The sequence below is a fragment of the Daucus carota genome, chromosome 1, assembly GCF_001625215.2.
Source record: "Daucus carota subsp. sativus chromosome 1, DH1 v3.0, whole genome shotgun sequence".
Lineage (NCBI taxonomy): Eukaryota > Viridiplantae > Streptophyta > Magnoliopsida > Apiales > Apiaceae > Daucus > Daucus carota.
The window spans coordinates 16,394,125-16,466,213 of record NC_030381.2 but is presented as its reverse complement, the minus strand read 5'-3'; the positions used below and the strand labels follow the sequence as shown (position 1 = coordinate 16,466,213).

General features: G+C 35.2%; 6 protein-coding genes across 6 annotated transcripts; 2 read left to right on the top strand and 4 right to left on the bottom strand.

Moving 5' to 3' along the window:
• Positions 1 to 23,802: 23,802 nt before the first annotated feature.
• Positions 23,803 to 29,906, bottom strand: LOC108199573 (SKP1-like protein 21). The gene is made up of 9 exons (XM_017367459.2): positions 29,811 to 29,906; positions 29,487 to 29,582; positions 28,791 to 29,000; positions 28,460 to 28,651; positions 28,257 to 28,367; positions 28,035 to 28,122; positions 27,173 to 27,353; positions 24,385 to 24,460; positions 23,803 to 24,048 (listed from the first exon to the last, which is right to left on the bottom strand). The coding sequence occupies exons 1-8, from the start codon at positions 29,814 to 29,816 to the stop codon at positions 24,412 to 24,414; spliced, it is 933 nt and encodes a 310-aa protein (XP_017222948.1). The 5' UTR covers positions 29,817 to 29,906; the 3' UTR covers positions 23,803 to 24,048; positions 24,385 to 24,411.
• Positions 29,907 to 31,827: 1,921 nt separating this feature from the next.
• LOC108218162 (protein FAR1-RELATED SEQUENCE 6-like) lies at positions 31,828 to 35,346 on the top strand. The gene is made up of 5 exons (XM_017391083.1): positions 31,828 to 31,852; positions 32,059 to 32,983; positions 33,212 to 33,470; positions 33,570 to 34,127; positions 34,753 to 35,346. Exons 1-5 carry the CDS (start codon positions 31,828 to 31,830, stop codon positions 35,344 to 35,346), a joined length of 2,361 nt encoding a protein of 786 aa, XP_017246572.1.
• Positions 35,347 to 43,470: 8,124 nt separating this feature from the next.
• On the top strand, positions 43,471 to 48,243 carry LOC108218151 (uncharacterized). The gene is made up of 9 exons (XM_064094065.1): positions 43,471 to 44,551; positions 44,638 to 44,838; positions 45,015 to 45,155; positions 45,716 to 46,320; positions 46,403 to 46,580; positions 46,677 to 46,790; positions 46,904 to 47,041; positions 47,722 to 47,805; positions 48,013 to 48,243. Exons 4-9 carry the CDS (start codon positions 45,755 to 45,757, stop codon positions 48,241 to 48,243), a joined length of 1,311 nt encoding a protein of 436 aa, XP_063950135.1. The 5' UTR covers positions 43,471 to 44,551; positions 44,638 to 44,838; positions 45,015 to 45,155; positions 45,716 to 45,754.
• A 1,485-nt stretch (positions 48,244 to 49,728) lies between these two features.
• On the bottom strand, positions 49,729 to 50,470 carry LOC108218139 (uncharacterized). Its single transcript, XM_017391063.2, has 2 exons — positions 50,435 to 50,470; positions 49,729 to 50,310 (listed from the first exon to the last, which is right to left on the bottom strand). Exons 1-2 carry the CDS (start codon positions 50,468 to 50,470, stop codon positions 49,729 to 49,731), a joined length of 618 nt encoding a protein of 205 aa, XP_017246552.2.
• A 39-nt stretch (positions 50,471 to 50,509) lies between these two features.
• LOC108218118 (protein FAR1-RELATED SEQUENCE 5-like) lies at positions 50,510 to 53,207 on the bottom strand. Its single transcript, XM_064094003.1, has 4 exons — positions 53,168 to 53,207; positions 51,684 to 52,548; positions 51,078 to 51,354; positions 50,510 to 50,998 (listed from the first exon to the last, which is right to left on the bottom strand). Exons 1-4 carry the CDS (start codon positions 53,205 to 53,207, stop codon positions 50,510 to 50,512), a joined length of 1,671 nt encoding a protein of 556 aa, XP_063950073.1.
• A 6,554-nt stretch (positions 53,208 to 59,761) lies between these two features.
• On the bottom strand, positions 59,762 to 63,116 carry LOC135152836 (uncharacterized). The gene is made up of 2 exons (XM_064093968.1): positions 60,616 to 63,116; positions 59,762 to 60,314 (listed from the first exon to the last, which is right to left on the bottom strand). Exons 1-2 carry the CDS (start codon positions 63,114 to 63,116, stop codon positions 59,762 to 59,764), a joined length of 3,054 nt encoding a protein of 1,017 aa, XP_063950038.1.
• Positions 63,117 to 72,089: the final 8,973 nt, after the last annotated feature.

Sequence of the window (72,089 nt, the reverse complement as noted above, 5' to 3'; positions counted from 1 at the left end):
CAAAGACGGTACAATGTTTAACTTCAGTGTTAGTCGCTTGTGAACCAGACCAGTGCACTAAGCGTCAGCACGTACGGAGCTTTGCAAAGTATTTATCGATCGAAGAATTGATCCAGTCATATCAAGTCATTTGTTCCAAAGCCAAGTCAAGCCAAATGCCAGCTATGCCAAAGCTTACTGCTCAAATGCCATATGTCAAAGCTTCCACAGAAAGCCATATCAGGAAGTGACATTTTATATATGTGTGCACTTATATATTTGTATATGTACAAATATAATTATATATGTATATATGTATATTTAATTAAATATAATATATATAATATATATGTATATATGTTTTGAAACATATGTATATGTATATTTATATGTATATATATTTAAATAAATATATATGTATATAGTATATGTATTTATATTTTACATAAACATTTATATATTTAAGTGTATATATATATATTATATTATGTGCATAAATATGTGTATATTTATATCTATAGATAATTATATATATATCCCTATATATATTTATATTTATATTTACATATAATTTTATGTATATTATATATATTTAAATATATGAGAATATATTTAAATATATGTATATATATATTACTATATGTTTATATAAATATTATTTATATACATTTATATATATATCTTTATTTATACATATATTTATATAATATTACGAATATAATATAAATATATGGATGGAGCAAACTCAAGTCAACTCTCAGTCTTATGAGAGATAACAGTGGAATTCATGGAAGGAGGCGCAAGTTTAACACTTAGAGAGATTTATAAGTTCATCACAGTGGAGCATTATGGAAGCGCAACATTTGACTGCCACTAGCGCGAAGTTTGACTTCTACTTGGCCAGAAAATCTTCTAAGTAAACATACTGTGTCCATGACACAGTCATGTGCAACTCTACTTGGAGCGCAACATTTGACCAAGTCAAATGTTGCGACTCCAGGTCATCCTCCCTGTGGCGCAAGTTTGTGTGTTCTGAAATTTTCTAAGTACACCACAGTACATTGTGTGCCACTGCTTGGGGCGCAAACTTTGACTAAGTCAAAGTTTGCGATTCCAAGTTCTAGCAACACTTATCTCACATTCTAAGTACAGGTACTTCACTGTGATACTCCTGTTGGAGCGCAAACTTTGACCAAGTCAAAGTTTGCGCCTCCAACAGAGTGTTCTCTACTTAGAATTATTCTATGTGTATTTTCATTGATACACTGGTGGCGCATCTTCAAGTCAAGCGCAAGGTTTGACCGAACTAATACACTCAGAAATATGTCTAAGGCATCACACAGTGGAGAGTGTGTCTCCTGTATGGCGCCATGTTTGACCAAAGGAGGCGCAACCTTTGACCTCCTCACTTCACAGGCGCAACTTTGATTTCTGGGAGTTAGATTTATTTTCATAAATCGAATCCGTCCAGGACGAACTCAAGTCGTCCAGGACGAACTCGTTAACCATGGTTAGTTTATGAAAGCCTATAAATATGTGATTGTGGTTCTCACAATTTACAAATCATCCTTCGGGATGAAATGGCCAAGTGCTCTGCACGGCTACTCTCACTATACACACACCCTAGCCTAGCTTTGTAATAGAAATATCAGTAGTGGTTAGAGTTTGTAATATTGAGAGTAGTGGCCATTGTAGCCGAACCTTCAGGTTTGGATTTATAGCACCTTCGAGGTATTTATCAATATACAGATATACCTTGGAAAATATTGTGTGTTGGTTTAATATTTTCATATCCTCAGAAACCGACCCTATAAATATCCGGAACACGAAACCCATTACAGGACTGCAATTTATTTATCCGCAAGATTCGAAAGAATTTTAAATTGTAGTGAGTATCGTATTCAACCCCCCCTTCTACGATACTTTGGACCTAACAATTGGTATCAGAGCAGGCTGATTGATATACAAATCAGGATCCTAATCGTACGGAAAATCAAGAACCTAGCTTTTGATATTTGATTAGGGGAAATGTTCTTCCGGTTTGTGTTGCTGAATTTGTCCGTAGGCCTAAGCAAGGATTATCTGTTGGATACTGAACTTTGGACCGGGACTTATAAATTTATACTTTAAATTTTAATAAGTTTATTTTATAAATTTAACTTAATTTATTTTAAACTTATTAATTGAGTTTATTATGAATTAATTAAATTTATCTTATAAACTTAATTAAATTTACTTTATAAACTTTGCTAAATTCATTTAATAAATTTGCTTAAATTTATTTTAGACTTGTAAAGTTTACTCTTAGACTTTATCAAGTTTATCATAAATTTTTATAAATTTATTATTTAAATTTGTATAGTTTATGATTTAAATTTAAGTTAAAATATAAAATATAAATTTAAGAGGATTTAACTGATTATGGATATAAGTTCAAGTTCAAGGGTTCAATTTCATTTGTTCTGGAAGCTATGATTTAATTGGAGACGAGACACTTGAATATTTTCAAAAATTAAATTTATCTAATAAATTTTAATATATTTACTAAATGAATTTGAAATAAATTTATTCTAAACTTATTCAGTTTATTATGAATTTATTTGGATTTATTTTTTAAATATAATTAAATTTACTTTATAGATTTAACTAAGTTTATTTTATACTTTATTTTCTTTCGTCTTTTAAAACTTAATTTTAAAATTTATTTTCTTTATAATTTAAACTTAGTTTAAATAATCAAGTGTCCCGTAACCTTTTTAATTATTCTACTCCAAGACAAATCAGATTGACATTTAGTTGAGACAGATCAGGCTGACAGATTACAAGACAAACACCGGGCTTTCAAATACCAGATTCTCAGAACCGGTAATGGAATTACATTGATGACCCAATCCAATTGATTACTCAAAGGATTATTAGAAGCAGTTTTCCATGTTCGACAAAGATGATTGTGATTCGAAGAAGATTCCATTGAAGACTAATTTGGTACTACTAACAGTGGATTTTGAAGAAGGTACTTCAGGCCTTGATCTGAGTAATTACTCCTACTTGATTATCAGATCACCAGATCAGGATGGGAACTTGCTTTATGTGTTGAGTGCATCTTCCCAGGGCTCGGAATGTCAACTTTGAATGGCACCACTGGTAGTAGGAAAAGAGAAGTTTTTACGGACGAATCTTCAAGGGATTTCAATCTAACTCAGTGATTCAGGGATATACAATTACATAGTGAATTGTATCAATACTAAATCCATCCAGAATCAACTGAACCAAAGACAGAGAATTGTGGAGGTTTAAGGATATAATTATCAAGTTACTACCGCACCAAATCAGTTTCGTGCATTAATGTCAGAACCTTAGGATTGAACAGAAGAGTTTGTAACTGCTGAATTTGAGGAAGCTCAAGTCGACGAAAGTTAACACTTTTGAAGAATGTGAGGACAGAACTTCAAGGATTAGCATAACACTGAGAGGTTTAGTCATGTCAGATTCAGATGGAATCCATTGGTTTCAAGTGGAGACTCTTTGGGGTTCAGTTCGACAGGTTGTTTGAAAACTGAGTTGGTCAGTACACACAATATTGATTGGTATCTTTAGCAAAGAAAGGTTGCTATATATATTGAAGCCTCGACAAACAAGGATGATAGGGCTTGTCTGAAATTCAAGTGGATGTTTTGAAAGAAACATCACAACAAGTTCTTATGCTATTTTAGGAAAGGTGTGAGCTGGATCAGTTGCTGATGAGAAGGATGATTATGGTTATCTGGCTATCCTAGCATTCTCTGAAGATGACTCAACTCGCACATCTCAGGTACGAATTCTTTCTAACTATGCAATACATATTTCTTTGTATTCAAAGCATGTTATAAATCTCTGAGTAGAATTGTTTAACACACAAGCACAAGCATGATAGCATCACAATAGATAATGTTGAACTAGTATGCTAGATCACTGTTCTGGTAACTAGGATTGATGATAATCTTGTGCATGTGTCTTGAGCAGATTCTTAACATGTGTATGAATATTTAGGATTTGATTATTTGCAATAGTGAGATTAGAAGCTTTCCTTTGGAACACGACTCTTAGGTTTAGGGGTTATGATCCTAGCATATATAACTTTGTTGAAACACCTACTTTCAGATTCCCTAGTACAATTAGATTTGCTTATTTATCTGAATTGTTTGTTAAGGATTTTATTTTGTTCTATGATGGAATGTCTACCTTGTGTCAGTAGAACTTTTAGAACTTCATGTTAGATCTAAAACTGACTTAGGTAATAGAGATAGTATAATGCCATATAACAACAGATTGGGATTAGTATGAATTGATAATGTGATTATTAATTTCTTGTGTCTAATCCATATGCTTTTCGAAGATTATTGAATATATGTAATTCTACTTGCTACCTGTTGCATTTGTGTTAATTGGTTTAAGTAGAGAGTACTGAATCTTCTGAATTGCATAACTGCCTGTCTTGCTCTTGTCTTATCTTTGATTGTTTGTCATGTGTATTCAACATCATGTCTGCTTATTTTCATGTCATGAATGCATGTCTTTGTACTTGCATTGATTTTAGAAAAGCATGTTTGAGAATCATATTAGGGCAATGTCTAGATAAGAATTAGCATGTTAAGGTTGCTTCTGTTGTTACTATTGTTAAAGAATAATCTCTAAATCCATCCGGACCCAGTTATGATTGGGGACCATAGAACTCTTTCCATTTGTGATTGCAGGTTACATATGTTCCATATGATTTTTGGTGCACTCTGTTTGCTGAGTAGCTGAAATCATATATTCACCAAAAGTACCCTGTTAGCAAATGTGATCGTGTGAGCAGTTCCGTCAATAATCTTTGAAAGATGACAACAAAGATTCTCTTGCGGGACATGCCTGCTTTCCTGGAATGTCATCATGGAAGCATATCTTTCTTGCAAGGAGTCAAAGCACACAAATTCTTAGTATCAGACTGTTCTCTGACAAAGGACATTATGTCAGTTCATGGAATAGTGTTTTATCTTAAATCAAGAAGGATGTGAATTTTTCTCGTAGCTAATATGGAACTTCAATTGAAGATGGAGTGAGCTGTTTTGATAGTGAAGCTTCATCGGATGAGTATTAGCTATGGCACTTGAAGCTCTCAAACTTGTATGTCAAAACAAGGAGCTCTTTTTATTGGTAAGAAGAGAATTGATGAGAGGACTACCTCATCTGGAATTCATTATGGATGAAGATTATGAGGTATGTCAATAGGGAAGTCGAAGGAGCATCGCACAAAAGTGAAGACATGATCAACATTACTGAGCCGCTTCAGATGATACGTATGGAATTCTACGGATCAGCTAATGTCATGTCTGCAAACAAAGCCAGATATCTTTTTGCGATGATCATTGACTACTCTAGATTCTTTCGTGTTGTTCGTATGTGTTCGAAGGACAAGAGACGTCACAAATGAAGGTTGATCAAGATGAACCCTGATCATTGAATAATCCAGAAAGACATCATTCTTGCCGGTGGCCAATCAGAAGCAAACACTAACTCTTGGTATGTGTTTGGAGGAAAATGCCTCTCTGAAAGTCTTGCATTTGAAGATCAAAGAATACTTTCCTCGGCTACTCTATGGAGTCTACAGGGTAATTGTGATTAATCAACAGAAGGTGATTGTAAGTCTGGACAGGACATTGAACGACACTTTGCTCCAAGCTGTTAAAGGTGATATTATTGGTATAATAATGATTCAGATCCAAGCTCTTTGCAAGGATAAGGATTATTAAGGAGATCCCAGCAACAGCTTAGGGGGAGCATTTGGTGGATCCACTAGTCAAACTCAATACCACATTGAAGATGAACAGGACAATTTAAGAACGTATCTGCTTAGACAAAGGGTTTGGAGTCAATATCATTCCCGGGTTCTAGTTCTTAAATGTTTCTAATGGTGAAGAGACGACTGGGAGAGCTACTGTGAAAGGATGTTATTTCTTTGGGTTTCAATCTGAAGTGAAACTTGAGGAAGATTCAGAAGCTCTTAAATGGATCCAGATTGAGTGATTGCACAGCAAGATGATCTCAATCAGTTTGAAAGCAGATTGTGCGGATTCTAATACCTGACCTAATGACAATTCAGTACTTAGTACTTGTCGGGTATTTAGATTCCAACTGGATGTTTTTGGCTCTGTTACGAGGGACAAGCCAATTTGGTTGCTTAGAGTTATTACAAAGGAGAAGGTTATGAAGATGATGGAAACAGAATCTTTAAGTTCAGGACTCTACATCTTAGGGGACTCAACGACCTTCATGATTGAACTAAAGCACCATTGACGAGACTCGGGTTCAGGATATTACCGTGAGCTAAAAGATGAAGCTTCATGCAACATTTCAAGGGCTTTGCAGTTGCAGATCCAACAGAATTTGTATGCTCTTTCTTCACCAGCTCTCTATCAGTTGTTATCCAAGACTTGATGATAGTCACAGACATGGTATGACTTCTGACTAGCATATTATTTTAATATCTATTTGCTAGAGTCATATTTGGTATCCAAATTAATACCTCTCATGATACAAGGCACACACAATACAACTATCTGTGTTGTGATACCATGATTATATTATATGTGGACTAACGTCACTTTTGCAAGATAATTGCTAAGTGAATGCAGATTAGTGATATGATGCGTTTGTTGGAAAGTTGCAATTCTTTATGGTCTACTAGTTAGCCTAAAGAATGATGGCAATAAAAGGAAGTCAAGGATCTTTTAAATATGCGCATTTTGAAAGATTGTAGACCTGCCAAGACTGATGCCAACAACCACTGGACTTAATGAGTACAAGAAAGGTACATCAACTGAAATGTCAAGTCTCAGAGGTATTCAACTCATCACTTTACTCAACTGCAAGTGGATCACATACTATATTTTCTATAAGGTACTACTTCTTTCATGAGCATGTCTATCATATTTCTTGAATGAATTGATGAGTATTAAATTGCCTATACATAGGACTTGTGAATTTATTTAAAATCTAGTACCTCGTGCTTTTTGCTATTCTATGTGATTGCCATGTTTATTGCTTTGCATGCTTAGATGGTGATTATATGTTTTAGCATGAGTGTTTGTTATTTCAATTATTTAAATTGTGTTGCATGACAATTAAGTGACTTATTTGTTCATGATTTAAATGATTAGAGATGACATGAAGCATGACTTAATTATGTTATTTTTCTTGATCTATACCTCTTTAACAATTGGTATCTAGTAGAGAACTTTGTCATAATCTGGTCATGATATATCTGTATTTGTGAATATACTTAGGATTATTTTCTAGGTTGAATTCATTTTTATAGGTATAAAATCTGAAGCATGACTTATTTGTTTCTAGACTTGTGACTTGTATCAGTAATTGGTATGTGGTTAGAATCTAGTTAGAATTTAGTCATGATATACTAGTATTTGTGGAGTTACTTAGATTCTCTCTAGGCTGAATCCATTTATATTAGTGTATATACTTGAAGCATAACTATTTGTGTTGGATATTTGATGATTTATTATTTGGTATTTTATTTCATGTCTAACTGCATATAGTTGTGATACTTTTAGTGTTAGAGATTTTTTGCATGCTTATATGTAGATCACTAATATTAATTGTTAATATTTTTCTGCGAGGAGTTGTGTGAATTCACTTGTGTTTAATGATTACATGTATATGACTTGTGAACTTTTCTTCAACTTTCCCTCGGGCTTGCGAATATCTTTGTATGATTGTCATGATTTTAGTTGTTATATGCTGATGTGATGATTATATGATATTGCGTAGGTAATTATTATTTTATCTTAGTTAGATTGTGATCCATGACAATTATATGCTTATTTGTTTCATGATTGACTTTGATAGAATAATAGAAGCATGATTAATTCATTTTTGAAATATTTAATTGGTATCTCATTTTGATGCTTTATTGATATTTTATTTGTGAATTGACTGTGATGTATTGGCACTGGTGAAATATTGTTGCATATTTCTTAAAACCACTAGTGCTAATATATTTTAGGTGTTTAATATTCTGAGTACAAGGGAGACAACCAAAATCTTTATTCCGTCTCATATTTATGTTCTAGAGTGGTGAGTTTCTTTAAAGAAATTTTCTTATCATTTGATTTCAACAATTGGTATCCACTACTCTATTTCATAAATATTTCTTAGAATATTTTGCATCTATACATGTAGCGTCATAGGACGAGACATTGATTATCTTGTATTTGTGTACTTGGTGATCTTTGTCACTTGCAACGTCTGTTTTGACGATGTGCTAGTATGAGGCCTTTTCACTAATTATTTTGGTGAGTGCTTTATACACTGTAGCGCATAAATTTTCTTTTTCCCTTTTTAAAAATTGTAGTGAGAAACAGGAGTCTGTGTCTTTTTCAAAGACAAGTTCATTTAAAACTTTTATGCATAGATTCAGACTCTCGTACTCAAACAAGTTTTTAATGGAAAACTTTGATTCTTTCATCGGTTGTGATTGTCATTCTTTATGAAAATCATTTTACAGTCACAACTGATTCATTTTTCTTCAAAAGATTAAATGCAATTGCTTTCATTCAAAATCATAGATTTTCTAAAGTGCATTTATATCTCTTTCTGTTCTTTGGAACTTAATCAGCCTCTTGGCTTTCCTAGATAGTCATAAGGTTGAAAACCAACAATCTTTATCCCAGACTATAAAAAAACCAAATTCAGAACACATCCCAACTTTCCCCCTGGAGTAATAAGGAACTTATTAGACTAGAGGTCAATGAGGGAGAAACTGTACTCGTTGCAGCAAATAAGGATGTGAGGGATAGTGTACCCACAGCTCTACCTCTCAAGGAGAAAAGGTGTTTTTGAAATTGAGGTAACTGTTGCTCATCTGTATTCTCCCAAAAGAATATAGAGCTGAAAAGGCAATAAAACAGTCTCTGGAATCATTCTCTCAACAGGATGAGTCCATTGAAATTCGCTCGTCAGCCAGAGCATCTTGTATTGAGTCAAGCACATCATCAGTAATCACTCTGATGAAGAGCCTAAACAAAAATCTTATGGACACAATACAAGAGAGTGCACAGTGAGGTTAAAGGTTTTGTTCTAGAAGCAACTTCTTCATTTACCATTTTACGGTAGATAAGATGGTTGATGCCTTTACAGGTGTAAGGAGGAAACGAGGATCTCAATTGCCAAATCTTCAGGATTCTCGTCTCCCTCCCCAGATAAGAACAGATCTGGATCCAATCGGAATGGATTTCCTATCTATAGGAGATCGGCAACTCTCTGACTATGAGTCAATTTATTGATAAGTCGGTTGAGGATCGGGGATTTACGAAACCCCATTGCACCACCAGTGACCTCTCTTGAAGGGGCTATAGTGATTTTCTCATGCAGGTACAGAAGACCATACTTTGAGTGCTGAGAGAAACACTGTGAGCCAAACACTAAGAGTTAAACACTTGGTGAGATTCTGAGAAGAACCAGTTAGATATCTGAATGAGAAATATGTGAGCATGAGTGAGTGCAAACACATAGGAAATTGAGAAAAGTGAAACACTTGTGAGGTACATATAATAATAATTGGTATTGAAAGCTCACAAGTTGTCGAAAGAATTGATGGAAGCAACTACGGTACATTCCATTTCACGTTGTGAACTTATGGTTGATGATTCTCTTGAATCAAGTGTCTTCACAGACATTGAGGAGGACTTAGGCCTTTGCCATAATTAAGCCTTTGTCTAACCTCCCAGAGCAAACATTTCTGGATCCTTAATTGGATAAGCCACTTAGTGGTTGGCAACTTGTGGACTATGATTTGGATTTATCTGATGAGTCTACAGGGACTGGGAATTACGAACTCCCATTGCACCACCGGTGACCCCCTTTAAGGGTGGCTAAGGTGATTTTCTTGCAGGTACTCAGCATTTTGGAAGCTCAGTATTTGTGTGGAGGGATACACTTACAGAACTCGTGAGTGACACCCTTACCCAAAAACCGAGAGAAAATTGAGTGTTGAGTGATACACCTGCAGAACATTTTAGTGAGACACCCACTAATTACCAAATTTATACCTAAAGACAAAGTGGATGTTGTTACTGGAATGTCAGTTTTTATTCCTTACTTTTCCGTTTGGAACCTATTCTTTCAGCATAGGGACCAACCCAATCAAAGTAAACCCTTCTTCTGAACTCTTTCTTCGACCCCAGCTTTAGCATTGTTTAGTTCTCTATGGGGAGATTATCTTTTGGTACAGGAAGTATTGTACACATTCCTTGACCTATTTGATACCACATATCCTTGGAGGATTCCACAACTAAGGGGAAGAATATATTTAGGGGGAGAATTTATGAAAGGGGGAAGAAAAAGTAAGTTAGCTTTCTTCTGTTGTCTACAACTAAGGGGGATTAAACTACTCTTTAGCTGTGTACTACTGAGGGGGAGATTTTTCTTTCATCTAAGGAGGAGGATGATCTTTCATCTAATGAAGATAGCTACTTATCACTAAGGGGAACCTGATCAAGGTAACGGGAGGAGAAGTATAAGGTGATACAATTATTCTTCAGTAAGTGGTAGAAAGGAACTTATTCATTACCACTGAAGAATACAATGAAGCTGCTGATTGTTCTTTGCATAATGGAATGTTTTGAATTCTCTTCAAGACAGACTATGAGGATTATCTGGCAGGTAAGCAAGAACCAAGGAAATACAGGTGATATGCACATTTGTTATTTCTATTCATGAAATCTGGAAATGTATTATATGATCCAGAAACTTTGTAGCATTATTTACTAGTCCAGGACTTTACTTTTTCTAGTGTTAGTTGAGTTATCCTCCAGAGGATTTGCTTGTTGTGGTTAACAAACAAATAGGGGGAGATTGTAAGTCTAAATGTAAAGACAACCCTATCTGTTACATAGGGATGATAACTCAACAATAGAACAGGACAAGTAAATAACACTACGCCTACACCGGAATCGGAAGATACGAAGACAAAGGTTGAAGAAGCCATCTACAGTCTTGAAGGAATAAGTTCACTGGAAGAAGTTCATTAATATGTTCATGCCTCAGTGAAGAATAAGGATTGAAGTATTCAAGATTGTGGAAGCAATGAAGATGTTGTCCAAGTACTCGAAAGATTTCAGTGCAACCCCTGAAGCAAGATATTTCTATATATCTTGGTTGGTTATTTATAATCAACAAACTGAAGCATAAACTAACCCGGAACCGACTGATCAATGTTTGCTGACAAAGACGGTACAATGTTTAACTTCAGTGTTAGTCGCTTGTGAACCAGACCAGTGCACTAAGCGTCAGCACGTACGGAGCTTTGCAAAGTATTTATCGATCGAAGAATTGATCCAGTCATATCAAGTCATTTGTTCCAAAGCCAAGTCAAGCCAAATGCCAGCTATGCCAAAGCTTACTGCTCAAATGCCATATGTCAAAGCTTCCACAGAAAGCCATATCAGGAAGTGACATTTTATATATGTGTGCACTTATATATTTGTATATGTACAAATATAATTATATATGTATATATGTATATTTAATTAAATATAATATATATAATATATATGTATATATGTTTTGAAACATATGTATATGTATATTTATATGTATATATATTTAAATAAATATATATGTATATAGTATATGTATTTATATTTTACATAAACATTTATATATTTAAGTGTATATATATATATTATATTATGTGCATAAATATGTGTATATTTATATCTATAGATAATTATATATATATCCCTATATATATTTATATTTATATTTACATATAATTTTATGTATATTATATATATTTAAATATATGAGAATATATTTAAATATATGTATATATATATTACTATATGTTTATATAAATATTATTTATATACATTTATATATATATATCTTTATTTATACATATATTTATATAATATTACGAATATAATATAAATATATGGATGGAGCAAACTCAAGTCAACTCTCAGTCTTATGAGAGATAACAGTGGAATTCATGGAAGGAGGCGCAAGTTTAACACTTAGAGAGATTTATAAGTTCATCACAGTGGAGCATTATGGAAGCGCAACATTTGACTGCCACTAGCGCGAAGTTTGACTTCTACTTGGCCAGAAAATCTTCTAAGTAAACATACTGTGTCCATGACACAGTCATGTGCAACTCTACTTGGAGCGCAACATTTGACCAAGTCAAATGTTGCGACTCCAGGTCATCCTCCCTGTGGCGCAAGTTTGTGTGTTCTGAAATTTTCTAAGTACACCACAGTACATTGTGTGCCACTGCTTGGGGCGCAAACTTTGACTAAGTCAAAGTTTGCGATTCCAAGTTCTAGCAACACTTATCTCACATTCTAAGTACAGGTACTTCACTGTGATACTCCTGTTGGAGCGCAAACTTTGACCAAGTCAAAGTTTGCGCCTCCAACAGAGTGTTCTCTACTTAGAATTATTCTATGTGTATTTTCATTGATACACTGGTGGCGCATCTTCAAGTCAAGCGCAAGGTTTGACCGAACTAATACACTCAGAAATATGTCTAAGGCATCACACAGTGGAGAGTGTGTCTCCTGTATGGCGCCATGTTTGACCAAAGGAGGCGCAACCTTTGACCTCCTCACTTCACAGGCGCAACTTTGATTTCTGGGAGTTAGATTTATTTTCATAAATCGAATCCGTCCAGGACGAACTCAAGTCGTCCAGGACGAACTCGTTAACCATGGTTAGTTTATGAAAGCCTATAAATATGTGATTGTGGTTCTCACAATTTACAAATCATCCTTCGGGATGAAATGGCCAAGTGCTCTGCACGGCTACTCTCACTATACACACACCCTAGCCTAGCTTTGTAATAGAAATATCAGTAGTGGTTAGAGTTTGTAATATTGAGAGTAGTGGCCATTGTAGCCGAACCTTCAGGTTTGGATTTATAGCACCTTCGAGGTATTTATCAATATACAGATATACCTTGGAAAATATTGTGTGTTGGTTTAATATTTTCATATCCTCAGAAACCGACCCTATAAATATCCGGAACACGAAACCCATTACAGGACTGCAATTTATTTATCCGCAAGATTCGAAAGAATTTTAAATTGTAGTGAGTATCGTATTCAACCCCCCCTTCTACGATACTTTGGACCTAACAATGCTCCTACAATCCACTGTGAGATTGTCGAGCAAATGTGGACATCTGCCAGGTACAACCCTGAGTCCAAAACTCTTACTTTTTCTATTAATGGTAATGAGTATGCAATAACTGGTGAGGTAGTTTGAAAAGCTCTTAATCCTCCTGCTAATTCACCTGATCGATTGCCTAATGATAATGAAATTCTTAGAGTGCTAAGCGATATGCATTACAATGGTGATTTGTCTAATCTAGGTCAGATTCTTAGGCGCCATATGCGCAAAGAATGGAGCTTTTTATGTGATTCTATCATTAAAGTGTTTTCTGGCAAAGTGTCTAACTATGATGCTTTTACTATGTCTATGCACACTATTTCCCATATGTTGTTAACTGATGACTACTTTAATATTGCTGAATTAGTCTTGTTTGAAATTATTGCTAAGCTTGGTCATCCTGAGGCAAGGGCCAAGAAAATTTATTGTGCTAGGTTTTTTATGATAATAGCTAACTATTTAGGCAAGAATCTGGTCATCTCTCAACCAGACAACAAGCTGGACTGCTAGGTCCAGAGTAAAAGGGTGTGTGGTGACTTGTTAAAGATACTTGCAAATGATGAAGTACCCTTAACATTACGAGCACTCATGCAGGTACAAACTTCTAATCCATCAAACTCTTCCAACCCCCAAATTTCTTCTGTTGTCAGTGCAGCTATGGAAGTTGAACACCCCCAACTTCCTACCCAAGTTGCCAAACCTAAGAAAATTTGTAAACCAAAATCTAAGAAGCCCAACTCTGGTGTCTCCCAAAAGGAACCAGTTGTAACATCTACTACTTCACACCCTGAGCGGAGTGTGAAGGAGGTGGGTGGTGAGGGGAGGGGTAAACATCAAAGAAGCCCCCAGAAAAAGGAGGGAGAGGTGAGTGAAAACCAGTCAAGCCATCCCACATCTTCCCAAAAATATGTGGTGATTAATATGGAAATAAACACTTCTCTGGTGGCATCTTCTCAAAAAGACGTCACTATTGAAAACAGTTCTCCACCAAGAGCACAGAACAAGAGGGCAAGGGACACTAGCCAAACACCTCCCAAAACCTTTTCAAGGAGAACAAAAAAAAGGGCACTTGAAGCACACACTACTGTACAGTCCAAAATCACAGATTTTGTGACAATACAAAATATCATTTCTCAAAGTTAGTTTGATGTGCCTCCAGTAAATGTGGAGTCACAGCCCCTTCAAATTGATACATATTCTCAAACCTCAGATTTCCAAATGGAGGAAGTTTATTTACTATACAACTTCCCGCATCCAAATTCTCCAACTCTGAACTTGGAGAAGCCAACTTCTAAAACTGATGATCATCTTTCTCAAGATTTGTTGGGTCATCGGTCTTTTCTTCAAAAAACAACTAGTGAATTTGTGGAACTTCCAATGCCTTCACTCTTCACAGATTCATTAGTTGTATCTACACATACATCGATTGCTACTCTTTCTACATCATCGATCGATATTCCTCATCGATCGATAAGTGCAGTTCCATCAACGGATGAGCTTAACAGCAGTCAGCCGTTGATAAGTGACAATGTGCCATCATCAATTGCTAACTCTCAACCATTGATTGAAGAGAACTCACTAGTAGTTGATACTCAACTTGATCACCTTGCTGTAACAAGGACTGCTAGTGAGGAACTAGTCATTGTTACTGCACTTCTAGGATTGAGTGCTGGTGATTTAGAGGAGAGGCTGCCTTCAGAGCGGGCAAAAGGAGAGGCTATGAGTGAGGGGCTGGAAATTTCTTCCTCCCATGCAAAAGGAGAGATTGTGGGTACCACCTTAGATGGTGCAGGTGAGTGTGAGGTGAGCCAGGGTGAGACCCTGATGCAAGAAAATAGAGATCAAGAGAGAAATGCAGGTACAGAAGATACAAGGATGGAGCCTGCTGTGGACACATTGGATGCTTCTTAATTCTCACATCCAATTCCAGCCTATTAAGTCATGGATGGTCAATCTAATGTTCAGGCAGAGGAGACTTTAGGACTTCTTCACACATCTGAGGCATTAGAGAGAGCTCAACTTGCTCTTGCTGCAGTTCCTAAAGGCATGCTCTCTACTCAAGGTGATTCTCATTATGATTATTCCCTTGCTGATGAAGATGGTGATGAAGAAGGTGATGTAGCTGGATCCTCAGAAGTTCCAGATTGTGTTTTCAGCCAAGACTACTACTCAACTCGTGATACAAACATAGAGATCCTCAGGCAGTATAAAAGGGCCATGGAATGGGAAGCAGATGAAGATCCACTCAAGAGGACACTCTCTATGTTTGTTAAAGAAAATTTGAGACTTCACAAATCTCATTTTGATCAGGTTAGACAAGAGATTCATGATCTCCAGCATTTTGTCACTTCTATCAAGGAAGATAATCAGCAAAATCTGGAAGCAAGGATCCCTTATGCCACAATGGCCAATATCAGGTCCAAGCTTCATCAAGAATCTTCCCTTGATGCTTCCATTACTGCTCTAGACAAGAGAGTTTCTGATGTTGAGGGCCAATTGAATCAAATCCTTATTAATCAGTGCAATCAACAGAAGCTACTTCTCACTCTCCTCCAAGCACAGAATATTCCAATTCCAAGCTTGCTTGATGATCACAAAAAGGGGGAGAAGTCTACATCTGCTCTTGCTACTACAACTACCACCTCAACTACAACAGTCACTCCAACTCTTCCTACAACCACATCCACTCTTGCCACCACCACTACAATCACAACCACATCAAATACCACAACTCTTGCTGTCACTACAACTACAGTTCCTTCATCTACAACCCCTCCCGCAAATCCTACAATTCTACCACCTAACTCTACAGAGATAGTGCCTACATCTAAGGGGGAGCCACCAACTAAGGGGGAGCAACTTGCTCTAGTCCCAGTATCTAAAATCTCTATAGTTGAGAAGAAGAAGTTGACCTCTGTAGTTGTGAAGAAGAAGATGCCACCAAAGAAAAAGGCAAAAATTGTCAAAGTTAGAAGTATTAGATGCCAAGGTGAGCCATCTTCAGTAAATGAGTATAAACCCTATCTTATTGAACCTCCATCTCCATTGAAGCTTCATGGAAAGAACAAGTTTGCTGAAGACTTTCCAAATCCTGATAAGTACAAGCTGCTTGGACTTGCCATCCATATGGGAAAATTTGGCAAGAAATGGGATGAGAGTGAAGAGGACAAGAAGGAAAGGGAGAAGGCAGAGAAAGAAAAGGCTGAGCAAGAAAAGAAAGATCTTACAGAAGGAAATCCTGTTAAGCCAAAGCTGGTTGTTGGCAAATTAGATCAAGACTCATTATGGAGGTCTAAATTTGCTTACAGTACAAGGAATAATGAGACAATCTGTGTTCCACCTGGACACCCCTTGTACTCCAAAGCAAAAGAAGAAGAAGAAAGGTTTAAGCAACCCTCCATAACTGATGATGCTGAACTTGAAAGATTTGCAACACAGTTTCAAGATGAGCTTGATGAAGAAATTTTTGGCTCCATTGATGATGAATCCAACATTTCTATTCAGCAACAAATCCTAGATGAAGCCAACAAGAATCTTGAAAAGACGAAGAAGAAGAAGGTCACAAAGAAGACAAGAGCCAATGTGAGGCATGTGAAGTCAAACTTGACTGTTGAAGATCAAGATTCTGAGATAAAGAAAACTCCAATTCTCAACTCTCCTCCACCTTCAATTCCTAAGCAAGATGAAAATCTTTTCAATCCTGAAGAGCTGAAGGCAGAGCCAATAGAACTTGATCTGTCAAACATGTTCTTCCCGAAAATATATGTGACCAAGGAAGATGAACTGACAGACTCTTTAAGGCCAAAGAGAAGCAAATAAGGAAAGAAAACAAAGCACATGCCTGAAAATATCAAGAAAAAGAGTGGAAATCCTAAGAGATATGATCCAGTTGGACCAGTTCAAGTCAGATCTCCAACAAGAGAAGTGGTGATTCCTCCTGTGCCAGAAATTGTCAACATCCCCAAATCTTCATTTGCATATGCATTTCATATTAGTGAACAACCACCAATTGAGCTATTCCTAGATGAATTGCTATATGCATGTAAAGGCCTTAACAAGGACCAAAAGAATTCCAGAAAGGTTGGAATTCCATTACTCTTCTGGATCAAGGATTCCATGGCCACATCAAAGGATTTTAGATCAAGACTATCACATTCTCAGATCTGTGTATGTGGAGCTAGACACCAAGACCTCATTCTCTCAAGGGATCAGAAGTGAAATTCTCAAGAAAATTGAAGATATAAGAAGAAAATGAAATGAATTTTCTGATCTACCTGTAAGGTTGTCTCTTCCTAACACAGGCAGTTGCATCTTCAACCATCCTTCAAGATTGATGACTTTTAGAGATGATCAAGGCATTAAGAGATTTTTCAGATTGAGAGATCATGCTAAAAATGCATATATTGACATCTTGAGGGCAACGCAGAAGAAACTTGAAAGCAAGATCACAGAAGAAGCTAAATTCATTGAAGACTTGCAAAGAGAGATCAACAAGAAACTTGCCAGGCAAAGAAAAAACCAGTCATGAAATCTGATCAGTCTAGAGGAGCAAATCTAATCATTTTAAAAAAATTTATCTTCATGTATTTTAATTCTTTCTCAATTCAAAATCATTTACTTCATATTTTTAGTGTTTTGTAATCATCAAGCACCTCAAATTTAGATCTGAAATTCTTACAGATATAAATAGGGGGAGATTGTTAGGAATATGTGATTCTTGATGATACAAAGTTATTTTATTCTTACTTGGAATAAAATTAAATGTAGTTGATCAATGGATAGCATGCTAAGGCAGTAGCAATTGATCAGATTAACCCATCAACGGATGATGTGGTACTGTAACAAAGCTGGAGCATCTTAGCAGTTGATATGTTAATAATGCATACTTTTAGATTAGGAGTTGATCTATCAATAGATGAGTAGATAGGGTGACATAATTGTAAATATCTGAAGTCATATAATCTATCCAAATGAAGTGAAGATCGATCGCTAGTCATGAAGTATCAATGTCAAAATAGAAAGTCTATCAATCGCCACATCAACTCATCAATGGCTAATCAAGGAAGGCTATCAATCGCTAGTTCAAGAATGTTATCAATCGTTAAACTTATCAATTGATAGTTAGCAGTTGAAAGCTACAAGTCAAGTAAAGGACAAGAAGCACGTGAGTTGATGTGACAGATGCTGCTCTAGTTTTGGAAGCTAAACCAAAAGTAGTTTAGTCAAATATTGAGAACCTCGAAGCCTACCATTTCTGGCAAAGCAACAAGAATTTCAAGCTGCCAAATGTTCTATCAAGTCCAAAAAATTCTACATTTGTAATAGGTAGAAACTGAGTAGGAAAATACTTTTGCGGGCTAGTTTTGTTTGTAGTAGTATATATATATTCACTTTGTAATTTTCATTTCAAAGTATCAAAACACTGAGAACTGAAGAGCAAAGCAGTAGAGATAGCAAGCAAGAAATTGTAAGCTTCTGCTCTTCATTCTTTTGTAAGCAGCCAAGTAATTTTTACTTAAGAGGTTCTTAATATAAAAATCTCTCAGGTGGATCAAACAATCCACCTGAAATTTTTAAGATCCTTGTTTTTTAAAATTTCTGTTTTAGTTATAATATTCTCTTGTAATTTTGAATATAATCTGTTTAGCAAAAATTGGCTGAAATTTTTGTAGATTGTATTCAACCCCCCTTCTACAATCTAACTTATTGTTTGAATTGTCTGAATAACATTATTGTTTTATTCATAACGGATTATTTTAGAGAAGCACTAGGTATAGGTGATGAATCAGGGGTGGTTATTTCTCCCTCTTTATTGGAGGATTTATGAAAACTATAATCTCGACTTAAATCAGGGTATAAAGGAATATATATTGATTCTCTTTTTAAGCATGAATTTTCAATAGACAGGATATATTAACATATTAATAGAATTGAGTAACTATTTGAAAATATTATGGTATTATCAAATAGAAATTTCTAATAATACCTAATTAAAAGGTTTAATTGATCCCTTAAATCATGCAGTGAATAATGCCTAGCAATTAGGAACATGATTGGTCAAATATAAATTAATTCTCATTTAAAGTCCGGAGGATTCTCCAATTTTCCAAGATTGGTCAAATTCTAAATTATAGCAAGAAAGTTGAATAGACATTATATACATATTTAACATATTAATTTATTTATCTTTGTCAGGCATATTTAACATATTAATAGTATCGAGTAACTATATGGTTATATAATAGAAGACATATTGAATTTGATTAAGTTTGAATAACAGATTGACAACTTACTGGGACATATTTGTTAAACTTTAATTTTATGAATTAAAATTAAATTTGAATGAATTTTGACAAGTGAAAAATATATTATAATTGTTAAATATAGGAAAATAAATTTAAGTATTTTAAGTATCTAACTAAAGGTTTTCCCTTTGGTTAGATATTTTTCTTTCTATATTCTTCTTATGTTATTTATTATTTCATCTTTTTATATTTTGTAAAATTATATTGATGTTGAGTTTTTAATAATTATTAGTGATTTTCAATAATTAATAGATCGTTCTTGTTTCTATGTTTCAGGGGTGAGGTGGAAGTAGCGTGGATTTAGAACTTGGAACGTTTTATTCCTATATTAAGTTTTATTGTCTAAACTTCCGGAGACATTTTCATGTCTTTCGGTTAGATAATAAGTTTTTTGAATGAAAAAACTCCTTGGAGTATTGGTGGATCTCAATACGAGAAAGTGCATTTCTTGTCAAAAAAAAAAACTAGATACTATCTGATCTCCGAACATCTTCTTTTCCTTTCCTTTTCGTTGCTTGGTAAAACGATTTATCTTCTTTGATTTTCACTGTTTAATAATATCAGAGTAGCAATATTGAGTAATAGTATACTCAACAAGTATAATTTCGAGATTAAAACATAGATGATTCTGAGAGCAATGAAACAGTTTGAACAATCATTAAGCAAGATTTAATTCAGAACACGTTAGAATCAAGAACTCTAATCTGACACTTTACCAATTGATCATAAGATCAAACTGGTCGTATCCCACCCGATACATTAGTGATGCGATCAACTATCACTGTTCATCGTTCTCCTGCGCGACTTACACTCACCCAATCACGACTCGTCGTAAGTACGCACACACACCACTAGCAACAATTATGGATTAAAGTATTTTTATATCAAAAACTCTTTTATATCTTTACTTTTTGCTCAAATAAAATATGTTTACTAAAATTTCTTTTTAAATTTCAAAACTATATTTTATAAAACTTTCATTTCAAAATCTTTTGATTAAAGGATATTTTAAAATATTTTACAAATATGAATTCTATTCTGAATTACTAAATTGCATAACTCTTCCTAAGATTCAAAATTTGTTTTATTATCAACAGGGGCAGTTTGGACTTTTTGTAATTAAAATAGGAGAAAACAGGGAACCCGGTTCTCTCCCTCGGTCTCTACTCCAGATGAGGAAGTTACACACAGTTAGAGCATCTTCAACAGTGTAGGCTATAATCGTTGGCTAATTTGGACGTGTAAGACATTATGTACCTGTAAGACATTTTGCTTCGATGGTATTGGCTATATTGGTTAACTATAATTCAAAAATAGTATGTTATTAATATTTTGGATTGTTATAAATAGAATATATCACTTTAATATGGTAATAAGTGATGTGTAATCTTCCTACAGATTTCTTACAGACCTGTAGCGGATTGACAAATATAGTCATCCATAGGAGGTTGCAGGTGGGGATGGTTGGAGCGTGAATTTTTGAAACCATTAGCAATAATTTTTATTTTTGGTATGATAACTATGATTTTAGCTAAGGGGTATTCGTGATTGGAGATGCTCTTACAAGTGCCATTGTATCTAATTAGCAGTTACTACATGTGTTGTATATAAACTTCGTTTATCAGTTTAATAATATCAAGTCTTTTCCTCATAAAATTATTCTGTTCACTTCGGTATTTTTATTGTTAGTTTCTTAATATCTAATCAAAACTTCGACAGATATCTTCAACAGGACAAGGAGTAATTCGGAGTGGCGGGGGGCTGGCGGCGGGGTTGGGGGCGGGGTTGGGGGCGGGGTTGGGGATCTTCAACAGAGGCGGAGCCACAACAAAGACTGTGCTGGGCTCCAAGCCAGCACAAAAAAGTACTTTGCTTATCCCTTTTACTTTTTGTACGTAATTTAAATTGATTAAAAAACATACTTCCACTTATTATTATTAAAATTTTCTTTTTTTGAATTAGAGCTAATAATTTATATTTTTATTCATAAAAAGAAAATTTTAAAAATAATGAGCGGAAGTATGTTTTTTAATCATTTTAAATTATGTCGAAAATGTGTGATAACTAAAAAGGGGATACAGTAATATTTTAAAATTTTCTATTATGCGCCCCAGATTTTTTGAATTTAGCCCAAGATAAATTAGTCCCACCCCATTTTTTTATGTAAAACATTCAGAGTTAGAGAAGAAAATATATAAAGAAACGTGAAAACAAAACTCCAGCGGTTTTCCCGTAAGGGAGGAGATTAGATATTTAAAGATAATGTTTTTTTGTTATAAGACTTTCACGTCAGTGCATTGTACCGAAATACGATACCGAAAAGATCGGAGAGTTTTTTTCAATACATAAAAAACTTTCATCTAACCAAAGGATATGTCGAAAAGCCCCACAAAAATTTGATAAAAATTTTGATGTCTGAAAAAAAACACTCGAAAGAGAAGCAAAATCCACGGAACTGCGAAGAAAGAAAAACATTCATTCAAAAAAGTCTACCGACTAACCAAAGGTCATGCAGAGATGGTCCCGGAAATTTAGCCAATAAAACTTTAATGACTGAAAAGAAAACTCAGATGAAAGACAAAAATCCATATGGAAAGGAAGAAAAAACGAGGGAGAGAAAAAAAAGAAAGAATCAAGCACGAAAGATTATGTCAGGCATCAAAACAAAGTCGTCTAAAGTGACACAATCGTTAATACAACGACAAACATAATCGCAATATAAGATTAAAAAGCCATCAACTATGACACTTTCTTGAAAGGGGCACAATAATTAAAACTAAAGATACAACAAGTCTTATAAATCAAGTTATAATCGAATCATAATATTCAATAACTAAATATATAACCAATTACAAAGGACATATAAGACAAATACATTTATAAGCACTAAAATAAAAAGGTTTCAACTAAGAAGCTATTGAGGTGGTGAAAAGCTGGAGAACTACAAAGTGCATCTTTGAATCAGATGCCAAACTACTGGTTGACGCATTTCAAGTGGATAGAGGTCGATCAAATTTTGATACTATTGTGGAAGCTTGTAGTGATAATCTTAACCACTTTGAGGAAGTGTTAATAGTGTTTGCTTGTCGATCTGCGAATAGCATAGCTCATGAGTTAGCTCGGGCTGCACATTCTATGTCAGGTCCCATGGAGTGGTTTAATACTGCTCCGGATTTTATCTCATGTAATATTGATTTAGAGGCTCTTTAATATAAGCAAGTACATTTCACTCCAAAAAAAAAAAGGTTTCAACTCATACTAGTATCGTGAGGTCAATTCACACAATCCTTACCTTATCACATATAAATATATGTAATCACCGGCTATGGCTAAAATTGAATGCAGTCGCTTAACTTATCATTGACTCATCTCAATTGATTTATTACCAAATCAAAATCTTGAAAAGCGAGTAGATCTAAAATCTTGGTACAGATCCGCTGGGGAGTATTATTGAGAAAACGAGAACAAATCAAGAGAAATAAACTGATTCGGAGCTTTTCATCGGTAAAAATCGATGAAATCTCCGGCGGCGGCGGAAGAAAGAAGAAAGAGAGAGGAGATTTAAAGATAATTAACAACAAGATTAAGTAAGTTTTGTCCTTTGACAATGAAATTTTTCCCGGTGAAACCTTTTTCCTGGCTCCGCCCTATCTTCGAGTGGCTGGTTGACGACGTCATTTGAAGATTTTCTGCAGCAGAGAAGCGGTTTTTATCTTCTTTAATGGATGCAAATGCTAATGCAGATGGAAGCTTGAATCTGATATATTTTGGTGCTTAAAAATATGTAGTACTGTATAATCAGTTACTAATTTTTAAGTGCAGGTGCTCTCCAAGTTTAGGTAAGAAGTCGATGTGGTGTTGCAGGTCCAGTTGGCATGAATGTTGAAGGTCTCCAGATATTATTGGGGATTGAATCCTGGTATATGTAAGTGGAAACAAAAACAACTACTCCCTCGGGGCAGGTTCTTTACGTTATTTTTTGGCACGCATTTGAGGCTTCTATAAAGTATAGTTCAATAATATTTAAAAGGAAATTTTCCTTAATAAAAGTTTGACGTTTAAACTTTTATTCAAAAAAAATTATTATAAAAACATTATAGAACTATAAAGTTACAGGAGTCTCAAAATACGTGCAAATAGTGAACGTAAACAAGTTGTTGGAGTTGTTTACAGGGACGGAGGAAGTATAAAACTATATAATCTATTCCCTCCTCCAATATCATTTGTTACAACTAAACCGAGCATTCAAAAAGTAAGAAAATCACGGATATGGAAATTCTTCAAGTATCATCACATGTCTCAAAAGTATTTTTTTGATGAGCATATATTCAATCAAAACTGTATATAAAACACTGATCTTATAAATTAGGCATAATTCTCCAACAGCTCTGGGTAAACTTTATAATCTGATTATCCTCGTTCAAGAATCTTAAATGATACACATGTTACATGTATTACTAGACTGATATTAGTCCCGCACCCATTTCCTCACTTTATCAGCAAAGTACTCCAGTAATGGCCATTTCTGAGAGATCTTTCTGCCGGTCGTCTAGTGCTGTTCATACAAACAAAATATCTATAAGTAATGGCATGTACGATTACACGTTCTTCCTGTTCTTCTAAAATGTCTTATTGAAATTACACGTTCTTCCTGTTCTTCTAAACTGAAAACCAACAAACATGTGCCTTAAAAAAAACATCTAGGCATGGCCAGTGTGTTGGCCAGTGAAACACAAGATGGAAAACTTTAACAAGCATCAGCAAAAATCCGGAGAAAAAAGAGTGTGTGTGTGTGTGTGTGTGCGCGCGCGCACGCGCGTTTTACCAGAAGGAGGTCAGTCGAGGATAATATGATGAATTGCTAAACTTAAGAAGATATATCGATTTGTACCTTCTTCAATCATGGCTCTATACACTACTAGTCTTCTAAATCCAGTCCAAGTCTTCGAGCAAATTCTTTTATTTCCCTGCTTCCAGAAAATAAAATAAATATGAGAATTTGACAGGATAGAATGATGAATGTAAATATCAAGTAAAACAGTATATAGGAGATAACAATCTAAATAAACTAATTATGGGAAAGGTTAATAGGTGCAGAAGTACGGACAAAGAGTTAATATGAAGTTTTACATTTACGGGCATATATAAACACAAGACATCCATGAACTAGGCAAGAACATCGGTCCTTACCTGAATGAGACATATAATGCAAATGGTAACCAGAACCTAAACAGAATTACCAATAGCAATATTTACTAATATTTTCCCAAAACCATGTATGTTATTGATAGATGTCTGCCTATCAAAACATTCCTATACCCCTTCTATCCGATACCAATTGAGCTAATGATTGTATATATTCTAATAAAATTCTTAGTAAATTGATGTATACTCAATATTTCATTATATTAATAGTAAACTATCAACAAATCCTGATATTGCACATATAACCAAAACCAGCACTTAGAGATTATAAGAACTACGCATATAAATAATGGAAAGAATCACATAAAATCTCATCACCCCATCCATAAACACAAGTACAACAAGGAAAATATGATCATATATGGTAAATATATAGGGCCCTTTATAGCATATTTTTGGCTCAACTGTTGGCTGCGTTACAAGATTTCTAAGCGCAATGCGTGAATCTCATTTGGTACGTTGTTGAACAATACTAGAACAGTCAAAAGTTTGTGTAAACTGTATTTCAATTCTAGATCCAAAATATTTACATGAACTTAAATTTTGTTCTTCACACAATAATTTTATAATATCTATCTTCGGTCCACAATTTATCCAGCAACACTTGATTCAAATTTTGCCTACGGCTTTAATACACTGTAAACAATTTGAGTTTTAAAAAAGAATTGGTCTTTCCATAGTTAGATAAGCAATCCTATGTGTCAAGATGTACTTGAGCACATAAAGAGCTTGAGATTCAACACAAATACCCTTAACAAATAGTAGCTGGTATGGCCATTACTCAAAAATTTATTTCAATTTTTCCCTGACAAGATTCATGAATTCTCGTTAAATTTGGATGAAAACAAAAGCAAGTTGCCCGCTATCGTCCCCATAATCAACGCCCTCCCACATTCCTTGTTGGCCTTAATGTCACACATCTACTTATAACATCTAATATGTAACATATTTAAGTATCAGCTGCTATGTTACTCGGGCTCGGGTACGGAGTGTCGGACACGACACATATCCGAGTGTCGGACTTGGGAAGTTTGAGAATTGGGGACACGGGGACACTGTCCTATTTTTGGACACGGGTACGGGGACACATCGTAGTATACTAATAAACAAGTATTGTGAGTTAGACATCTTCACAAAAAGTAACAATAAAACTCAAAATATTAGACATCATTTTGTAGGGGATTTTGCAAATTAGGCGTCTTCTGTACTTTAATCACATTTTTGCTTCTTTTTTTTCCTCACATATTTCTTTGAATTATAAGTTTGACTCATATTTGATTTTTAAATTGGACAAAGTGTCCGCATTTTAGTCAAAGGATCCGACACAAAATAAGTGTCGTGTTCGAGTGTCCAAGTGTCCGACACGGGTACGGCAACCTAAATAGAAGAGTCAGAGTAACATAGAAGTAGACATACTTTAAGGACCAAAGAGTTATTAAGACTACAAACAATTGGCCAGGCACTGCCAAAGGATGCCACATCTGCCTTATGTTACATGAAAAAATGTCCAGCAAGGCATCGATCACAAAACCCACAGCGCCTCGCACACACCAAAGATGAGAAAAGAAAAGAACCGAAACAGTGAATGTTATAGAAGTAGGAGGAGATAATTAAACAGCGCATTCTCTCATTCATCATCTAAGAATCGCAGCTCCTCTCATATAACCGCCTCCTGTCACACATCTACTAATATGGAACATACTTAATTTATCAAGTATTTAATGTATGGATTTAAAGTTAATATTCTACATACTAACCACAGGCACAACTCCAACACCCGAAGGGCTAATGTCTAGTTTAGGTTGTTTGCTTAAAGAGTTGATGGATTGTAAGACCAATATCTGCTACTGTTACTTAGGTTGAATGAGATATTCACAGAGGAACCCCTATCTTGACTGAAGACTTATTTCAACAGGATCGTTACATGTACTACAAGCTATATCTAGTTTATGAATGAGACCGCCTGAGCGTGTCTCATCTAAGCTGGTTTGATAGCACCATGTTTGACTAACACCCTGCAACCCATAGCCAGAATTTGGCAAATGGCAATTTATCAAAAAATTTCATTTTCCATTGCCTAATAAATTCCTTATCGCAGAGTTCAACTGATTATGAAATTAATGATTTATCCATTCAGCAGCTATAGCACATGTTATACGACTAGGCATGGTTGCATAGCTCAAGGTCAGTGAACAGAATGTAAAGCATTGGGTTTTAGCTTAGAGCTGAAAACATTAAATATTTCTGAAAGCGTCAGGTGTCTCAGCTTTGCTGACAGAGCACAGAATCTCAAATTTAACACACCAATGGGAAACACATATCATTGAGTTAGAATACACGACTAAGGCATATATGAAATACTCAACCACTCATATGATGTAATATATTCTGAATGCCTACTGGTTCACATAACTTTTTATTAAAATGTAGAACTAACAGCATACTTCTACAACCTAGATGATTATCAGGCTAACCTATCAATCTCTTCCTTCAAAGCAGGATCGCAATCACCATCATCAAATTCATCCTCAACAGGGAGGCTACCATCCCGAGTTGAGGAACTCGGTTCAGCTGTAGGACAGACTGAAGGAACAGCTTTTGGTCCCTTCTTTCTTCTGTGATTCTTCTTTTTCTTCGTTCGTCCTTTCTTAGAGTCTGCAAGGTATCAGAATACTCAATATTATATTTTCATAGTGTTAAATAGAAGTATTGAACCCGACCATAAAGTGCAAAGCAATGATACGCTTATTTTTATGGAATATCAAATCATGAAGACCATCAAATATTCACAATATCTTAAAAAAATATAATATAGACAATTAAAATCCCCTATTAATGGCATGCACGCCATTTGGCTTACAGCGTGGCAACTGGCAATCCTAAACAATTACACAGGCTCGTATTTGGCATTGTTCTGTGGGCTTGATTTCCTCAAAACCCTCCCAGCACCATGTTTCACCTTATAAACAAGTGTATGCGCACTGATAAGTTTATCTTTGAGATTACAAAAATTTACCACGTTCCTTTAGTTTCTTCCTACGCCTACATTTTAGCTATTGTTCTTCCATATGAGGGGAAAAAAGGAATTCACAAGCAAAGGACAAGAGACTAAAAGTTGTCCCATTTGTATATTGGTACAGCCCTGTATTTTCTGGGCAAAGTCAATTTCATTAGAATATATAAAAGGGTTGCTAACAAGATGGCCAGCATTTATAAACTACAAATTAATTTCATATCTAATCATTGGAGTTGGAAAGTTAATCAGCTAATTTGAACAATCTGGTTTCATGTTTATTTAAGCCTGTAAAAAGGTATTTGTACGTAACAATAAAATACCTCCATCTCCTCCATTAATAAATGAAACAAGGTCATCAACTGAACATTTATCTTCACACTTCGAAGCCTCCACTTCAGCCTTCACTTTCTATCAAGCATGAACTTTAAGTAATCAACAATCTTATACTTTAGTTTAAAATTATAGAAAAGTTTAACTATATTTTCAAGTTATAAGGTACACCAAGGACGGTAATTATATAAAACATGATTTGAAAATGTTACCATTGCGTTCTCTTGTTCTGCAAGTTCTTTCTCCTTTTTCACCGACAGTTTTTGAATGAGCCTTCTTTGCAAGGGGCCAATAAAATTCTTCATGTCCTCCAGTGTTTCCGGCTGCATCATTAGACATAGTCAAAGAAATAAGGAAAACTGAACATGGCATCGAAAAATACACACTAAACATGATGGTTGTAAAAATAAAATACCTTTGCATGTTTCGTAGCATAACGATAGATATCATGTTTCTCTTGGGAGGAACTATTTGAAATATGCCGAGCAATAGCCTCACAGAGTTTATCACACAGACACTCCAGCCCTAGATACCGTGCAGCATGTGTCAAAAGACAAAGACTGTCCAAATCCTTTTTCAAAAATTTGTCAGCAAACAACTTGCGCTCCTATTCACAGAATAAAATTAGGCACTTTTGTTAAATTTGTGATGTGCTCTGTCAGATAATTAAAAGAAATCATCTCTTCCAAAAATCCAATCACATTGAAGAAAAGTACCAACAATGAGAAACAAGCAGACGAATTAACCTTGTCAGAGCGATCAGGTACTCGATGAAATCGACAGTATTCAACTACTGAAGTCAATGCAGCTACTTGAACTTTTGGAGGCGCCAAAAGGGGTTTGCTCTTCATTAAACCGACTCCTGATTTAATTTGAAGCCATAACTCAGGGGATAATTGCAGGATCTGTTGTTCTACTTGTACTGTTCCACCATCAACAGTTTGAATCCATACACACTGCATAGTCGTAATAAAATATCAGACAAGACAAACAAATTGAACATACCCATTAGCTTCCATGCATGAAATGAACTCTTATAATATTCCAACAATTATAAGTAAAAATTAAGATTGTCATACCTTAAAAATGATCGCTTTAAAATAAAGGAAAAGTGTACTATAATAATCATTGGTTAATCTCTTAATTAACTATAAATCGGTTAAGAAGCACAGGCTCATGACCATAGCCCTACTTCCCCTAAGGCACCATCTTACATACAGAAAATTTGTAAACTTTATCAAAGAGTCAAAGAATTTATTGTATCATTTAATTTACAAAAACATTTATGCGCAACAACTTTAAAAACAAATATATATTTACCAATGAGAAAATATCGAATTAAAATGACTTAAAAATTTCTTTATAAAATTAGAACTACATAATGCAAATATAAAATTTCCATTGAAAAATTTAGGAATAACACTAACACAAGCGAACAATACCTTGTCTTTCTCCTGCAACAACTCTTGTTTATCAAGCTCTTTTGGGACTTTTGACATTGAGTTGTTAATTTCGATTTCGTTAGCCATCGGGATAACCTGTACACCATCAAAATCAATCTAATAAGTTGATGAAATATGATTAATATATATAATAACACAATCTCTTGCCTTTGTAATATTAGAGACCAGCAACTCTCCTAAATTCACAAACCAAAGTATGAAAGCACCATATATATTTGCAAGGAGATAACAAGTGTTGTATAAAGTTGAAAAATATATATATTGACAAAATTCAGTGGTGGAATTGTGTACAAGATGACTTACCTGCATGCAGCTAATTGTGAAATGAGTTATGCCGAAGGAATGAAATGAGAAACCAATATAAAAATTGGATGCGTTCTTTTTTAGATTTCTTTTATAAAAAATGATATCCGCTTAGTTGAATATCTTTTCAGATATGATTTTATATTGAATACCTTCAACATAAAAGGACCGTGTTAAGAAAAATTGAATTAAGAAATATTCGATACTAAAATGTACAGTGTTATTATTTTTGTACATTCAAATTTTTATTCTTATCTCGTAGTGCCTCTTAATTTGGTGTTTTTGATTCTTTATATTCATGATAATTATTCTTTTTCGGTGAATATCATATTTTGATTGGATATATAAAATCCCTTCTCTTTTATCAATCTTGTCAGCAGTGGCAGATTTATAAGGAAGCTCAAACCCGTGAGCCCATAACAGTTTCAGTTTCAGGTTCCTTTCTAAAATTTGTAGATTTTATAAACTAGTCCACCCAATTATTTTGAGTTTGTCCATTTTGTTGCAAGCCCAATCCATTAACTAAATAATCTACTGCTCCCTCTTTCTCAACAAGTTTTTACGTTCACTGGTTGCACATATTTTAAGGTTCCTAACAAGGTGGCCAGCATCTCTGTGTTTTTTTTTTTTTTTTTTTTTTATGTTGAATGAATACCTTCAACATAAAGGGACCGTTATTCTATAAGAAAAATTGAATTAAGAAATATTTGATACTAAAATGTACAGTGTTATTATTTTTGTACATTCAAATTTTTGTTCTTATCTCTTAGTGCCTTTTAATTTGGTGTTTTTGATTCTTTATATTTATGATAGTTATTCTTTTTTGATGAATATCGTATTTTGATTGGACATAAAAAATCTCTTCTATCTATCAATCTTGTCAGTGGGCTAGTGACGGATTTATACAGGGGCTCAAACGCTCACGGACTTCGACCCACCCACGAGCACATAACAAATTCAAGTTTCTTTCTAAAATTTGTATATTTTATAGATGAATCCACCCTAGTCACGCGTTTGTCCATTTTAATTACAAGCCAAACCCATTAACTAAATAATCAACTTCTCCCGCTGTTTCAGCAAGTTTTTTTTTATGTTCAGTATTTGCACGAATTTTGAAACTGCTATAAAGTATAGTTTCATAACATTTTTTTATTTTATTTTTTTGAATAAAAATTTAAATGTCATACTTATATTTAAGAAAAAAATATTATGAAATTATATTTTATAGGAGTCTCAAAATGAGTGTCAACAAGTAACATAAAGATTCTTCTGGGACATGGGACAGAAGTAGTACATTATACCAATTTCTCTTGTTGCGGCCAGCAAGGTAAATGAATTAAAAGAAAAAAAATAATGTTTCGCTGCTCTTGCTCCTCAGAAAAGTTCTCCCCTTTTTATACCCAAAATCATAGAAGGATCGATATAATAATTGACAATCTTCTCTCATGTTTTCTCTCCTCCTCACCGGAGAATCGCAAGACTCCACGAATTCATTAACACTTCAGCGACACGTTTCAACGCAGTCCTCGTGATCTGATATTGTTATAAGCGTGTCTAATTTTATTTGTCATTATTCATTATATATTGGTATTCATACATACACGCGCGCGCATATATATATATATATATATATATATATATATATATATATATATATATATAGAATAAAGTTCAGTGGAGTACAAACATTTTTTGGAGTTTTGGAGGACAAGCAATCTGCCGTCCATTTTCTAATAATCCTGTGGTCCAGATTAAATTGTTTTTTAATTTTTTTAAACCAGCTGTATACTCTACGTATTTGATTGGATTGGATACATACGTATTAAAATAAAATAGTGGGCAGTTACCGCAGTTCCACGATTGTAGCCTGCAGTTATTGTCGTTCTGCTTTGTCTATCTCTACCAAACCCTTCTTCATGGAGATAATATGTCCTACAGTTCATCACTACTACACTGCCGAGTTATATTGTTCCGTTGCATTTCAATTTTCTATCGTGATCTTGCCGAACGGGTAATTATGGAAGTTGCCCACGAACACATTGGTAGGTTTCGATTGCTTACAATTTGAAACTAAATGTCCTTATATGTATGATTTGTTTGCGTGATGGTTTGTAGAGTAATTCTTAATATAACATTCGTGATAAGATGCCAAGCATGCCAAGTACTTGATCTAATGTTACATCCAATCTTTTTGCTCGATTAGCTTGATTAAATATTGAATACTTCTTTGTTGGTTTATTTTTGTCAGATGTAATTCCACACATTGAAAGTTCTGAGTCAGATCAGACTGATTACGAAATAGAGCCGCAAAATTCCGAAAGCTCCTGTAGTTCTGATTCTGATCAAGAGGGGGAAGAACAGAATGAGGGACATAGTCCTGAGTCCGTGTGTTTTACATCCCCTGACGGTGTTAAATTTTGGACTCCTATTTGTGAAGATAGTAAGAAACCTCAATTAAATCAGCATTACCCTACGTTGGAGGATGCATTTATCTTTTACAAGGAATATGGCCGTATATGTGGCTTTGATGTGAGGAAGTATACGAAAAGAACTGATAGGTTTGGGAATTTGTATGCCAAATATTTAATATGCAATCGAGGTGGTTCTCCCAGGCCCAAAAAATTGTTAGATGATGAAGGTAATGTTGTTGAAGGTCCCTTCAGGAAGACAACATCTAAACGATGCAATTGTCCAGCGCAGGTTGTGTTGAAGACTGCTGGTAACCGTGGTTTTGTACTCATGGGTTTTATTGAGGAACACAATCACCCTTTTGTTTCAGGCGCTGGACGCATGTTTTTACGGTGTAACAGGCATGTGTCTCATGCTCATCAACAATTTATAATGGACTGTGCCCGGGCTAACATAGGTGCAACACGAGCCCATAGTTTGGTAAAAGAAATGACTGGGTCATACGAGAATGTCGGTGCAACTATTTCTGACTTTAAGAATTTTTCGAGGGATGTGAAAGTCCGTATTGGGGATCATGACACCGACAAGTTACTTGGAAAAATGAAGGATCGTAGGAGCAAACCTGAAAATTCGTTCTACTATGATTACAAAGTTGATATGAAAGGTCATTTGACTGGACTTTTTTGGACCGATGCCATTGGTCAAGCAAATTACGAAGTTTTTGGCGACATCGTCTCATTTGATCCTACATTTCGCACTAATAAGTGAGCTTTCTTACCTATCTGTAGTGCTACCACGCTTATGCATTTTGTTTTACAATGTTGTTTTACATGTAAACATCTTGAAGCTTCCTACATGTTACTATCTGTTACATTTTTTTATCTTACATTTACTAGACATGATCTTGTATTTTCAGCTTGCAATTGCAATAATTTATGAGTTGTCCTTGTTTCATATATGACGTGCCTCTATTTTGTTCCTCTTGTGTCCAGGTACAACATGGTTTTTGTCCCTTTTACGGGCGTTGACAATCATTGGAAGAATGTGACTTTCGCGGCTGGACTTCTATCGAATGAAAAATATAAAAGTTTTAAGTGGCTGATTAACACATTCAAGACAGCAATGGGACGAGCACCTTCATGTGTGATTACTGATCAATGCCCTGCAATAAGAAAAGCCCTGGAGAAATGGTGGCCTTCCACAAAGCATCGTCTTTGTATGTGGCATATTATGAATAAATTGCCTCTAAAAGTAAGTCATCAAGTTTTGCAATATAATCTGTTTCCGAAACTGGTTTTGTAACACTATTGCACTATTATGTAACACTATTGCACTATTTTGTTTATGTAGGTTGGTCCCAAACTGGCTTCTAATAAGAATTTTGTAGAAAAGCTAAAGTCTGCAGTGTATTCTGATCACCTTACACCTGAAGCTTTTGAAGAACGCTGGAAAGGTGTTATATCCGAGTTCAAATTAGAGTCTAATGTGTGGTTATCCGAAATGTTTAGCATCCGAGATAAATGGATCCCAGCCTTTTTTTCCGATATTGAAATGGCTGGACTGTTAAGAACCACATCTAGATCAGAGAGTTCCAATTTCTTTTTCCAGCATTATCATGAAAGTGGTGACACATTAGTTGAGTTTTACTCAAGCTTCGAAAGTGCCATGGACAAGCAGCGTTTGAGAAATGCGGATGACGAGAGGAGATCTGAGCAGATTCCATTAGCTGCTACGTCAATGAGCATAGAGTCAGATGCTTCGAATGTATACACCCTCGAGCTTTATTACATGATAAGGGAAGAGATAAAGTCAGGATGTTTCCACACAATTATGTCCGACATGTCCAGAGATGATGAGTATCGCTATTTTAAATGTAAAGATGAGCTGCTTAATGATCAGGTTTTTGAGGTACTTTTGTTTTTGACTAGCTCTGTACTTTTGTATCAGAATTAATGGTCTACTGCTATTTTGCGTGACATATTATTTATGGCTTCTCATGTCCCCATTCATATGTTTTCTGCTGCATTTTTTAGTCCTGCCATTGTTTATGCTACACTTTGACAGAACAATTTAGTTTTTAGAATTATTAGCGTGTGCAAGGTAATTGATTATTTGTGTTCTTCAGTGTGTAGTGTCATTTGAGTTTATTTGAAGTATACATAACTTCTCTTACTGCTAGTTCATCATGCTTTCCCAACTTTGCTATTTTCTTAGACTCCAATTATTACATTTTATTAAATGTTTACTGTATCTGCAAACAATTTATTCAATGTCTTAACCATGTTAGCTTACTATTTTATCGGATCAATGAGCTTGTTAAAGTATACTGTCATTTACCTACTCAATTCTAATGTCATGTTTCCCAATCATCATTTTTTATGTACTGATGTTCATTAACCATATTGCAGAAGGATGCTTTAGATTTTTATACTAGTCTCACTCTTTTTGTTTTTACTCCTACAATTATTTTACAGTCCCGCGGCTTATGTTTAATCTTGCTGCTTAGTAAAACCTTTTTATCCCTCTATTGCAGGTCTCTGTACGCCACCAGGACAGCCACGTTACCTGTAGCTGTAAATTATTTTTCCGAAGGGGCTATTTGTGTCGACATGCGTTTGCTGCACTTCACCAATGCGGTATAAAACAGATACCTCGTGCTTTCGTCAAACCGCGCTGGCAGAAAAATGCAATTAGAAACCATTCATTTCTAGGTTCAAGCAACAATGGTGGCACATGCGTAGACCGTGACAGAGCAAAGCTGAAAAGGACTCGTGCATGGTTTGAATTCAATAATTGCATTAGTGTGGCTGGAGAAAGCGAAGAGTTCCTTGATATTGTTCTTAATGGACTAAACACAGTTCACTCGTCACTATCTGAAAAGAAAGGTTCATGCAACATAGATAATAGTTCCAACAGAGCCGACAAGTTTATTGGTCCCGCGACTGCACCTGATATATCTGTAAGGAATCCAAATATAAGCCGGAACAAAGGGTGTGGAAGCAGGATAAAAAGTAGCCGTGAGATCTCGATAGAGAACCAGGGGACAAGGAAATGCAGCACCTGCAACAAGTTTGCGAGGCACAATTCTCGTACCTGTCCAGAAGGGAAAAATGTATCTACATCCTAGGCTGCATTTTTTTTGTAATCGTTCATTTTTACATTGTCATTTTCTAAAAAAATACTTGTATAATTGGTTGTCAAATGCTACTATGTTTTTTAATCCAGTGTTACAAAGGGCTTGCAATTACCTAGTCATACAATTCAAGTTGAGGAACATTAGTGTCATGTTCTCTACGTGTTTACTTATCTGAAAAGTTAGAATGTGTTGGTATATATGTGTTCTCAGCCGGTTAAATGTAAAAGAGTTTGGTAATTATGTCCTCTGGATATACAGTTTTTTAGTTAGTACAGGTGTATGGCACATACAGGATACCTCTCATTCAGTATTGTGATTCTCTTTTCAGAAGTGTTAGATTTTAAATATTTAGGCTTGCCATCATATTTTATAGGACTAACAAACTATGGATGTCATGTGGATAAAAGCTGTAGTACACTGAAAGACTTAAAAACATTTATAGATGTAAGGGTTTAACATGCATGGTATATAGAAGGACATGCAAATGTTGCAACTGTATTACTTCAAATAACCAAAACCTAGAAGAATTCTCAAATGTTATCCCCAATAAGAACGAAGTCACTAGATAGACACATCCAACTATAAATTACAATTACTTAGGAATAAAGAAATTTTAGTTCACTTTTGTTGCAACTTGCTCATACTAAACTTGACAAGGTAATTCAGGACTCTGTGCCTCTTTTTGTTCTGCGACCATGTCAGCATTCGGTGAGCATAAATGACTCTCAGCTTGTGGAGGACACTCTTCTGATTTTCCTGCAAAACAATTTCATAGACAATAAGTAGATGCCAGAGAGCTGCCATTTGTAAGTTATAACACCCTATTTATAGGCACTAGTGCTTACCACTTCTGTTCGCAGGCCACTCTTCCATGACATCGGATTTCCCATGTACGACTCAAGGTGTCTCATTACAAATACTCCACAGTCAACTGAGTTGTCCACGGTCTGCCAACTCATTTTCAACACTTGCGGCTTTAGGTTTACGATTTCTGAATACTTAGGCGGACGGTTACAGAGCAAGAAATGAATGAAGAGGTCATGCTGCAAAATGCATTACAATTAGCAAAATCCAAAAAAGCAATTGGTAGTGTTTTATGCATTATTCTTTTGACTGTAGTCGTATGTATTACATATACAGGACATTCTTACCAATCTTGGAAGGAGATCGCCATATGTATCCTCTATAGACATGGTTTGAACTCGGTTGTCTATAATCTCCCAACTCGGCTTCTTTATGTTGTAACACACAATGAAATGATGTGCTCCGGTGAAAATTGGAAAGTAGAACTAAAATGCAGGAGAGCAGCATCATTTATACAATAGCATTTATCATAGTTATAAATAAGCTAGACAAACTTATAAAAGTGCGAGATGTACCATGTCAAAGTCAGAAATGTCATATCGTTTGTTGTGGACCTCGTTAACCATATTCATAACCACATCCATATTATCATCAAATGCCATGTAGCGGTCCAACCTCCTATCCGTGTCACTTCCATCCATTAGCAGAGGACCATACTACACAGTCAAGTGAAGCACATCACAAATTAAAATAGGAATCACAATACTTCAATACATTTAATGTACTGTTAGCTTTGCAGTATTACCGTTGTTTCACTCGTTAGGAACAAACGCAGAGGTGATGCAGCTGATCTTAGGATCTCACTTTCATTTAACATATGCGTCCAAGTATCAATGACAGTAGACTCCACGAGCTGATTATCCTCCAAGGAATGAAAGTGCGCTTTTGTACAACCTCTATCCCTCCATGCGAAGATGTGCTCCCTGCAATATTAGTTCATGGTAAGTTCAAAAGTTTAACTCCTATATCTTTAATTCATATTAGACAATCCTCACTTTTCATTGCTTTTGTCCTTGCACAGCCAGTTCCACACGTCCTTCTCTTCTGAGGTTAAGGTGTGGTTGCTAATATCAGTGACACGGGTCACATATGGAGATCGGCAGCTTGCTGAAGGCAACATACCACGCCGTGGCCTGATTTTTGCAGGCCTGTCTTCGGCAGGCAACACACTATCTTCCGATACTAGATTTCTCGCATGAGTAACCAATTGTGGAGTTTTCTCGCAACTCTCCATATCGCGCCCAAGATTTTTGGGGAATAACTGCGACAGTCCCAAAGAGAAACTCGGCTCACTGACAACGCCCTCTACCCCTGCTGCTGCTTTTACACCCATTTGCGCAGTAGTGTTTGACAGACTTTTAGTTACAGGACTTGACTCTCCAAACATTTTGAAGAACAATTTGTATCTTTTCTTCAACTCAGATAATTTTCTATTCTGAGGGAAAAGAGCTAAGCTATCTATGAAATTTGTAAGACACCTGTTGTACACCACTTCCAAGTCCTGGAGATTAGTCTCAAATCGCGCCATATATGGCTGCAAAACAAATTTTTACACATAAGATACGTTTCAGATAAAGTTAAATAATATACTGTGCATAATAATGCCACTAGAACACAATATTAGCAATTTGCAGCAAGAAATTAATGAACACGATCAATTTGCAGGACTAAATAATAACAATTTCGAAAGACAAAATTCTCATTGAGTGCAACTTGCACACAGTTTCCAGTAACGAAAAAATGAAGAACTTAACAAAATAATAACCTTAACTTAGTCACAAAAAAAACGCTCCATTTTTTTGATGGCTACACTGAGGACAGAATATTAACAGCTTGCTACACCAAATATAAAAACAAGACAAAAATAATGTGCTCTAAGCAAGTTGCAGCACCAAATACTTACAATTTCGCAGGACAAAAAAGCAAAGGGCAAAATTACAGAGAATGCTCATCCACCGCAAGGCGTATAAAATAAATCACAGAATTAAATACTTAAGCCCAGACATTCAATCATTCAACAATTCCGGAACTAAACTCACTATCACACACTACAGGACATTGTCTACTAAAAAAAAATCTCAAAGAACCCAACAATGTCATGCAGGCACTAACTCGCAATCACAAATTACAACCTTCCCCCCTAAGCCCTCCAAAGCAAGCAGAACAATGATCCCATTAAAGAGATTACCTTGACAGTGTCGAAAAGTAACAATCTGATTACATGCAACTCAAGTGATGGACAGATTAAGTGTTTGTGCAGAACACCGTACCTTCACTCATCTTTCGCTTTGTTCTGTGCTGTTGCGCCGCTCTTATCCTCCGATTGCAAGTGCGAATCGATATCTTTCGAGCACCAATTTTGGAGGAGAAAATCCCGCACTACAAGTAACTGCAACTCGGGAGTGGGTTGGGGGATTGAAAGAAACCGCAGTATACGCATACGGATTCTTATACTGTCTTTTATGTTTTTAAAAATTAAAAAAAAAACACTCTGCTTTAAATATCATCCGTAGGATCAAAACTTATCTAACGGTTCTAGGCATGTACTCCAAGTACTCCATTTATTTTGTACTCCAAGGAGCCAAACTCATATATATATATATATAGGGATAGGATCAAATAAAAACTTTTTTAAGTTACAAACTTACAAACTTTTTTTTATTCTCCCATCGTGTTAATCCTTAGTTATATAAAGTATCCATGTTGAAAATTCTTCAAAAAACATCACAATTTTTAAAAATAACGCATAAATAAATCGCGTTTTCAACACATTTATAACTGGGGTTCAACATCGGGTGTTGAACACTAATTATCATTGTGTTGAACATATCTAAAAAGATGTTTAAACTATACCTCTGGGGTTTGGGTAGGGTCTAGAAACATAAATATTAGTTATATAACATGTTTACCTTAGTTCTTACATTTAAAAATTGGATTACGTACTTCTCCACCACTATTTTAATCGATGTTCAACAAAATATGTTAAAAAAATGTTGAACTCAAGTTATATATGTGTTGAACAAAAAAAGTTTGTAAGTTTGTAAGTTTGTACCAGAACCCTCCCCTATATATATATATATATATATATATATATATATATAGGGGATGGTTCAACGAGGAACTCCCTTCAGCGAGTAACTTGGTAACTTTTGATCTGAGCCATACAATACATCTACATGCGTGTAACTGTAAACCTAACACCCAGACACTTAAGCACGCGTGTAACCACATATTCACATATACTTTTTTAATTTGATTTTATATTTCGTATTATTAATATATATATTTTTAAATTATCATATTTTTTATGATCTATCTTTTTAATTTTTTGGGTATGCTCTTAAACTATATTACTATATTAAAATACATCAAAACTATAGTATATTCTGAACATATCCTTGTTTATTTATATATTTAATTTTACTTTTTATATTAAGCAACACTTATTTCACATATACTATTATGCATTTTTTTACAGAACATGTGTTCAGTAATTCTAATAATATTAATTTAAATTTATCTATTTTTTATAATATTAATTTATATGTTCTATATTTTATAAGACTATTTAAAATTATATGTTTTATACACATCTATGTATGACATAAAAAATTTAAAAAATATATGAAAACTAAAATAGCAAAATATAAATTACAGAACAAAATAAAAAGTATAGTAACGTCAAAAAATAACATTTACAAAATTATTTAAATCAATTACAGTACACAAAAAATAATACAGAACATAAGAATTGAAATACAGAACATATCATAAGTTTCATATTTTTTTACGGCGTGTTATGTATTTTTTAAAATCATCTATTTCTTAATAATTTTAACTTATATGAATCAATTTTTTTTTTTTTTGCTAAATTTATATGAATCAATTACAGTACACAAAAAATAATACAGAACATAGGATTTAAAATACAGAACATGTGTTATGTATTTTTCAAAAATCATCTATGTCTTAATAGTTTTAAATTTTATAATAAACATAGTTTTATATTATATTAATAATTAATCCATACACAAAAACAACTACATAACATAAATCCCTACTACGTAGAAGTCATGTCCTTGTTTCCAGGGTTTGGGTGTATGCACGTGTCTCTCCCTATTTTTATGCCGTGTCTTGTCTATGTTTTTAAACTTGACCGCTCCTTCTTTCATATATCATTGGCTCTCGTAAAGAGTTACTAAGTTACTATTTATAGTGGATCCTCAAGGAGAAGGCCCCTATATATATATATATATAGGCAAGTGATCAAATAGAAACTAATGTTATTCTAGAAACTAGAAACCACTCCCATGATCACTATTTATAACTACTAATATCACTCGTTTATACGCTATTTATCACTATTTTATGCAGTTAAATTAGCAATTTTTATTATTGATAATTGAGAAAATTTACTTATGTTTGCTAGTGGTTATCGATTATTGATGATCAATTATAGTTGTAGGAGGTCTATGATGGTAAAAAAATGATGAGATGAGTTGTGTGGTGGTGGTAAATAATCACTAGTAATGGCAAGTTATGGTGACAAGCGGTGGTAGGTCAATCGTGGGTATAGGTGACCGCGGTAGCAGTGGAATGGGTTGATAATGATGCCCGGAGGTTCATTAATGTGGTATGAGTGAAGATGATGATGACATATGTTGCATATATGTATATTTATATATCTATATTTCTGAGATTTCTTGTATAGGAAATAGTGATTTGTGATGTACAAACGAGTGATATTTGCAGTCAAAAATAGTGATAAAAAATTGGTCAGATACTAGTTTCTAGTTTCTAGGCTAATTTAGTTTCTATTGGAGTAAGCCCATATATATATATATATATATATATATATATATATATATATATATATATATATATATATATATATATATATATGCCAACATTCCAGATAGGGACTCCTTATATGGAGTTACATAGTGCGCCACTATAAATCATCAATTTTATTATAAATTCTGTTATAGAATACATATAAAACGTGATTCTAATATAGAATACTATAAAATATATCTATTTTAAGTAATTTAACACTTAAAATTTGATTAAAAAAAGTATATTTTCGAAACTGATTCTACAACAGAATAATTCTGGATGATTATTATTCTGTTATAGAATCATGTTGAGATATTGCATAATCTTTTGAATAAAAAAATTGTATAACTTCGTTTTCGGTTTAATAATCAAAATTTGCAATTATATTTCATAAAAAATATAATAGAATATATATTATGTATAACTCCATATAAGAGGGTATGCTATGGAGTGTTACCCTTTATATATATATATATATAGGCTTGTGCTCAAATGAGAACCCCAGCTAATGTGAGATATGAGATCTAATCTCAGCCGCACAATTTTATCCCTAAATTAAATCACAACCCAACATTTTATATTCTAAACTTATACTTCATCTCTACCCATTCCCCACCAACCACCCCCACCCCAGCCCCACTCACCACCATTGTCGCACATCAGCACACCACCATCACGCACACCACTGCCACCGAACATCATATCGACAGATCTCTCTCTCCAGCAACACGGCAGGCCGCACTCTCTCTCGCACTGCAGCAGCAAGACAGGCTCACCGGCATCGCAGTGGTCGCCGACATCGCTACATCACCACGCGGAAACTATTATTTCTGATGTTTCCAACAATTCCGGCGATTTTCCACTGCCTCATTCACACCAGGCCTAGCCTTTCCTCCGCGCGCATCACCATGGCGATTATATACATACACATCTGTTCAATCTCTTCCATCTCTCTCTTGTTCATTTTCAGCGATTTTACTTTGTAATTAGTGATTTTTCAGATTTGGTGGTTTGTAGATGGTGGTGGTTGTGATTATTGTAGTGATTTATACTTAAATATGGTGATTTTTATTATGATGTTGGTGGTCGGAGTTGATGAATGGAGCTAGTCGCCGGATCTGGTGAGCATGAATAGCCACTATTGTACAGTGGTAATAGTGGGAATAGTGATAATGTCTTTATGTGAGATATTGTGGTGATTTTATTCTTTATAATTTGATTCTGGTATGTTAAAGTGTTTTTTGTCTTTGTGTTGATTTTTTTCTTATGCGATAAGGAGTTGATTTTATAAGTATACGGAGTTTAAAGGCCTGGATAATATCACATAGTAAAGCTCAACAACAAATTGACAGAGTTTGGTTTTTAAGGTGTCTAGGCCAGTAAAGCACTGTTAAAAGCTCACTGAGTTATCTGTTGGTAGGCATTATATAATGCTCTGTTGCACGTTAATGTGTCTTAACATGTGTGTGGTGATTATGCGAGGATGTAGAGAGGTCAGAGAGATAGAACTAACATGATTTTTAACAGTAAAATAACTTGTAGCAAGATACTCTGTGTTTCTTCTATATGTGTTTTAAGGCTCTGTTCCCTCCTGAGTTGCAAAACTCAGACAAGCAAACTGCGTGCCTTCTTGTATCACTTTGACCTTGACCTTTGACTTTATCTCGTTGAGGTGCTTTTATTTTTTGTTTCATTTTTTTGGTGTCATGTAAGAGAGTAGTCCAGGCTTCTTCTTCCTTTTTTTGCCACCAAATATGAAGCTCTTTTCTCAAATTGTTCTTATACTATCTGTTAGTGGTGTATCATGTTATAAGCGCCTCACACAGATTAGTGATTTCGGAATTATTCATGTTTTTGCATTTTGGCTCTGATAGAGGCTGATTTAGCAGCTTTTAGTCATCGTCTTGTGTGATATGGTTCTCCTCTCACGTCATTCTGTCTAAAATACTATTAAAATAACTACTGATGATATATGGTAGTTGTGGACCTTGTTTTCTTTTTCTCCTATTGGGGTCGCCTTTACATCCATTTCTACCAGTCCAGTAGCAGTGACTTTTACTGTGTTAGTGTCATCAGTTATTTCAATAACAACTTCCATGGCAAGCTGAGAATATTCACTTTCCTGAGCTGCAATCTATTTATGCAAAATTATGTAGTCTTGTATTGATTATGTAGTGCTCATCTGACATTATGTTTTAAGTATTGATTTTATGTTATTTAATGTTACAGGCACTCAAAGACGACATAGCGCGCGTGTTATCCTCCAAAAGCTAAGAAGAAATATAAGCGACGAGATCATAACTATTGATGTGGAAAGCAATGAAAAGGGGGCTAATGAGAGTGTCATTAAGAGAAATACTAGAAGTAACAAGGAGGTGATCATTCAACAACAAAAGAAAGACTCAACCAGAGGTATTTAAATCCAAGATTTATTGATGCATTCTAGATTTTTGCATTTAGTATTGAGTATTGCCTTTACTGCTGAGCTTTTTTGTTTAATAATTAATTTATGGTGCAGTGAAAAATGTTGCTGAAACTACCTCTGACGATGATTTTGAAACTCCACCTCGAAAATCGTTGAAAACAGCTGTGCAAAAGAGATTGCCTAACAAAGTTGACGAACGACCGAAAAAAAAGCAAAAAGAGAACAATGATAAAGGTAAAAACAAAGGAGGCCAGAAACAGAAAATAGAGCAGAGGGACAAGATTATAAGCAAGGTACGATTATTTTACACTCCAAGTGTCATTCCTGTTGTATATTCTAATCGTTTATTTTCAACTGAAAAATATTGGTGCTCTCATGCACAATAGTCACTAGTATAATGTTGCACATTCACATTCATATTCATAATTTTTGTAACTTCTACAGGAAGATGAAATAGCACAGATTAGAAACTCTCCTAGACTTTTATGTGATATGATTTCTGCATTATCTGACGAACAAGAGGAGTGGGTGAAGAGTGCAGGGTTCGGGAGTTTAGTAGACTTTGAATTGTGGGAGATACCTCAGAGATTGGCCTATAAAGTCCTAGAGGCTTTCGATGAAAAAAAATGCATGTTAGTACTCCAAAGCGGCAAAATAAAGATAACTGATCATCTTGTGCATGAGATACTTGGTCTCCCTTGTCGTGGACATGAAGTTAAGCTGGCGCAAGGTGATTCGAGGTATGATAGACTGCTGGAGTGGAGAGAACAATTCTCAGTTTCTGAAGGACAGAGCCTGATTAAAGCAAGTGATGTGGTGGAAAAGATGAGGCAGAGTGGGGTAGTTGATGACCTATTTAAGATCAACTTTCTAGTGGTGATGGCAAATGTTCTAATCAGATCAAACACAAACAACTTTGTGGCCCAGTCCATAATTTCGTTTGATGACGATCTTGATAATTGTGCAAAATATAACTGGGCTTCATATTTGATACGGAGTTTGGTGATTACAAAGCAAAGGTGGAAGCGCACATCATCACTTTTCTATACCGGACCAATGATATTTCTACTTGTAAGTTAACTTTTAATTGCCTTCTGCTTGTTTATTTATATGGGTGTGTACTATTATAATCACTTGTTATGCTACTTATATTGCAGATTTTGTATGTTGACCGAGTTGTGTTCAACATAAACACAAAAGTACCAAGGAAACAACCAGCTTTTAGAGGTTGGACAAAGGAGAAACTCAAAGAAAGGGAAGTCATGGAATTGGAACCAGGTGCTTTTGGTTCTGGGAAAATACTAAGAGATGCAACTCCTCAACAATCAAACCAAGCACATAAATCTGCAGAGGAATGGGTAAACACACTTCCATATCTCACAAGTTTGCTAAATTTTTGCCATAATTCCAGTTTACTCGAGTTATGTTCTTCAAACTATTTTCTACTCGGACATGGGCATTGTTTTTCACACCCATGAGATTTCTAACTTTTTGCCATAATTGGTTTCTAACAACTCATAATTTCACATAATAGGTGGAAGATGATTGACAAGCTGAAAATGGAGAAATTTTTGCAGAACAAAATAATAATGGAGATGATCATCCGGGTGTAGATAATCATCCGTGTGGAAATGATCAGTCGGGTGGAGATGATCAGCCAGATGACATAACAGAGGTACAACTCATATTTTTAATCACCCCATAATCACCACATATATGTGATGATTATGTGGTGCTTTAAGTTTATGCACCATAAACTATCTGAACCACTCATCAAATTTTGCACAGTCACCCTATTTTAATAAAACTACAGTAAATGATAGTGGAATGTAGATATTGCTTGTTTTGGTTTTTGTAAATAAAAGAGTAGTAGTATGTGTAAGTCAGAGAATTGATAGTGGTTTAAGAGAAATTAGTGATTGTTAGTTGAGGTTGATTCTAGATTGTGACTTTCATAATAGAGGTACAATTCACATTATAATCATCATATAATCATCACATATATGTGATGATTATGGGGTGATTTTAATTTATACACCATAACCCTGTTCAAACTGAAAGGGGAATTGAATTTCATATTTCTATACTCTGTTTTTATTATATTCAGTAGCTTACCATTTCCAAAATCATTATTTAATCACCACAAAATTTCACCTATAGTGATTAACTTATCTATATTTGTAAGACTTTATTGTACAGTCTTATCACTTATTGTATGTAATGTTTTTTTATTAGGATTGGTGGGAAACTCTTAATGTGAAGGTTGCTTTATTAATGGATGCAAACATCCAACTGATGGAAGCAAAAAATGTATATGATGCTGAGTTGGCTATTGCAAAGAACTTATATCCAGATGACGAGAAAATTGTTGATATGGAGGCAAAGGTGAACACTGCAATGGAGACGAACAAAAATTGGATGGAAAGTGCAAGTAATCCTGAAGATTTGGTCGATGATGAACATGTCTCACTAGGGGAAGTTAGAGATGAGCCAATAGAGCAAGTTGATTTACCTCCCGATGCTGATGATCATCTTGACATCATTGCTTGGTTGAAATCCCCAGAAGGAATAAAAGAGTTTGAAAAAGACTTTGACGACTTCGATTACCCGTCGTTCTCATTGGGCATAAGTCAGATTTGCCAACAAGTGCAGGAGGAGCATGGAGAGGTTGAAACAAGAAAAGAGCATATGGAACCTGAAAAGAAAACAAAGAGGGACATCAAAGTGGGACCAGCTTACCGGTCGCCATATGTGCAGCGAAACACAAATATCATCTCCCATTACTCAAGACAAGAAATTGCTGTCTACAGGTGGATGATTCAAGAAGGCAAAGATGAGCTGTAAGTTCTTTAAATCACCTCTTATCACTCACTAAATAATTGCATCCCAACTCTTATACTACTGAACATAAAAATATTTCAGGGAAAATATTTTTGTGTGTAAAGAACAAAAATTCCTCCGAAAAGTGATTCGAACACTCAGTCCTGGGAAAAAATTGTCATATTCAGTTATAGATATATGGTCAATTTTGATGAACGACAGGGAAAACTATAAGTCCCCAGATTCCCCAATGCGCCTCTATTTCGACATTGCTTTTTCGGTAAATTCTTTCTTTATTTTAACTATTAAATCTGTAATTTAGTAAAACAAAATTCATATTTATAATGTACTAATTTCTTGACCTCATATTTTTCAGATAGGACCATTGGATGATAAGAATAGTGAAGAGGCTCAATATCAGATGTTTAAAAGTGAAATGGAGCACTTCTTTAATAGATATCCAAATATCAGATTTGAAGGAAGTGATTTGGTAAAATGTTTATTTGCCTACTAAACTATAAAAAAATTGTTTAGTTAAATAATAGATGATTATATGATTAGGATTATTTATGCATGATATTTCCAAAACTTCATGACTTGCAGCTGTTCTTCCCAGTCTATGCAAATAGACATTTTTACTTGGTCTGCTTCAACTTAAAGAAGCAAGCATTCGAAGTTATAGACAACATCCGCCAGGGGAAAAATGCAGGAAAATATTATGGGCCAAGAATTAAACTTTTGGTATTTTTTTGTTTTTGCAACCACATAGCTAATAATCATCACTATAATTGCATTATACATTTTGTTTTTGATCATGTTCGAACTGCTCAGTGTACCCTATATATATCAACTATGCTTTTGACTGATAGATGATTGAGTAGACAACAGAAGCAAAATCGGTTGTTTTAGTTTAAATTATAGGATGTATAATTTAAATCACCACATAATCATCACATATGTGGTGATTATGTGGTGGTTAAAAGTATTTATATAAATTATGTGGCTGTTTTTGATTATATTTATATTAGGAGAGGTCATATGTGATGGTTAAAAGTATTTATATATGAGTTAAAAGTATTTATATATGGTCATATGTGGTTAAAAGTATTTATATATGAGTTGATCATCTGTGATAGTTTTAGATTAGGAGAGGTCTCAAGTTCGAACTTTCTTTCCTCCACTATTCTAAAAAAATCAGTTTGGACAGTAAGGTTGAATATTACCTCAATATATGGGTTCTTAGTTAACCACTATGTGATCTAGAAGAAAATCGGCTTTCTGTAATCCTGAGAAAATGGGCTTTCAATTGAATGGAAGTGGTAAAGATATGTAACTGAATGAATCACATTTCCTAGCACCTTATTGTCTTACGAGAGCTTGTAGGTTAAAGTATTTAATGACAGTAAATATTTATATTGCAGCGTCGACACTTTGAGAAATACTTGTTGGAGAACAACTTAAGTTTGTTGGCTAATTTGGTGAAAAATTTAAAACCATCTTACTTGGTAATGCCTTGGCAAACAATTCAAAATGACACGGATTGTGGATTGTTTTTGATGAGACACATGGAGACCTACATGGGGGATGCGAAGACCTGGACAAGTGATTTGAAACCCGAAAATATGAGTAAACTTTAATATGTACTTTCGCATAAACATGTTATATACTGTCATCTCTCTAATTCATTTTGAATATGCTTTTTTTGATTACAGTATGGACAAACAACACAGTTGGATAAGATTCGTGCAAAGTATTGTCATGCTATTTTGGCTTCTCCGTTGAATGAGATAAGACAAAAAATCCTCGATGAAGCAAAACTTTTATACAACAAGATGGCATCTGAGAGAGTTATGAGTATAGTGATTGAAGCAAGTAAACGCAAGGGTGCACGTGTCCATGGGAAAAAGATGATCAAAGGAAGGGTTTTATTCGATGAAGATTGAAAAAATTATGTAGGCAATAGAATCAAGAATATAACAGGAGTTTTTTGGTAAATGCCGAAACAGTTATGCGCTTTAGTTCTTATTCTTTTTTCAAATGTATGTAAAAGAAACGCGGTATTGGCTTGGATCATATCTAAAGCAGCTGAAAACTGTTACTCCTTATTAACTAATCTAGTGATACATTGCCTCGGAATTTTTATAACTTAGATATCTCATCTATTTTCCAGTCATTAGTGGGAAGACAATTTTATTTGGCATTTGATAGTGTACCAGGTTAATCAAAACAATATTAAATTAAAATAAGTGGGTTTCGGCACCAAATAACCAAATTTGGGGTAGTAATGCCCCAAATATCAAAACACTCCATAATTGGCCATCACTGACATTTAGAGACGCACATGGGGTAGCGTTTTGATTTTTTTAACCAAAACACTACATTGTGTAGCGTCTTGATTTTTTATATTTTATTTTAAGTGAACACGCTACTTTCACTACCGTTTAATTTACAGTGCGAATTTAATTTACAGTGCGAATTAATCATTCTGCAACCCAAATCTAAACCCTAAATGTTAACGGTTGTAAAATAATTTATTCCGCCGGCGTCTCGGCTTCAGGGCCTTCGGCCCTTCAGCCTCGCATCATTAGGGTTTAGGCTCGAGGGAGTAGGGCCTACCGGCCCTACACCCTCAATCCTAAACCCTAACCGTCGGCCAATTTAATATAGAGTACGAATTAATCATTCTGCAACCCAAACCTAAACCCTAAATGTTAACGGTTGTAAATAAATAATTTATATAAAAATAAATAATTTATATAAAAATAAATAATTTATATATTTATTTATTTTTATATTTAAATTCGATTTTACACGAAACACGACACGAGAACGACACGAAAACAGTGGTACATGACACGAAAATACACGAACGCTAAACGGGTCGGTTTTGTGTTTGACCTTTGACTACACGACACGAAAACACGAAAAGGTACACGACACGAAAGTACACGATCTGCACGAATTGCCATGTCTACCAAATATGAACCCTTAAATATTAACTGACTATTAATTAAGTTCAAAAGGATGAAAAGAAAAATATAATTACCTGTTAGGGAATATAAAAATCACCACTAGAGCATAAATAAAATCACCACTAGGGAGTGCCAAATTTTATTTTTTACTTTATAAGTAAGAGTGGGTCACTTATTTGGAAGCAAAATAACCACACATAGAAGCAAAATCATCACTACAGCATAAATAAAATTCCCTGAATCATGAAATGTGAAATTTTATTTTTTACTTTATAAGTAAGAGTGGGTCACCTATTTGGAAGCAAAATCACCACACATAGAAGCAAAATCACCAGATACATATGAATTAAAGATTCTAACTAAACATCCCAGTACATTGAAAAAAGCAGAGGTAAAACATTATAGAATTGACTAGTACTAGTATATACATCTTCAGAGGCCAAAAACACTTTAACATCAACTTTCTGCAACTTTCTTCTTGGTAGGGCATGTCCTTTGGTCATGGAAGGTTGAGGAACATAATTTGCATTTCCTGGCCTTTTTCTTGGCTTGATTTATTGCTTTCTCCCTTTCACCAACAATCCTTTTTAAACCGGATCCTTTGTTTTTACATTGCAATGGAGGCTGGATACTAATGTCTCCAGTAGGCCTTTTGCCTATCAAGTTCGCCATGAAATCTTGCTTTGTAAATCCACCACTCGCATCACCAAGTTCAGAATTTAAGTCTTGAATTGACTTATTAACCTGCTTAAGTTTATCAAGATCATTTCCTGCTTTAGTCACACATTTATGAAAATTAAACCACAAATTTGTCAATTCTTTTGAGATGGCTCCCATGCTTTCCTGATCATCAGATACACCAAACATTTTCAACGAAACCTTATTTTCAGCATTCTTCATCCAGCGATTAAGAACAAGCCGCCTAGGTATCTTCACCACTTCAAAGTGATTAAGTGCACAGAATGCGTGCCTACATAAAATGCCGCACAGAAGAAACTTCTTACAAGAGCAATCAGCATGGCTCTTACTGACTTTCACCTATAAAAGTTAACAAGTAATTGAATAAGATTAGAAAAAACAGGAATACTCACCACAGAAAAAAGATACATAATTTCACGGAAATAGAATTATTATGAAATTACAAATAATGCACTAAGATTACCTGAAACAGAACATCTTTCATTTTAACATCCTTCATTACATACGTTTTAATGCCATTTGTTTCTGGCCCAATACTTTAAATTCGCATGTCATCACGAGCTGCCAAGATCTCTTCCTGCACTTTATAAAAAACTGAACGAGTGTACAACTCAGAAGCATCATCTTCAAGATAGAGTTTTGAAACTAGAGCGGGTTTTCCAGATCTACACTCGTGATTCAACCTCTTTGTTTCTGAGCGCTGCTTATCCATTGCACTTTCAAATCGAATGTAAAACTGACACAAACTACTGCCACTTTGATGAAAATGACTGAAGAAAAAGTTTTCACTTTCGGATCTCGATGTCGTCCGAATTAGACCATACATTGGTTTATCACGAAAATATGCAGGGATCCACAACTCTCTCATATCATACATATCTGTCAGCCAACGATTATCTTCTAACTTGAATTCTTTTATAACTGATTTCCACCCTTCCTCAAACTCAGCAGCCTCTATAGTAGAAGACCATATAACATTCTTCATTTTTCCCATAAATTCAGTTTCTTTGCACAAAAAGTTGCCAAGCTGCACATGACGAAAACACACACATTAACAAAACTAAATAGTAAAAAAGAATCACCAAATCATATTAAACATAGTATACCTTGGCAGGGAATTTTTCGGTTATATGCCACATGCACAAACGGTGCCTAGTGGCAGGAAAATCATCAGTTCCTTTAAAACAAATGGGTACAGCCTGCTTCATTGCTGGACATTGGTCGGTCACTATACAAACAGGATTCCTACCCATAGCTTTCAATAGTGCTTTAAATGCCCAACTAAAATGTTCAACATCTTCTTTCGAAAGAAGGGTCGAGGCAAACGTCACACATTTGTTATGTTTGTCCACTCCGGTAAATGGAGCAAAAATCATATTGTACCTGCCAAGAATGATTGCATATAACGTGGCAGCTAGAAAAAATCACCAGGAAGATAATTAAAAATCACCATCTAATAGTATCACAATTTTGCTTTATACTCCGAGTGCTTATGAAATTCATGTTAACTCAAGTAATAAGCAGAATATTGAATAACTCAGATAGTTTCAAATTCACAACACACTATGTTAACAAAAGCACATGTATTAATAAAAAAGATAACTAAACTGATTTTAAAGTACTTGGTAATATATGATAGCAATAATAATGAGTCCTAAACAGCAAACATCAAAAGGTTTGGTCAGGTGTCCAAACTTTATAATTGAACTCACTTGTTCGTGTTGAATGTTGCATCAAAAGATACCGCATCGCCATAGAGCTCATAATTTCTTCGTGCCGTAGCATCAGCCCAAAACAGTTTGGTCAGGTGACCATTGTCATCAACCTCATAATCATAGAAAAAAGAGGGATTTGTTTCTTGATTAACTTTAAATTTCTCAATAACCATTTCACCGTCATATTCGCCAACAAATCCTTTTAGATCTCTATCAAAATTCCTATAATCTCTTGACGTGGCTCCAACATTCTCATATCCTCCAACCATCTCTTTTATCAATCTAAATGCCTTGCTTGCACCAATATTAACTTTACTAGCATCAAACACAAAATTCATAGAACACGTAGACATTTGACGATTTCCTCTTAAGAACTGCCTACAATCTTCGGAAACCAAGGGGGGATTGTGTGCTTCAACAAAGCGAAAAATAAAATATATCTGACCAGGGGCAAATTTTAAAACAAGTTTCGCATGACATCCACACCTACCAGACATAGTCCTCCTCCTCTTACCCAACTGAGTTGTACTTCCCTCAGAACTACTGTTATTTTCACTATTACCAGCCCTACTACAAACCAAATACTTGCTTATGATGGTACCATCATCGTGTTTCTTCTCAGCACTACGACGAATATCAAATCCACACACTCGTGCATACTCCTTATAAAAAGCAATACCAGATTCAAGATTTGCAAATGACTTGTTCAAACACGGCTTCAGATTCTCATCATCAACAGTATAAGGAACATAATACTTATGTCCACCAGGACTAACCGTACAACCAGAATCAACTTCTTCGATGTCATTTGAAGAGTAACTGTCCGTCTCCATATCACGTAAATCATCAGCAAATCCAATACCTATAACAAAAGAAAATCAAAGTTAAAACTAACTGAATTCAGAAAAGGCTAATACATAAAAAAATCACCTCAAATGCAAACAAAAATCACCACATCAAATTATTGAACAAAATTAAAAATCCTATAAATCAAATTATTAGACAACTCAGAGTAAGTGAATTGTACACAAAATCACTACAAATCACAACATAAAATCACCGAATCAAGTTATCGAGCAAAATAAAAAATAATTATTATAAATCAAATTCTTAAGCAATTGATAATCAGTATATTCTACACAACTTCACAACAGTTTCTAACAACAAATCACCTCATCATATTATCAAAAAAATAAAAAATATCCTATATAATCATGTTGTTATGCAGCTCAAAATACTTTAACTATAAACAATATCACTACACTTTACAACAAAAAATCACCTCATCGAGCAAGTATAAAACTCAGTTACAAAAATACATCTACAGTGACCTTTACACCAAATCAATGCTCAACTAAAACAACATCGTCTTTAAATCACCTAGAATATGCTCCAACACATGCTCAAAAACTGAATTAAAGATCTTCGAACAAAATCGAAACATAAACTACACAAAATTATCCAAACTATAAAGAAACTACCTTGATTTGAACTTATCTTGAGCAAATCTTCAGTAGTCATGATGAAAGCAACGTAATTGATGCAGAGTTTGAGCGAAGATAACGAGAGGCAGAGCGATTTTGAGGAGAGAGAGAAAGAGGTTAAGTTTAGAGAGATAACTGCTAACTAAAACTAAATCAGAATAGAGTTAAAAGAAACGGTTTTTATATTTTTATTATTATTAAAAATCAACGTCTCAGATTTAACGTGGTTTGTAATATTTGTAGGGCTGAGATTAAATCTCATATCTCATTTAATTTGGAGTTCTCATGTGATCACAAGCCTATATATATATATATATATATATATATATATATATATATATATATATATATATATATAGATGAGTTAGGTTTTATGGAGTACACAAAAACATTGGAGTATTTGAGTAGAAAATTTAAAATATATATATAATTTGGTCATTTAAATTTAATTTTTTTAGTCCTACTATATTTGTAAACATTCGACAACCTGCAAATTTTGTTCTGCAATATAAACATTGTAATCAAAACGTAGAGCAATTACTTTTATAAATCAGAGAACACTATGTTTTGCAATATAACTAACTAATAAGCAGAACATAAATCTTAATATACTTGTCAAAGTTGAAGAATATTATTGATTCATTGATAATTTTGTTTAACACAACTTATAAATGATAAATTACATAAAAATTTGGATAATGAAAGATATTTTTTTTGATTAAACTAAAAGTTTGTGACTCGTACTCCAATGTTTTTGTATACTCCATGGAACTTAACTCTCTATGTGTGTGTGTGTGTTGATTCTGGTACTGCTAATTGTTATGGATGCAGGAGCTTCTTGCATAACAAGGTCGGAACATTCATGGTGGTAGTAGAGAAGAGATCTAGGGGCGGAGAAGAAGGATGCTAATTGGCAATAATTGTGCCTTAATTAAGAATATTAATTATTCTTAATTAAGGGTTTTTGTACCATTTATGGCAACTATGATTGAGGAATTTTTTGGCCTACAGAGCCGTTTAAGTGCCATAATGTTGGCTCATTTATGTCTTTAGTTTAGTTTTTTTTCAAATTCACTCATATTCCTTTTATTCGGTTTTCTCTTATTTTTAGGATGTTTGAAAGAGATTATATGAATTTACTTATTAAGGCTGCTTTCGAGAAGACGCGAACCTTGGTGGACAAGACAATTGAGCTACAAATATTGATGGAAGTGAATAAAGAAGACATCAGTTTTTTTAGTTTGTTTTATAAATGATGTCGACTTTCAATATTCAGTGCTTCATTACTTCCCTCCTCTTTCACAAGATTTAACTTCAGTAAATTTTTTTTAATATTAATGAAGACCCTTCCTTGATAAAATTTTAGATCCGTCACTACTTGTGAGATTGAGTTTTGTTAAAAAAAATTCATGAAAATATATTATTTGCTCCACCTTAAATATGATAAGTCAAATTATTTGTTTATGTCTAAGAATTGTTTTGGGTCAATATATTGTATATTTTGGCTTGACGATCCCAAAAGACTCGTCAACACGTAAATGTTACAGTAAATAAATATAATAAATATAAATTTTTGTGTTAATTTATTAAAAAAACTTTAAATAATAAAACATATAAAAATTAATATGTTAATAAGGATGAAACTTCATCACAAAAGTACAAGAAGTTAGAATGCCAAAATTAACTTGTTTAAGTACTAAATTAAAGAAACATATTAGATTGATAATTATGAACTTTTTACGAATATAAAAATTAGTTACATTTAAATTGTCCTTTTTAAGAAAGCATACAAATTACATAATCGAGTGGCTATTAGATCTCTAAACTCAAATTTAATTTGCATTTGAATGATTGAACCGAAAACCTTGCAAATGAATCAATAAACTATAAATAACTGACAATGGATTATAGGATATTAAAAAAACTACCTTCGTTAAAATACTTATAGATCAAATCAATACTCCCTTCATCCCACTTGTTTTGTCTTGTTTGACTTTTAATGTAAATTGAGTAAATTGACCACTTAATTATCAAATACCAACTGAATTTTAGATTTTATTATTTGTAAATTTATAATTATTTATCCTTTTAATTAAGACAAACTTAAGCAATAACAAATAATTTGAATTTTATATTTAATTTGAATTCAAATTTAAATTAAATATTCCTTCAAACTCTTTTTGTGCGACCCTTTAGATTATTATTATATTGACAATAATTTTAATATATAATATTAAAATTATAAACAATGAGCGGCATCTAAGTAATACATCATTGCTACCAAATTAATAATAATTAAATCGGTGATCGATTAAAACTGTCGTGAATAATATTCAATGCAATATAACCCTTTTAACCTCATATATTATAGATCAAACTAGGAGCATGTAATTTGTCATCCTCATCACAGTTCAATCCGGGTTTTCTTGATCAATGAGCACACTATTATTTCAAATCAATATTTGTGTGTGGCCAAGAATTTCATAGTTTAACTCACTCAACATGCCAATAATATCTCTTCTAAAATAGGAGGGTTAAATCTTTACTAGATTATTCATATTTCTCATACGATTCACAATATACCCGAAATACGTTGTTATCATTAACTGATTAAATGCAACTTTTAATATAATCAACGAACATTAATCATTGTATAGAAATATTATGATTCACTACACCATAAAAGGCTTATAGCAACGCGGAGAAACCATTGCGCAAAGTGCTATATATGTTGCAATAGGTTCAATAGCAACAAAAGTGCCAAATTTTGGCGTTGCATCTGACCGCGTTGCAATTGGTGGATTTAGCAACAAATATATCCCCATACAGCAATGAAATTAGTTTATTGCAATAAATCGATATAGTAACAAATGTTTGTCTACAGCAACGCATTCCTTGTATTGCATTAGCTTAATTTTGTTTCATTTGGATGACTTTAAGGCAACAAATATTAGACCAATTGCAATGAATTTTAACCAAGATTTTCGCCCGTATTGCAAATATTTTAATATATTTTTGTGCAACAGATTTCGATGCAATAGCAACAAATTTTTTTTTAAAAAAAATGAAAAGGTCATTGCTGCAAATACATATAGCCACAAATTTCAATTGTCACAAATTTCCACAGTCAATTCAGAATTCTAATTAGCATCAAGTAGCTGCCAACAATCCAAAAGCGGTACCATGACCGTGACAATATAGTCTAGACATAATTCTAAGTCGCACACTTAAATAAGCCATATAAGACATAATTTAAACAAAAGACTTAGTCTACTAGCTAGACGGAGCTAGATAATTGCTAAGTTAATGATATACGACATAACAGAGGATCAGCTAGGCAGAGCCATCTCCATCATCTGAACCGATCTCATCATCTCCGTAATTGGCAGATCCATCCCCATCGCCTACATCGTCATCATCTTTGTCACTGGCAGATCCTTCCCCTTCTTCATCGTCCTCATCATCTGATCCATCAGTTTGGCCACACAATTCTTCTATATTGACATTTAAAGTGGGATTCATTTCTGCAAGTCTCCCAAAAATTTTCCCGAGTTTCTTATTCATCTTGTCATCCATTTCAGCAGCTATTTCTTTCCTCATCTTTTCCAGGTCTGCAGAATCTGTGTGACCAATATTTTCCGGTTGTTTCTTTGCAGATTTCCTTGTTCTGCCGGTTCTTCCTACCAACCAGTTTGGTCCATGAGCTTCAAAATCAATCTCAACTTCATCCTCATCATGATCAGATGGACGTTCTTCCAAATTTTCATCATTTTCCTTTTCTTTTTCCTTTTCCTTCTCCTAAAAGTATGCCAATGCATTAGTAGAGTTGTAGACACATAATCGGACAAAAAAACTGAATATATATATATATACACACTATTTAATTAATACCTTCTTTTTATGACCCTCGCGTGTTTTTGTATACAACTCACGCTTGGCAGAACCTTCACCATCCAACTGAGCAATTTTCTATGATAAAAGAACATGCATGAGTATTTGTACAGAAATGAAATAGAATGCAGAAGAAATATTCTAGTGACTTAACATACCAATTCACTACGAAGCTGGGCAAAACTCTTACGACCAGCAGTATGAGTATCAATCACCTTCTTCCGATTTGCTATATTTTTTCCAGCTTTTTCCTCGACAAAATCATCATTCCAGTACCTCAGCAGAGCCATGAACTGTTCCAATGGAATATTTGCAGGCTTGCTTTTGATACAGTCCCTGTCATTGTTGAACTTCTTAAAGCATCGAGACTTAATTCGGCTTTTGTATACCCTCCATTTGTCATCAAGCGTCCTCAATACCCAATCTTTCCCTTCATCAGGAATAATGTACTTTGTCTAGTGAAGTCATTGATTAAAAATTTTAATTAATCATGTATTAAATAACTAGCAATTAGTTCATTTAACAAATATAGTGAAAAAGAACAAGACAATTATAAAAAAAAATATAGCTTTTTACCCTGACATATTCCCACCAGCCATTTTTTTCTTCCTCTGGAACTTTAGACCAATTAACAAAATCAAGTGGAATATATAATCTTGCTATTGTCCCCAAGAAACTGCTCAATTCAGTAACTACTTTATCTTTCCTTGAGTATGGCTGAAAGTCAGAATTTAAGGAAACTATTGGCCTATCTTCGAGCTTCCTTGTGAACACACGATTCATCTTTGTAGGTCCTCTGCGCCTTTGATTTTTATTACTACTTTCACCTATATAAAAGAAGACACAAATAATTAGTCCAAGAGATCATTATTTATACTTGAGTGAAACCATTATTTAAATATGACAATAAACCTGTCTCAAATACACTTTCGATGATGGGCGCATTACCCCCTGATGACCCTCCACAATAGTCGCAGCCTTGTCATTTGTTTTTTGCTTTTTCACACCCCTTTTCTTTTCTGCTTGCATTGATAAGTATGTATCCATCGTACCAATTCCCTGATTGTTAGGAACCCTAATCAGCGTGGTAAGATCAACCGGTAGTGGAGGGGGTGGAGGGAGTATTGGATGGGGGAGTACTGGTGGTATATTCTCCCCATCAGCAGCCTAGCAAAAACACAAAAAAATAGGTAACCTCAAAATACAATCCAGAAATATATTAAAAAAACAAGAAAGTTAAATAAAACTAGCCATGTACCTTTTCAACATTGTTAACTGATGAACGGGTCACTCGTTTGACCGTGACCTCCTTCTCCTTTAGAACTTTCTTTTTTTCCTACAAAATGAAAAATGGTCAAACATTAAAACTACGATTCCATATATGATATTATTTATGGAAAAAAAACATGGTCATACACTGAAAAGAATAACATGCACATCTTCCTCTTCACTTAAACTGTCATGTCCAGTAACATACGGCCTATCAAAGTTCAGTTCCAGATCTGACCATACCTCTACAACCTTTTTTCTTTTATTCTTTTTTAAATTTGCAGCTTCAGCCAGATCAGCAGCCTTCTCCTTCAATTTAAGTCTTTCTGCTTCTTTCCGGACTTCTTCCACCCTCATCCTTCTCTTCAATTCATAATCTGCAACCTTTTCCTACAAATGAAGCAACAAATTATAAACTGAAAAATATGTGTGATATCTTATGATATTATGAGATGAAAAGAACCAATTACCGTGCCACTTTCTTTTTCCATCTCATTCTGAGTTAAATGATCTGCCTTCTCCTTTTCAGTTGATTTCATTTTCTCCTGAGGCTCACTTGCATTTTTCTTCTCATCTTCACTTTCTTTTTTCCTTTTTCTGTTACTCTGTTGATCTGCGGGTTTCTTTTCAGTATTTCTTTTCTTCTCCAGCTCATATGCATCCCTGGCCAACTTGTTTTTTTCTACTTGTTGTTGTTTAAGATCCTGAACTGTCACAAACTTTCGTTTCACCTGGGAATCAACACCTGGAACAAGAGTACAAGAAAAAAAAGATATAAATGCAGAAGCAATTTAAAAATTATTCACAAAACAAGAAATGTAGCAAAGTACAGTTTAATTACCTTCAAAAAATGAAGTCCTTGGCCTTACAATTACATGGGGTTGGGTCTGACTTAAAGGCTCAATCGACTTGTCAATAACCGTGTCGACATACAGATCTAAGTAAGAACCATTGCTCATACCTTGTCCAAGACGAATTGCATCTGCATCCGTATCAATTAATTTCCAGCCACCGCCTTGTTTCTTTACATATACTCCTCCAATTTCATTATATCCAAGATCATCTTTTACATATTCCATGATTACCGTGTAGGAAAATTTATCAGGGTCAACAGCTTCAGCAATGGTGAAACAGCTTCCACGAGAGTACTTGTTTTTCTGAAACTCTCCCTTGTGGTAGAACCTGAGAAAAAAATAGTTGTCTGCCATTTCCTGAAAATAAGATAAACAACACAAGGTCATTAGTCCACATATTTTTCTTATATAAACATGGCATGAGTTAACAAGTAAATCAGTAATCACTACAAGAAGAATTTATTACAAACAAAGCATTCATTACAAACAAAAGTATTCATTACAAACAAAAGTATTCATTGAATTACAAGAAAAGGAAAATGACATAGCAAAAACTAGGAACATTAATCAGTCTAATTCATTCAATATCTTCATCATCAGCTTCATCTCCACTAAACGATTCACGGCACATTTCACCTGACATGTCATCCCTGCACCAACTAACATCATCACGTTGTATCTGCATTTTAAAGTTCAATCCTGTATCATGCACAGTGGGTCCATAAACATCCTCCAAGACATCAGTTTCGATGCCTATATTATCGTACTCCTTAGGTAATTTCTTTACAACAAAATGCAGATTATTTTCAATACAATCTTGAATATAGAAAATTTGTTGTACTTGAGTAGCTAGAACAAAAGGATCATCCTTTTGAATATTTTTAGAGAAATTGACGCGTGTAAGGCCATAACAGTCCTTATCCTTTTCATACCAACAACATCTGAATAGAACTACTGTGATTGCTCCCCAATAATCTACTTCAATAATTTCTTCGATTGCTCCAAAGTAAGTAACATCCCCAATTGTTGGATTTTTATCTTTAGAACTCGCAAAACAGGTGGTTAGTGCTGTCAAAATGACACCGCTATTTTGTGTAGTACACTTGGCATCTCTTTTCTTGGTATGGAATCTGAACCCATTTACGACATGGGTAGAATACTTTTTAGCTGCGCGTTGAGGGCCCCTTGACAAATTTAACAATTCTGATGAAGGTTCTTTCAATTTCTACACCTCATCTTTCAACCAGTGGTGAAATTCTACTATATGTGATTTTTCTCTTGCATATTTCTTTGACTTCCCATGACTTTCAATTAAGGTATGATGTTCCCTATTATTTAGACAACAAATTTTAATACAACATTGTACTAGTTTAAGGTATAACTACTTTATTTACTTAAATAAATACTAGGAACATATATATAAGAACGTACCCAAGTAGCTTTTCAATTTCTATGTTTCCACAGTTGAAAAGCACATATCGATGAACCTTAATCCAATCCTTGTCTTCCAACTCTACTGATTTACCATCTTTGTTTCTTCTTGACCCAATTGAGTATCCAACATGTATGTTCTGTTCATTCTTAGTTTTGATAGTGTCATTTAGAAATCTAGAACAAAACGTGATACACTCATCTGCCAAATACCCTTCAGCCATGGACCCCTCCGGTTTACTCCTATTGCGGACATAAGATTTCAATTTGCACAGGTATCGCTCAATTCCGAACATCCATCTAAGGTGCACTGGTCCTCCAAATTCCAGTTCCTTACACAAATGAACTGGAAGGTGAACCATGATGTCGAAAAAGGCAGGTGGAAAGATTGTTTCTAACTGACAGAGGATTTCAATTATTTCCTCTTGCAACTTAGGAATATCCTCCAGGTCAATCACTTTGCCGCATAAACCCCTAAAAAAAGCACTCAATCTCAGCAAAGCCACTGCAACCTCTGGTTTTGAGGTCTTCACGACAGCAAATTGTAGTAAATACTGAAGCATAAAGTGTGCATCGTGACTTTTATACCCAAATATCTTTCTTTCAGCAATATGTACGCATCGACTAATATTAGATGTAGTTCCATGTGGAAGCTTTGCATTCTTGAAAACTGAGCAGAAAAGCTCCTTTTCTTTTTTAGTCATGTCAAAAATTGCGGCCCTGATTTCATATTGATTGGTATCACCAATTCTGATAGGGTGAAGAGCCTTACGAATACCCATTTCCTGTAGATCTTTTCGAGCACTGAGATGATCTTTCGTCCTACCGCCAAGATTCAACAGAGTCCCTAATATTTTATCACAAATATTTTTTTCTATGTGCATTAGATCTAGATTATGCCTAACCAGGTTTTCCCTCCAATATGGTAATTCAAAAAATATGGACTTCTTTTTAAAGGGACACCCTGTCTCTCGTTTCCTTTTCTTTAAATCTCGCTTTCCGAAACAATTCTCATACCCAAATAACAGTTCTTCAATGTCCATTCTAGACAATGGAGGTGGAGAAACATCTGTTTCGACCATACCATTGAATCTTTTACAGTCGTACCTAAGCTTGTGGCCAGGAGGAGGGAACTTTCTATGATTCATGTAGACAACTTTTCGACTATGTTTCAAATAGGTTGAAGAAGTACAATAGTGGCAATTGGGACAACCTAACTTACCTTTCGTGCTCCACCCCGAATAAACTGCATACCCCGGAAAATCATTGATGGTCCATAATAGACTCGCGTGCAACGTAAAGGTCTGGTCAGCGTGGGAATCATAAGTTTCTAAACCTATGTCCCATAATTCTTTTAACTCTGCAACCAGTGGCTGCAAATACACATCTATGTCGTTACCAGGGTACTCAGGACCCGGGATTAGTGTTGATAAAATCAAATTTTCTGGTTTCATAATCAACCAAGCAGGAAGATTATAATTGACCAGAACAACTGGCCAGGTGGAGTGACTTATATTCATTGATCGGTAAGGATTGACACCATCTGCAGCTAATCCTAACCTCACATTTCGAATTTCTGCTGCAAATTTTGGATGACTAGCATCCATTGACCTCCACCCCTCTGCATCCGCTGGGTGCCTTAACTTTCCGTCTTTTGTTCGCCCCACTGCATGCCACTTCATGAGTTCAGAATACTCTTTACACATGAAAAGCCGTTGCAACCTTGGTTTTAGTGGAAAGTATCTCAAGACTTTTGCGGGAATCTTAGAGCTGTTTTCTTGTACTTTAGTAGAAAAAGGTGCACGGCTATCTTTCTTAGGGACTACCCACCTTGACGCCCCACAAAATTTACACTTAATTTCATCTTTGTTTTCAGACCAATATAACATGCAATCGTTCGGACAAGCATGTATCTTTTCATAATCAAGGCCTAAATCTCTAATCATTTTTTTGGCAACACTAAAATAAGAAGGCAGGTTTACATTCGGGAAAGCTTCCTTCAACAATTGTAAAATACCGCTGAATGCAGACTCGGTAAAACCATGACTGCACTTTAATTGGTAAAGTCTGACTATGAAGCCTAATTGCGTGAAATTTTCAGACCCGGGAAACAGAGGTTGTTTCCCTTCCTGAACAAGCTTATAGAAGTCTTTTGCAGCTTTATTCATTCCATTTCTAGCTCTACCTTCATTGCGAATCATTTCATCAAAATCATCACCTAGGCCTATACACATATCAGAATCATCCATCCCTACATCATTAGGCTTTCTAAACTTGTCGGTTGACACTTCAAATATCCAATTACTAAATGATGGACAAGGACCATTAAACACGAGATGTTCATATACATTGTCCGGAGAAATCCGGAAACGGTTACTGCAATCTTTGCAAGGGCAGCGTAATTCATTTCCTATGGAGAAATTATCAAACGCATTCCTAACAAAATGTGTGGCACCATTACTGTAACCCTCACTGTGCTTTGGCAGTGAAATCCAAGTCATGATTATTTTGCAATTTCACAAACCTATTTTCTACACAAGAAATCAAGCAAAATATATATGTTAGGTCCTATAAACTCACTATATAATTTGATATAGTGAACACAATCAATAACACAGTATGACAATATAAGAGATTGAAAACAGTAAACTCTTATTCACAAGCTTGAATGGTTACAAAAACTCTCTCAGTGATTTATATATTATCACTAAGAGCTGCTAGGGTTCTTAACAATGTACTCGATAACTCAACTCATATAGAGTAACCCTAATCTGTGTTTATATAGACACAGTTACAAAATCAATCTCTGATTTGATATCCTATAAATCAGCTATGTATTCTATCAATCAAAGATTGCTACTGTTTTCTGTTTAGTTTCCATAGTCAGCAAATCACTCCTCCGCTTCTATCCTTCCTTGAAGTATATCCGCTTCTGAGCTTTTTCCACGTGTAAACTCTGACGAGTCTTGACTATGTAAACTCTGATCAGACTTTATCAAACTCTGGTCAGACTTTATTAAACTCTGATCAGCTTCCAGCTTAAACTCTGATCACTCCTGTTCTAAAACAAACTTTAAGAACATTAGTAATCATCAATTATATCTAACAATCTCCCCCAACTTGTGCATAAATATGTTATGTGCAAGTTAACAGATAATTGATGATGTCAAAACAGATAAGTCAAATGCAACAGAGTTTAGCTATATAACAGAAAACTTTTAAAACTTACAGATACTTTACTCCTTAGCTTCATAGACACCATTGGCTGTCTTTAGATATTCTCTGAAGAGTTCTCTTTTAGCTTCTTCAAGTGCTATGATCATCTGTCTCTTGATCTCTCTTAGCTCTGGATCTGAAACTCCAGTTTGATAAATTGCAGCTCTGAGATCATAAATCTTGTTTCTTCTCATGTCTCTATCCAGCCTGATATTGTAAGCTTTATCAGACTCTTCATTGAATGCAAGAGAACTGATTCCAGCTATTGTTACTATTTTTGCTGAATTCTTCTTCATCTCAACCAGCTGTCCTCGATGATTAAAGTATTTAGGAATAAAAGGTCCAGCATTCTTGTTTCCTGTAATACCCATCTTTCTTCTGATTTGATCTTTGAGCAGATTAGAGATGTGTTGACATGACTTGTTCTTTACTTGAAATATGTGTGAGACATATCTCAATTCCTCCCAGTGTTTAGCATAGAGATCAGCTTCAATTACTCTAAACACTGTTCCATCAGACATGAAGTAGATAAGGATGTTATCACCTCTGTCATTCTTTACCAGTTGGACTGAATCAAGTTTGTCCATTCTTTCTTGCAATGCTCCAGTCTTGGGAGCACAGAGAGATGAGGGGTCTGTTGACATTGATCCTATACTCTGATCAAATTTTTCATATTTAGATCCTAGTCCTCCTTTATCTCTTCCTGCTTTTCGATGAGAGATTGGTTGAATTGAGCCCTTTTCAAAATTTATCTTAGTCATCAGACTTGGCTTTGCAAATCCTGGTAATGGAGTTGTTGTTGGTTTGAACACAGCTTGAGCCTTGTCAGAGGTTGTGTCTTTCTTTGCTTCCTTATTAACTTGAGCTGTGTCAGAGGTTAATTTTCCTTCTTGTGATTCTGCAATATGAGCTTTGTCAGAGATTGCAGCTTCTGTTTTCTTTACAACTTGATCTTTGTCAGAGGTTGTAGACTTCTTCTTAACCCAGCCTTTCTCAAGGTGTTCATCTACTTTGCTTTTTCCCTTGGATGTATACTCATATTCAGAGTATATCTTTTTGACTGGTAAACTCTGATCAGCAACAGTAGTTTCCTTGATCAGTATCCCTTTCTCCTTTGGTCTGGCAGTTGATTTTGCAGGTTTCTGGATTTTTCCTGAGTTTATAGCTTCAACATGTTCTTTCTTCAGTTCTGCTTCCTCTGCAGCAATCAACTCCAAATCCAATTTGGCTTCTGGATTCTCTTGTTCAAAGATCAGTCTAGCAAGTTCTTCATCTGTCAAAGGTTTATCTGTTCCAGCAACTTGTCTTCCCTTGGATCCAGATGTAACATTGTGTGTTGGAGCAGATTTTGAGCTTTGTTTAGACTGTCTTGTACTGTCAGAGTTTATAACTCTTCCACCAGTTGCAGTTTGAAATCTTTTGTTCTTTGTGAAGTCATCCACATCATCATCATCATCATTTTTCTTTCTCTTCAGAGTTTGAGAAGTAGTCTTGCATTTGACATTAGCTACTCTCTCCCCCTTTTTGACATCATCCTCATCAGGAATCAGTACAGAAGTTATCAGAGAAAGTGAAGATTGGATGGCTTCCAGCTGTTTGGACATTGTGGATTGAGTAGACTCAATGGTTGACATTCTCTGTTCCAGAGATTGATTTGCCGATACCAGCTTCTTTATGTCTTCTTTTAGAGGTAGCAAATGCCTTTTCTTGTCCATATTTTGAGTTTCTTTGAAACTGGCTACCTCTGTTCTGAGACCATCTATAGACTTAGATGTCTGAGCATGAGCAGGATGAAATGTCTTCAGATAAAGAACTGTAGCTTTGAGGCTTGACATGACATCAGAGTTTGTGATTTTATTCTCTGCCATAGATAGGAAATCTTCAGCTTTTGCTGGCTCCAGAGAATGCTGGTGACTTAGCCAGAGTTTATCCCATACTTCATTTGGTGGATCAACCTGAAGATCCCTGGGAAGTGGCTCAGAGTTTGTGTTCAGAGTTTGCAGCCTGGCATTATATTGACTGGTAGACTCCCACTTTTGTTGTTGATGAGACAGAGGGACTTCATCATCATTGTCATCATCTGAACTTTCATCATCCTCATCATCATCAGATGCAGGATTTTCAACATGTTTAACAGGATCTAGAATAGATTTTTCTTGAACTTCAGATTTTGATTTGCTAGTGTTAGGTCCAATCAGACGTAGAAGGGGGGGGTTGAATACGTCGTACCAATTTCTTCGATTTAATTTAATTGCGGATAATCTTGTTTCAGTCCATGTTAAATCAATCGTAAATAAATAACTCCAGCAAGTCGGGGAATATTCTTTGTATTAGAAATAATCCTCGGGTGCTACAAATTCCAACACAAGTGTCGGCTGCAGAGACTACAATCACTCTATTACAAATTCTCGATAAATACGATCTTCTAATTTAACTCTCGAGAACGTGTATAGTGTGTGCACTTACAAAGTGTGTAGTTGTTTTCAAATGAAAACATCAACCTCTATTTATAGGCTTTACAAAATCTAACCATGGTTAACGAGTTCGTCCTGGACGACTTGTGTTCGTCCTGGACGAATTAGATTTATAAAAATAAATCTAACTCAGAATATACAAAGGGGTGGCGCCACTTTCATATACATATATGTGAGTGTATATATATATATATGAATGTTGCGCCCCAAATGCATATATACACTACTGTGGTCAAACTTGGCGCCTTGGTCAAAGATGGCGCCAGTACAGTGTGTCACTGTGAGGTGTACTTAGAAGAATTCTAAGTTCATCAATGTTGCGCCAGTGTGATTCACTTGAGCGCAAACTTTGACTTTAGTCAAAGTTCGCGCCTCACTTGTGAAGTTGCACTGTATGTGTGACTTAGAATATTTCTCCAACAAACTTGCGCCATACAGTGGAATCTCCCACTGTTATCTCTCCTTTGACCCCAGGAGGTCAAAACTTGCGCCTTCCTTCATTCCAGAATTACAGTGTGATGGAGAGAAGCGCAGGTTTTGACTTTAGTCAAACCTTGCGCCTCATCTCTTCCACTGTGCAAAGAATAATGACTTAGGCGAATTCAAGTCATTCCATTTTGCACAAAGAATTAAATATACATATATATATAATTAATTGTGTCAAATTAATTACTTGAATTATTTAAATTCAAATAATTCACAATTAATATATATATACATATATATCTAATTAAAAAGTCCTTTGGCAATATATCCTGGAGCAGCTCGATTGACTTGATCAATTTATTCGTTGATCGAATCCACTGAATGCTTTCGTACGTCCTGACGTCCTGTGCACTGGTCTGGTTCACGAACGACTTGAACTGAAATAATTCTTTGAATCCTTTGCTTGATAATATACTTGATCAGTCATTCCGGGTTAGATGTTGCTTCGATAAATTTGATTATAAATAATCAATTTAAATATACTGGAATCTTCTGGTCTTTGATACTTGATCTTCAGGCAATCTTGATAGCAGACACATTGAACTTTATTCTTCACTGAGGCTTGAACATATTAATGAACTTCTTTCAGTGGACGGATGCTCGTCTCAGATATCTTGATTGTCTTTGTCTGTTCGTATCGAATCTCCAACCTGTAGATTCCTGTATTATACTTACGTATTGTTTCCTGTCTTTTGTTGTGTTGAGTTATCGTAATTACAGTTACGTTACATTATGCTTTACAATCTCCCCCTATTTGATTGTTAGAGTTCGACAAGCAAATCCTTTAAGAGGATAACTCAACTGACACAATGAAAAAGCATACTAATTTAAACAGGAAATAATACTAAGTACAGTCTGGATTATATTTTACATTTTCCAGAAATCAAAAGTAAACACAAGTAGCCATTTGTTCCTCTAGCCTGAACTAATCTTTCCTTGGTTTCTTGGCTCTTGCATTAATCAGCTTCTGCTCAGCTTTCCTCTTTGCAGCTTCCTCTACTCTCTTCTGAGTAAGCTTGTTTTCAATCTCTTCAATCCTTGCTGTAATGGTACTCAGTGCCACTTGCTCCAGTGTATTCTCAGGTGGAGGTTGCTCTAGATTTTTCTTCATCTTCTCTAAAGTTTGCAAGTGAACCATCTTCTTCAACTTCTTAAAAGTGACGTTCATCTCCATTCCTTCAATTTTCATAATGATCCTTGATGGATGAGCACGAACTCTAGAAGTGTTGTGGACAGTCTCTACAGCTTTTCTTATCTCCAGAAGATCAACCAAATCTTTGAGCACACTCTTGTCTTCTTTTATCACTGACCACTTAACAGCTGCAACTGCACGAGTGATTCTTTTGGAATTGAGTTTTCCAATCTCTGTGAGTGGTATAGCAGTGACTTCAGAGTCTTTCTTCTTCTTGAATATCACAGATGTAGGATTGTAAGTAACAACAGGTGCATTTGGATTTTCAGGAATTTCAGGGTTGAGTGGAGGCAGTGGATATGGTGGTTGACGATTTATGGCTGATAAGTCTAAGTCTCTCAGAGCAGCAAAGTTCAGACGATAAGCATATAACAATTCAGCAGTTAGTCTTCCCTTGCTAGTCCTTGAGCACTTCTCCCTGACTTGAGCTTCCAGATATTTCAGTATACGAGGATTGTATGTTGATAATGCTTCATCAGTGAGTCCAATACTCTGAATCATACCATCCTTGAAATACTTGATAACTGAAGGCTTGTCATGAATTTCAACTCCAATGTCAGTGATCCATTCTTCCACCATATCTCTGAATATTTCGTTATGCTTTCTGCCGGTTGAGATGATCTTGTTTCTTACCACAAACAGCTCAGTTAAAGAAAGATCTCTGAGAAACTGACTTGACACATGCTTGAGTCCATGGCCTTCTCTCTGTAGCTCAAATGATATGTTCACCATCCATCCTCTCCTGGGAAGAACAGCAACAGACACAGTAGAAATGATATCATTTAACACCTCGTGATAATCATGTAAATCCTTGTAGTTGTTTCTGAAGGAGTCAAAGATATCTTTTACTTCGTCATCATCATTGTCTTGAGTGACCTCTGGGAAATCAAACACAGATCTAGCAGCATCCCATTCAGCTCCATCTTTATGTAAGTTGGCAAGTCTCCTTTCCCTTCGAATCCGTCTTTGGTTTTCTAACTTCTCCCTTGCTCTCCTTTGCTCAGCATAATCCCTAGCAACATTAGCAATGTCTTGTGGATTTGCAATTTCAAACTCTTCAGCAGGAAAGATGTCATTGTGATATGCAAGTTCATCAGCAAAGACTTCAGTGTCTGGGATTTCTCCTTCTTCAAGATCTTCATTCTCAGCACCAACCATCCTAATCACCCTGTCATCCACAAACTCAGGGATGTATTCATCATGACTGTAACTGAATTGATGCCTAAGAGCAGAATCAATCAGTTCTTCAGACACCCCTGATATCACCCTCTTTCCCTTTGCTTTTTCTGCTGCTCTCTCCCCCTCAGTTGAGTAATCCTCTCTGGAAGGTTGAGATGCCAGCAACTTAGCCTCCAGGGCAGCCAACCTTTGTTCCATTGATGATTTTATTTCCACTAACTCTTCCCGTAGAACAAGATTCTCAGCTTCTAGATGTTGAACTTTGAACTTCAGAGCTTCAAATTCTGTCACGGATACAGTTGGAATAGCAGATTCAATTGAAGGTTGAGTTGTTGGGTTCTTACTAGTTCGTTCTGCAGGTGTTTCTCTCATTTCACTCAACACTAGAGCACTCAGTGGGGCAGAGGGTTTCTGTATAACTGGTTCTGTAGGTGTTTCCCTCTCACTCAGTGGATTTCCAGCATCCTTAGAGGTACCTGCAGAAGAGATCTTCTTAGCCTCTTCTAGAGAGGTCACAGAAGGTGCAATGAAGGTTCGTGAGCCTTCGTCCTCAGTTTCCTCGTCAGATGAATCTGAGTCATAAGAAACAAGTTGCCAACTACTCGAAAGTAGTGAGTCCTTAGTTGGATCCTGAGTTGGAATCTCAGGGTGGGTAGACACAGGGCTCGAAGGATGTGATCCTTGAACAGGCGAAGCACCCTGGTTTCCCACAACTGCCTTTGACGGCGAATGACTTTGTGACAAGTCCTCTACAACTGGCTCACTTCCTGATATGAAGGGCTCAGAAATAGATTGCCGTTCACCTTCGAGAGGTGAAGAGTCCTTTGAAGGATCTGGGAATGTTCCTCCCAGGGGGGTAGACAAGGATGTAGAATGTGGCAAATCATCCAAGTTTCCCCCAGAAGCCTGTGAAGGCACTTGACCCTGAATAGGATCAGAAACAACAGTGTCTATCCCTGACATGGACGACAAAGTGTTAGCAACCGTCAATTCTTCGATCGTGTGTGCAACCTCACTGTGCATTGGAGTAATGTTTGGCTGAGGTGGTGAAGAAAAAGACAGTTCTGCAGTTGTCTCAGGTTCTATTCTCCTTTCCTGACTAGGAGACAGAGCTGCAGATTCAGAAACAAACTCCTTATGTGGTGCATTTAAGGCACTTTCTCCCTCACTCTCAATTATTTGAAGTGGTTGGCTGAGGGGTTGAGATGTTTCTGCTTCATGTGTTTGGGAAGTGGTGCCTTGGTTATGAATTTGGGGGATTTCAAATTCATTGGCACTAGTGATAGGTGGTGAAAGCTGATTGGAATCCAAAAGATTCTGAACCCAATCAGGTGCATCGAAGGACAAGTTGTCAGAGTCAGAAGGAATACCTGATTGTAGCAGTGGATTGTAAGTGTTGGTGAAGAGTTCATCAATATCCACCATCACATCAGCTGCAGTGGTTTGAACCGGAGTATTCACTTCATCTTCAGAATCAGTGGAGTTGTCTTGCAGTGAATCCTCTCCTTCAGATTGAGCATTGTCATCTGAGGATGTCTGTGCATCTTCCACAATCACCTCTTCTTCCATTTGTGAAGTTTGAGTCTCAGGGATATCAGCTTGATGAGATGACTCAGGGACTTCAGTACTTTGAGTTGCAGGGGCCTCCTCTTCCTGAACCACTGGATCAGCAACATTTTGAATGTGGGGTGGAGGCACATTTGGATTGTTCAGGAATTCTTGCATTGCCTCCGGAAGAACCACATCTTCATTGTTGGTGTAGTTCTGATGGTTTTCCAGCATAGAGATGACCCTGGTAGACATGAAAGAGCATATAACATTGTCTATATTGGGATAGACAGCTCTTTCAGCAGGAGTCAGCAGTTGATTCAGCACAATCTGGAAGAACCTAGGATAGAGGAGTATGTTTCTGTTTTTCCTTAGGGAGTCCTGAAAAGATCCCATGATCATGTGTCCCAGATTTATCCTAGTATTCTGAGCTATTGCAATTCCAATCTCCTGGTTGAAGGTTGTGATGCCATGGAACCCTCCAGTCTTTGGTGCAAATACATGAGAAATAGAATTAAAGAAGAAATTCCATTCTCGAGGTAAATGCTTCACGTACATTTTGCTGGGAAGATCACCATTTTCCCTCTGGCAATGGATAGCAAAGAAGAAGTTTGTCCTTTCAGCTCTATCTGGAACATCTTCAAAATTCTCTGTTGGAAGTTGCAGAGCAGTGTTCAGGGTGTTCTCAGTGATCGTCAGTGTTCGTCCCTGAATAACGCATTTGAGTCCAAATACCTGTTCTTCATTTACCACAGAGATAGAGGACAGAAAATCTCGAAGTAGAGATTTGTTAAGGTATACAGACTCAGTCATAGCAAACCTAGCAAAAGAAAATTCTGACATGTAACGAACCCAGCGTCGATAATTTGCTTGCGTAATTAAATTATTATTTTCAACAATAGTGAAATTTGTTTTCGGAATTTCAAAATTTGCAGCCATTTTTAATTAAAATTAAAAATGATTATAAATTTTGTTTCACGAATAAACACGAACAAATATTCACTTTATGTCACGAAAATAATTAGTTAATAACGCTCCGTAAAACCCTAAATCCAAGAATTTTAGAATTCGATGAAATTCAAGTATGTTGTTCTTCTCGAAATTCTAAGAATTATGGGATCGGCTTCGCAAATAATTGATGCTAAACTCACGTTCAAACCTAGTCGAGAAGTTCAAAAGTTTCGAAACCCTCTCCGAAAAATATCAATGGATTGTTAATATTCTTATATGGAAAGAAAGAGCACGGCAAGGGGGTCACAAAACTGGTTTCAGAAACTAAAATGGACAGAGTTTGGTTGGAGTTTTGAGAGTTTGAAAATGGCGAGTCTCGGCGGTTTTGAATTTGGAAGAGAAGAGCTTTCGTGTGTGTATCGTCTGTG

Coding starts and splice junctions, on each gene's coding strand:
- LOC108218151 (XM_064094065.1), top strand. CDS start 45,755: ATGGATGCAAACATCCAACTGATGGAAGCAAAAAATGTATATGATGCT. Junction 46,581..46,676: donor ATTTCGACATTGCTTTTTCG/GTAAATTCTTTC, acceptor CATATTTTTCAG/ATAGGACCATTGGATGATAA. Junction 46,791..46,903: donor GATTTGAAGGAAGTGATTTG/GTAAAATGTTTA, acceptor CATGACTTGCAG/CTGTTCTTCCCAGTCTATGC.
- LOC135152836 (XM_064093968.1), bottom strand. CDS start 63,116: ATGACTTGGATTTCACTGCCAAAGCACAGTGAGGGTTACAGTAATGGT. Junction 60,315..60,615: donor GAAATTGAAAAGCTACTTGG/GTACGTTCTTAT, acceptor AAATGGGTTCAG/ATTCCATACCAAGAAAAGAG.
- LOC108199573 (XM_017367459.2), bottom strand. Junction 29,001..29,486: donor TGTTGCAGGAGAAAGACAAG/GTATTGTTCGCT, acceptor ACGACTATGCAG/TGTGTATGGATTCAAACTGT. Junction 28,652..28,790: donor TACCTGATCGCTCTGACAAG/GTTAATTCGTCT, acceptor TTCTGTGAATAG/GAGCGCAAGTTGTTTGCTGA.
- LOC108218118 (XM_064094003.1), bottom strand. CDS start 53,207: ATGACTACTGAAGATTTGCTCAAGATAAGTTCAAATCAAG. Junction 51,355..51,683: donor GCAACATTCAACACGAACAA/GTGAGTTCAATT, acceptor CATTCTTGGCAG/GTACAATATGATTTTTGCTC. Junction 50,999..51,077: donor CCGAAAAATTCCCTGCCAAG/GTATACTATGTT, acceptor CGTCATGTGCAG/CTTGGCAACTTTTTGTGCAA.
- LOC108218139 (XM_017391063.2), bottom strand. CDS start 50,470: ATGAAGGATGTTAAAATGAAAGATGTTCTGTTTCAG. Junction 50,311..50,434: donor TGAAAGATGTTCTGTTTCAG/GTAATCTTAGTG, acceptor TAACTTTTATAG/GTGAAAGTCAGTAAGAGCCA.
- LOC108218162 (XM_017391083.1), top strand. CDS start 31,828: ATGGAAGTTGCCCACGAACACATTG. Junction 32,984..33,211: donor CCTACATTTCGCACTAATAA/GTGAGCTTTCTT, acceptor TCTTGTGTCCAG/GTACAACATGGTTTTTGTCC. Junction 33,471..33,569: donor TGAATAAATTGCCTCTAAAA/GTAAGTCATCAA, acceptor TTGTTTATGTAG/GTTGGTCCCAAACTGGCTTC.